The 72,089-nt window shown below is 38.2% G+C and overlaps 4 protein-coding genes across 6 annotated transcripts; 2 read left to right on the top strand and 2 right to left on the bottom strand.

Annotated features, from left to right (window-relative positions):
• The first annotated feature begins 24,445 nt into the window (after nt 1-24,445).
• LOC110804276 (beta-galactosidase 9) lies at nt 24,446-45,229 on the top strand. 3 transcript variants are annotated; one of them, XM_022009845.2, is made up of 20 exons: nt 24,446-24,702; nt 24,842-24,937; nt 25,034-25,146; nt 25,739-25,805; nt 26,511-26,603; nt 26,906-27,049; nt 27,227-27,315; nt 28,375-28,480; nt 29,113-29,200; nt 29,313-29,434; nt 30,265-30,465; nt 31,233-31,465; nt 31,881-31,996; nt 39,542-39,639; nt 41,689-41,799; nt 42,240-42,350; nt 42,654-42,862; nt 43,906-44,251; nt 44,595-44,732; nt 44,869-45,229. In XM_022009845.2, the coding sequence occupies exons 1-19, from the start codon at nt 24,523-24,525 to the stop codon at nt 44,730-44,732; spliced, it is 2,661 nt and encodes an 886-aa protein (XP_021865537.2). In that variant the 5' UTR covers nt 24,446-24,522; the 3' UTR covers nt 44,869-45,229. The 3 variants fall into 3 exon arrangements, with proteins under 3 accessions (XP_021865537.2, XP_056690935.1, XP_056690934.1); XM_056834957.1 differs by lacking the exon at nt 25,034-25,146 and having other exon boundaries at nt 24,686-24,702; XM_056834956.1 differs by lacking the exon at nt 24,446-24,702 and having other exon boundaries at nt 24,836-24,937; nt 25,047-25,146.
• A 2,780-nt stretch (nt 45,230-48,009) lies between these two features.
• Nucleotides 48,010-51,822, top strand: LOC110781401 (uncharacterized). Its single transcript, XM_056834958.1, has 9 exons — nt 48,010-48,697; nt 48,824-48,961; nt 49,055-49,198; nt 49,477-50,369; nt 50,480-50,663; nt 50,749-50,841; nt 51,135-51,220; nt 51,389-51,661; nt 51,747-51,822. The coding sequence occupies exons 1-5, from the start codon at nt 48,038-48,040 to the stop codon at nt 50,568-50,570; spliced, it is 1,926 nt and encodes a 641-aa protein (XP_056690936.1). The 5' UTR covers nt 48,010-48,037; the 3' UTR covers nt 50,571-50,663; nt 50,749-50,841; nt 51,135-51,220; nt 51,389-51,661; nt 51,747-51,822.
• A 14,587-nt stretch (nt 51,823-66,409) lies between these two features.
• On the bottom strand, nt 66,410-70,957 carry LOC130462607 (uncharacterized). Its single transcript, XM_056831259.1, has 5 exons — nt 70,802-70,957; nt 67,547-68,483; nt 67,307-67,448; nt 67,090-67,194; nt 66,410-66,988 (listed from the first exon to the last, which is right to left on the bottom strand). The coding sequence occupies exons 2-5, from the start codon at nt 68,461-68,463 to the stop codon at nt 66,410-66,412; spliced, it is 1,743 nt and encodes a 580-aa protein (XP_056687237.1). The 5' UTR covers nt 68,464-68,483; nt 70,802-70,957.
• LOC130462605 (protein FAR-RED IMPAIRED RESPONSE 1-like) lies at nt 68,492-70,052 on the bottom strand. Its single transcript, XM_056831258.1, has 2 exons — nt 68,735-70,052; nt 68,492-68,577 (listed from the first exon to the last, which is right to left on the bottom strand). Exons 1-2 carry the CDS (start codon nt 70,050-70,052, stop codon nt 68,492-68,494), a joined length of 1,404 nt encoding a protein of 467 aa, XP_056687236.1.
• Nucleotides 70,958-72,089: the final 1,132 nt, after the last annotated feature.

Below are 72,089 nucleotides of genomic sequence, written 5' to 3'. Positions count from 1 at the left end.
AGGTTACAAGCAAATTCATGGCGTGGATTGTGTTGAAGCCTCATGCATAATCTTAATGCTCAAGTCTATAAATCAAGCAATGATTGCATATTGGTACATATGGCAATTGGATGAAAAAACTATTCCTCAATCAAATGTTGGAAGAAACTATGTACATGGCATGTCATAGGATTTGTGGATCCAAATAAATGCTTGAAAAGGAAAGCTAGCTTATGAATTCTAAGTACAGGTTTAAGCAAGAAATTGGGAATTGAAACTGTATTTTAGTGAAGCTAATAAGTATTTTAGTTTCATAAAATGCACATGATTCTTATAGATATATAAGAAGTTTAGTGGGAGTACGTAAAACTTAACTGGGCCTATGTATATCACACACATATCTCTCTATTGTGAAATAACATTCAAATGCTAATGACTTAGATTTGAAATTATTCATCAATGATGGACCAAGGAGAAATTTAGTACATACTGGGTATTAAGATCTATTTACAAAGATCTTATAATATTGTTTTAGATTAAGTAATGGTATTTACTAAATCAAGCACGAAAGAGTCCATTGGAGATATTCGACCCATGTGAATAAATATAAGTAAAGAATGTTTGAACTATGTATAAGAATTTACTAAGTTAAACATCAAAGAATCTAATGAGATTCTTCACCTATATTATATGTCAAAGAATTTAGCTGGATTTAGTATCTACTGAAACTAGATAAACTAAAGTTACATGAATAGAATTCAATTGGGAATTATTTTGCAAAAGAATTTATCATGTATAATATAATATAAGGATCGCCAAAAACGTATCGTATGACTTTAGGCATGACGAACATATGCCAATCTCTAATTGATCTAAGTGAAGATCAACTAGATTGAGATCAAGAAAAAAACTTATCGTACTTGAAAAGGTACATAAGAATAGTTCTTGATTCAAGGAAATAAAGATATGCTAAATAATTGATGCCACACGCATAAACACTGGCAAAGGAGCAAGCAAGATCCCTTTGGAGTTAACCATTGGCAAGGACGAGCTATAGAGCATCGTATTTTGAAATGGCAACATGGACCAAAGACCATGAGTTGTTGCGTGGGAAATTAAATATTAATTTCTATGTTCTAAGATACAGCTGGCAAGTCTTCCACATATCCGTGAACTGCTTGGATAAGTAAATCCAAACAAAGAATCACTAGCAACCTAAACAGTTGAAGTAAAAGTAATTATTGCCTAAGAAGCAATAAAACAGGGTTGTTTACGTTAAGAGTTCTTCATTGAACTTGGGTGAATCACATGTCTGCTGAGTTGATGATTCTTCATTGCAAAATGTGTAGAACCACTATTGTAGCAAGAAAGACTAGATCACAAAATAAACATACTCAAAAGATCTTATCATCCTATCTCGAAGAACATTCGATGAAAAGGATATTAAGTTTGGCAAAGCATGATAACTAAACCTATGCAACAAGTGAGAAGCAACACTCACATTGTAGCACTGAAAATCAAGCATAGTTTTGAATTCCATGAACTGTTTTAAAGATGGGTTTAAGGCCCATGGTTGTAAAACATTAGGGTTGAAAATTTATCATATATGAAATGTATTTCATATTCCATTTAATCTTGGTTTAGTATTAAATGATGAGTCCTTTCAATTTGACAATATATTCAAGATAGACTGTCAGGACCAGTCCTGTGACTAAGAAATGTCTATCAAGTGAACTTGAAGGTCGAAAGTTGAAAATGGTCCCTGGTCAGAGTTTTCTATAAAGGTGGACGCATAGAAAACGCTAGACGACTAGAATGCAAGATGGCTAGTAGTTATGTTTCTTGAACTATGTGGACATGGAAATGTCGGAATCATTGGCATAGATACTTACTTTGGGAAGACTGGTATCGGACAGACCTATGAAACTTTACTGTAAGAGATGAAAATCTGTCATAAGTAAATTTCATTGAAATTATTAGACACTAATCCTCAATACCTGAGTGATTTGAGATTACTTGTTTGAGAACTGGTTGCTTTGACGTTGTCAACCGTCGCACCGTAAAAGGAGGCTATAAAGGCAACGCTCGGGTAATCACCTATCAAACTAAGTCTAATCTCAAGATTGCAAGATTGGGATTGTCCTCCCATAAATCGGGATGAGATGCTGAAAGTTGTACAAGGCCACTCGGAGAGCTAGAAACTGTAAAATGCATGGCCGTGCTCAGATGAATCATAGGCTATGATTATCTGTTTATTTGATCAGTTGAACTCTGAAACCGAGAAATACCTCTGGACATAATAAGGATGACAACTCTTACCTTATGTTCATGAGCAAGCATCAAGCGACGAAGGAATTAGGAAATGCACACTTGTCCCTAAGGATAAGTGGGAGACTGAAGGAAATAATTCCCTTGGTCCAAGTATGCATTCAATGCTAAGTCTAATAAATGCGGTTCAGTATTAATTATACAAGTTAATAATTCAGTGAGATCAAGTGAACTGTATGCCTAGCTAGAGGCCGCTTCAGTTCAAGTGGAATTAATAATATTAATCGACAGCTTACTCTTGACTGAACCCGTAGGGTCACACAAATAGTACGTGAACGGATCAAGTATTTAAAGGAATTAAATACTCCATTTATGAATATTCGGAATCGATGGATCTCGGTTCCAGTGGGAGCTGAAATCGTCAAAAGGCAAATTATGGATGCTCCGGAAATGATGATATTGCTGGAAACAAAAATATGGATCGTATTGGAAATATAAATATTATCCAAGTCGTAGATGTTTCCGGAAACGGAAACATGGTACGTATCGAAAAATATGATCGGAAATGGAAATATTGCCGGAGTCGGAAATATTGCCGGAAGCGGAAATATTGTCAGAATCGGAAATATTATCGGAATCGGAAAATAATTCCGGAATCGGAAATATTAAATATTTGTTCGAAACGGAAATTAATTCCGGAATCGGAAATGTTAAATATTGTTCGAATCGGAAATGAATTCCGGAATCGGAAAATTAATCGGAAGCGCGTCGTACAAAATAAGCATCGGACGAGCTTGCTAGACGAAGGCCCAGCACGAATCCAGGCCCACGCCTAGCAAGCTCAGCGCGCACAACAGCAAGCCAAAGGCACGCCAGGCCCAGCGCAAGGCCAGGCCCAACGCGCCATGGCTGCGAACAACATGGGCTGCGAAGCAGTGCATGGGCTGCAAGGCAGCGTGTGGGCTGTGAGCCTGCGATGGGCTTCTCGCGCGCGCGGGCATGGTCTGCTCGCTTGTGGGCCGTGCTCGTGTGCTTGTTTGAATTTTTGCATGCATCGAATCCTTAAGCGATCAGGATTAGATTTAAAGATTAAATTTCCTAAGTTACTAGTTAAGTAAACTCTAATTCTAATAGAATTAGAATACTTGAATCTTAGTAGACTTCTAATTCCATATTCCTACTCTATAAATATGTGATGGCATTCACAAATTTATGTACACATAATTTTCAATCATACACCTAGTTTTAAGGATTAAAACTAAGTCTATTATTTGCCAAAATATTCGAACATATTCATAGAACCTTAGGTGCAATTCTATTTAATTAAATCTAAGGCGGATCCGAACGTGTTGTGGACTATCTACGGAGGGACTACACTTGGAGTCCTAAACTTGTTCTTGTTCGGTTCGGGAGCAGCTAGGGAAGGCACGCTTCGAATGTATTTATCCTAAATTATGCTAATTGTTATGTGGCAATTAATTTGGATTCCTGGCTTTATGGTTTTTCCGCATGAAATATATGTTTTATATTTGTCATAACCTAACAAAAATCTCGTTTTCGCCGCCATAGAAGGATGAACTTTGAGAGTCCATGCTGGAGTAGGTGATGAAGGACCCTGACGGAGTGGATGAAGGCTAGCAGCGGAGTAGAAGAGTGTCAGTAATCGTTGTTAGGGTTCGCGGAGGAGAAGAGTGAGAGGAGAGAGAAACTTGGTTTTTGCGTTTCACTGAAAGAGAAAAAGGTATTTATGCTGCGCGTGAAGTCACGCGGGCATGGGGCAAAGGGCCGTTTGACAGGCGCGTGGCCGTCAGGCAGTCTGACAGAAAAAAAAAATTTAATAAATTTTGATAAGTTTAGATAATATAAGTTTAGAAAAGTGAAAATCAGATAAATAGAACACACGGTAAATCTAATATATATATATATATATATATATATATATATATATATATATATATATATATATATATATATATAAAGGGGAGATTTTTCAAGAGCATTAAAAGCGTCCACGTAAGATTGTACAATCATCATTTTTAAAATATAAAAATAATATTTTAATATCAAAATAACCATAAAAATTTAAGAGATAAACAATGAACAATTTAGATGATAAATTTCTAGATAGCATAACAATTTAAAAGTTACTATACAACCATAAATAAAATTAGATAAATGATAAACGTACATTTAGATGATAAGTTTGTAAAAGTTAGATGATAAATTTATGAGATAACGACAACCATTTAGATGATAAATTTTTAGATAGCATAACAATTTAAAAGTTACTATACAACCATATATAAAATTAGATTAACGATAAAACGTTTAGATAATAAACTTAGATGATAAGTTTACTTGAATTACTTACGAAGTACACGTATACTATAAATATAGATGAATACCAAATTCATGGATGATGAGTTTGTTGTTAGCAATATGAATCTTTTGAGGTAACGATGTTAGATGTTTTTTAGATAAATATTACAAATTCATGGATGATGAGTTTGTTGTTAGCAATATAAATCTTTTGAGGTATCTCAGACGATTTTAGATGTGTTTTAGGTGTGGCCATAATATTCATTCCTTTGTTTTTGCGATATTTTTCATGTCTAATTAACCATTGTTTTCTTAATAAAAAATTTTTGTCAGTTATTTTAGGAGGTACAGATAGTGAATGTGATTTGTGAAGGAAACTAATCATGTTGAGCACCGGTGAAAGAAAGAAACGTAAGAAATGGGTGTTTTTAATTTTTGTGATTTGCTTACTTGAGAATTAATCAGTTTATATACTGTGTATTTTATATATAGATAATAGATAAAATATATGTATGTTTGTCAGGTATACGATGATGCATATGGGCGTTACGCCTACCTAGAACGGAAGCCATATGTGGTGGAGATGCGAGTGTTGGATGATAATAAGCACGATTTGTGGAAGAGGATGCATACACTTAAAGGGAAATGGGATAATATAGAACACACTCATAGAATTATAAAAGTTACTGGTAATGGTTTAGTGACAGTCTTTCAAAGACGGTGCAAGCATACGACAATGGAGAATTCGCTAATTTTTTATGGACGTAAAGGTAAAGGTAAAGACGAGTATGTTGAAGTTCATATTGAATATATTAAACCGTATGATAACCCTGTTTATGTTGAGGTTGTAGTGGATTATGTTCTCATTTCTCCGAATTTGATATAATTTTGTACTTTTTAGCTTCATAACTTAAGCTTATCATTTTCCTTCTTTAGAAAGAAAGGAAGTGTTGGAATTTTGATGTACTCCCTTTTTTGTTAATTTAAATTTAACAGTTAAGTGTGGGCATTAGAAACTGATTAAACTTGATGGTTGTTTAGTTCATGGTTGCATGTTTCGGTTGTGTAATCCTTATGGAATTATTCATGTTTTTCTTTTCCGAATGAATCACAAAGGGATTACAAATTACAAACGAGAGAGTAGATTTATATTGATTCTAAATTCTAGGGGATAGAGATTTCGTAGAGCCACAAAATGAAAACTTATGATTAAAATTTTTGTACATAGTATGATGAAAGCTAAATTTTAAATATAAAGTCATGTAGTGACATTAACTGGATTATTACCTTTTTTAATTTGATATTGTATAAATATAAAAACTAAAGCCAATAAAATTCATTAAAGGAAAATTTGTTAGAAACCACCTTTTAAATTACAGATTTTGCGAGAAACCACCTTTTAAAAAATATTTTGCGAGAAGAAATCCGATACATAAATATTTTTGCGAGAGACCACCTTTATCCGGATTCCGATAATTGACTATTTTTTTCCGGCGTTGACTTTGCACGTGACTTGCACGTGACCTTAAAAAAATAAATCGTATTTTTAATTTCCCCTTAATTTCACTCCAGTTTCTTTCTCTCACCTCTGTCTTCACTGCTCCCCTATTTTCCCCTCCATTGGACTTGCTTGGCTTCAATTTTATCAAGAAAATTCAAAGTCATTCTACCTCTGAACTACAATTCACACATAATCAAGGTCAGGGGCGGACCTATGAAGTCCTCGAGGGGTTCAAAGGGACCCCCATTATTTTCAAACATTATCTACATGTGGTGTTTGAGTTGGAGAAGTGAGCTCTGAAATGTGTTCACTAGCATATTGTTCATCCGTAAGCATTCTTGTGAATGAACCCGTTAACCCACTTTGATTTGTCAAGGGCAAGTAGGGAAATGGACTCGCCCATGAATCCATTTCATGAAAGGATTCCAAGTGGGATTGAGTTTCGGGTTGCTTTGGAAGTTGCTCGATGAACAATTGCATTGTGGTTGATTGTGTTTGAGACATAGCAATCAACATTGCTTTTAAAGAATTGTCATCATCCAACGGAATGGCTTCATATGAACCAGACATCATTGGATACCTCATTAGTAGCTTCAACTCCACATATCTCGAGTCACATCTCATAAGATCATAAACCTTACTCAAAACCTCATCATAACTCATTTGACAATTGACAAACCCAAATTTTCGCTCTCCTCCTTTATATGTAACATCACCGCTACTTTGCAAAATTTCCCCTCCCCAATGACAATAAATAGGATAGTCTGGCAACTCCATATTCTAAACAAAAAATAATATGATTAATAATATGAATCCCTAATTTGGGTCATCATAATCTGATTTCAATTCAAATGAACTTGAGAAATTGAAGACTAAAATTCCAAATTGAAAAACTCAAGAGCTTAAAACGAATCAAAGATAGGACTTTTAAGAGTACTTTTAAGCGATAAACAATTCAAAAACATAAAAACCACAGGATAATCATTTTAACATAATATGATTCATAACATCGCTATCTCAGTTAGCGGTTAGAAATACATTAACAATAAAAAAAATTACAATTCATGGTAATCATGATCATAAACCCATCAAACAAACCTAAGCATGATATTCCTAATAACATCATCAAACAAACCTAAACATAGCAACAAATATTACTGAATTAATAATTAAATTCCAATATATTAATTCAAAAAAAATATTAGGGTTTACCTGATGTAGAACCACCGACGGCCGGTGGTGGGTGAGAAAGAAGCTCGACGGCGTTGGTGGCTGATGAGGAACCTCGACGTCCGGTGGTGTTGAGGAAGAGGTCCGACGGTCGACCTAGGGCTTAGGAGCAATCCTCGAAACGGAGGAGCGACGGAGAACGGTGAGAAAGATGATCACGAAGGGTGAGAATTCGTTGTGGGTGAGGAGGCTCGACGGCCTGAGGGAGGGCGAAGACGAAGGTCACCACCGGCGACCCGGGCGGTGGAGAGAGATCAGTGAGCGGGACGACGGAGAGAGAAACAGAGAGCGGGGTTTTTTTTTTTTTTTGATTTTTTGAATTTGCTTACTGGGAGGTATGGGAGAGCAAGGGGTAAACCGCTATCTCAGATAGCGGTTCATTCATTAACCGCTATCTCAGATAGCGGTTAACCCCCATGAACCGCTATCTGAGATAGCGGTTTTGCTCTGCTTATTTAAAAAAAAAAAAAAGGCCGGTTCACTGTGCTGACGTGGACGGTATGGTGGGAATTAACAAGAAAAGTAACGTATTTTGGGAATTAACTTATCTTTGTGCAATATTGACGGAAATCGCTCGGAAAACTAATTTAATAACACAAAAATCAGAAAAAGATGAGGGGACCATTTGATGGAAAAAGTGACCCCATATTACCCCTATTTGTGTTGAATCTGTGTGCTTTAAATCTGAGCATTTTGATTGGTTGAGAATAAATATTATTGTATTCTTATTGGTTAAACTATTTTGATTAGGATCCATGTGCAAAAGAGGAGGGGACCATTTTGCTTATTCCAACACAAGTACAATCCAATCATTAGACTTATCCACTCTAAATATTTTTCTTAAAAACCGTGAAATTGGTCAAACAGGAAGATAATTTTGGGACGGAGGGAGTATGTGTTATTATTGGTATTCACATAATTTGTATTGGTACTAACATATTATGTATTGGTACTCCAAATTCTGTATTGGTACTCACTTGTGTCTGTTAGGTTATGATACATATGACATTACATAGATCATGCGGAAACAACCATTAACCCAGGACAACATATTATTTACACATAATCATATAGCATAATTTAGATGCATACTCTTTGTTGCGTGCCCTCCCTAGCTGCGCCCGAACCGAGCAAGAACAAGTCTTTAGGACTCCAAGTGTCGTCCCTCCGTAGATAGTCCACAGCACGTCCGGATCCGCCTTAAGATTGACCAACTAGAATCGCCCTTAAGGTACTAGAATTTTCGGCACTTTTGAGCAAGATGTGTGGCTGAATTTTTCTCTCAAAAACTCACTTTGAATACTTTTAAAACTCGTTATAAATTGTGAACCCAGGCCACATATTTATAGGGGTATGGAAAGGGAATCGGAATCCTATTCAGATACAAATTGATTAAACCTAGAATCCTACAAGAACTCTAATTTAATTAATTTATCAAATAGAATTAGGAATTTAATCATTAACCGAACTCTGCACGTTTTAGGAAACGTGCACGAACACAAACACTTACACACGCACACACGGCAGCCACGATGGGCCGCCCATGCGTGCGCACGAGCAGCAGCCCACGCAGCGCCCGCGCGCGCTGCGCGCTGCGCGTGCTGTGCGCGCTGTGCGCGCTGCGCAGCCTGCTGGGCCTGGCCTTGCGCTGGGCCTGGCGTGGCTGTTTGTGCGGCGCGCTTGGCTTGCTGGGCGATGGCCTGGCTTCGTGCTGGGCCTCGTCCGGCAGGCCTCGTCCGATGCTTATTCGTACGATGCGCTTCCGATTAAATTTTCCGATTCCGGAATTCATTTCCGATACGAACAATATTTAATATTTCCGATTCCGGAATTAATTTCCGTTTCGAACAAATATTTAATATTTCCGTTTCCGGAATTATTTTCCGATTCCGGTAATATTTCCGATTCTGACAATATTTCCGTTTCCGGCAATATTTCCGATTCTGGCAATATTTCCATTTCCGATAATATTTTCCGATACGTACCATGTTTCCGTTTCCGGCAACATCTACGACTTGGATAATATTTATATTTCCGATACGATCCATATTTTCGTTTCCGGCAATATCATCGTTTCCGGAGTATTCATTTCTTGCCTGTGACGATCTTAGCTCCCACTGAAACCAAGATCCGTCGGTTCCGAATATTCATAGATGGAGTATTTAATGCCATTAAATACTTGATCCGTTTACGTACTATTTGTGTGACCCTACGGGTTCAGTCAAGAGTAAGCTGTGGATTAATATCATTAATTCCACTTGAACTGAAGCGGCCTCTAGCTAGGCATTCAGCTCACTTGATCTCACTGAATTATTAACTTGTTAATTAATACTGAACCGCATTTATTAGACTTAACATAGAATGCATACTTGGACCAAGGGCATTATTTCCTTCAGTCTCCCACTTGTCCTTAGGGACAAGTGTGCATTTCCTAATTCCTTTGTCGCTCGATGCTTGCTCTTAAACATAAGGTAAGAGTTGTCATCCTTATTATGTCCAGAGGTGTTTCTCGGTTTCAGAGTTCAACTGATCAAATAAACAGATAATCATAGCCTATGATTCATCCGAGCACGGCCATGCATTTCACAGTTTCTAGCTCTCCGAGTGGCCTTGTACAACTTTTAAGCATCTCATCCCGATTTATGGGAGGACAATCCCAATCTTGCGATCTTGAGATTAGACTTCGTTTGATAGGTGATTACCTGAGCGTTGCCTTTATAGCCTCCTTTTACGGTGCGACGGTTGGTCAACGTCAAAGCAACCAGTTCTCAAACAAGTAATCTCAAATCTCTCAGGTATTGAGGATTTAGTGTCTAATAATTTAATGAAATTTACTTATGACAGATTTTCATCTCTTACACTAAAGTTTCATAGGTCTTGTCCGATACTAATCTTCCCAAAGTAAGTATCTATGCAAATGATTATGACATTGCCATGTCCACATAGTTCAAGAAACAGAACTACTAGTCATCTTGCATTCTAATCGTCTAACGTTTTCTATGCGTCCAATTTTATAGAGAACTCCGACTAGGGACCATTTTCAACCTTTGACATTCAAGTTCACTTGATAGACATTTCTTAGTCACAGGACTGGTCCTGACAGTCTATCTTGAATATATCGTCAAATTTGAAGGGACTCATCATTTAATACTAAACCAAGATTAAATGGAATATGAAAATACTTTTCATATATGATAAATGTTCAACCCCAATGTTTTATAACCATGGGCCTCAAACCCATCTTCTAAAACAATTCATGGAATTCAAAGCTATGCTTGATTTCCAGTGCTACAACGTGAGTGTTGCTTCTCACTTGTTGCATAGGTTTAGTTATCATGCTTTGCCAATCTTAATATCCTTTTCATCGAATGTTCTTCGAGATATGATGATAAGATCTTTTCGAGTTTGTTTATTATGTGATCTAGTCTTTCTTACTTCGATGGTGGTTTTACTCATTTTGCAATGAAGAACCATCAAGTTAGCAGATAGGTGATCTACCCAAGTTCAGTGAAGAACTTTAAACAACCCTGTTTTATTGCTTCTTAGGCAATAATTACTTTTACTTCAACTGTATAGGTTGATAGTGATGCTTTGTTTGGATTTACTTATCCAAGCAGTTCACAGACATGTGGAAGACTTTCCAGCTGTATCTTAGAACATAGAAATTAATATTTTAATTTCCCACGCAACAACTCATGGTCTCCAATCCATGTTGCCATTTCAAAACACGATGCTCTATAGCTCGTCCTTATCAATGGTTAACTCCAAAGGGTCTTGCTTGATCCTTTGCCAGTGTTTATGCGTGTAGCATCAATATTTAGCATATCTTTATTTCCTTGAATCAAGAACTATTCCTATGTACCTTTTCAAGTACCATAAGTATTCTTGATCTCAATCTAGTTGATCTTCACTTAGATCAATAGAGATTGGTATATGTTCGTCATGCCTAAAGTCATACGATACGTTTTTGGCGATCCTCATATTATATCATACATGATAAATTCTTTTGCAGAATAATTCCCAATTGAATTCTATTCATGTAACTTTAGCTCATTCAATTTTAGTAGATACTGAATCCAGCTAAATTCTTTGACATATAATATAGGTTAAGAATCTTATTTAGACTCTTTGATGTTTAACTTAGTAAATGCTTATACATAGTTCCAACATTCTTTACTTAGATTTATTCACATGGGTCGAATATCTCCAATGGAGACTTTCGTGTTTGATTTAGTAAATGCCATTACTTAATCTAAAACAATATCATAAGTTAGATCTTAATACCCAGTATGTACTAAGTTTCGCCATGGTCCATTATTGATGAATAATCTCAAATCTAAGTCATTAGCATTTGAATGTTATTTCTCAATAGAGAGATATGTGTGTGATACACATAGGACCAAATAAGTTTTTATGTACTCCCACTAAACTTCTTATATATCTATAAGAATCATGTACATTTTATGAAACTAAAATACTTATTAGCTTCACTAAAATACAATTCCAATTCCCAATTGCTTGCTTAAATCTGTACTTAGATTTCCTAAGCTGGCATTCATTTCAAGCATTATTTGGATCCACAAATCCTATGACATGCCATGTACATATTGTATTCCATCATTTGATTGAGGAATACGTTTTGTCATCCAATTGCCATATGTACCAATATGCAATCATTGCTTGAATTATAGACTTAAGCATTACGATTTTGCATGAGGTTTCAACACAATCCATGCCATAAATTTGCTTGTAACCTTTAGCAACTAATCTAGCCTTGTGTGTGAACACAATTCCATGTTTGATGGTTTTTATCCTTAAAATAAACTTGCAACCAATAGGTGTGAAACTATTCTTGCAAATCAACAAAATTTCAATTTTGTCATCAAAACATTGAGTATGTTTTATGGCCTCTAACCATTTAAAACATTTGAGTCTATATATGGCCTCTAACCATTTTAGGGAATCTGGGTTTCGTCATAGATTTCTTACAAGTCACAAACTCATTAATCTACATGATAATAGTTTGACTGCAAGTTGTAGGTTTCTTCACTATTTAATAGAAGAATCTCATAGTTTCATTGACCTGATCTCTATGTTTCTTCACTATCTAATAGAAGAATCTCATAGTTTCATTGACCTGATCTCTATGTTTCTTCACTATCTAATAGAAGAATCTCATAGTTTCAGTGACTTGAATTCTATGCCTACTTGGGTATAGAACATCAAACAATAGAATATCAATAGCCACTTGAAAGTCCTTTGAATATTCTGTTCTCCTTGAAGCACTTGTAAAGTCTTCTAAGAGATGTCTATTCTTTAAAGCCACTTCTAAAGTCTTAAAGAATAAGTTCGGATTTTCTGAAGCACTTCGAAAAGCCTCCGGAATGTCCGTTTATGTTTGTTGTTCGCCTCGAAAACTTTCGAGGTCTATTTTCTCCCACTTGTCATTTTGGAAACGAATCTCCAAAAGGACATTATTTCGAGCAAACAAACATTATGTTCTCAAAAAATTCGTGGTAGAAACAATACCCTTGTGTCTCATTTGAATAAATCACAATGAAACATATATCTATACTTGGACCTTAGTTTGTCGAATAACAAACACTAAGCTCCCACTGAGTTTAAGAACTCTTTAGATATATTATGAAAAGATATTCTGAAATTACTTTTCAATAGCTTTGACGAATTTGGTTTAGTTTGGTGGTAGTTGAGCATTTTGTTTTAGAAATTATAGGAAAAGTCTTTATGATCCATCATTGATCGAATCAAGTACTAATTGACTTCGATTATCCCAACTAAGATATGCCATATCTTATGGACCTAGATTGTGAACTTACAACACACAATCATTGATGATCATATTTGGTCTCAAGTAATCATCAACATGATCTAACCTAGATCTTTATGATTTCTTGCCAAGTGGATTTTATACTTCTGAATCTTTGAACTAGCCAAACAGATTCAACTTATATCACATTTGAGTAAATAAACCTATATTCACTCAAATCCATGTGAAATAATAAAGTCATAAAATCTTTCTTTAGCTTTGAACTCTATCGTCTAGGCGTTCTAACAATAGTTCATATCTTTTGTTACTTTCAACAAGTAAGACTGGTTGTCTTAAAATGATCTAGAAATCAATCAACTTTCAAAAGTCCATTAAAATAGAGCTTTTGAATGTTAACTTGTTGATATGGTCTAAGCAACAATGCCAAAGATTTAGTGGAACTCAAATCAAGGGGTTGATTTGAACCTAGTAAAGTTCTATAAAGAGTTGTTTGTTTTAATCAAGCATATTGACTCAACCTGTAATTGATCATTTCATTCAAATAAACAAATAAACTGTTTTTGTTTTTCTTGAATGTGAGTCTTTCTGTGTTTGAAGCAGAAAATTTAGGTATGCTGATTATGGAACAAAATAGCCATTAAGTTCCAGCCTTTGAAAGGACTTAAAACAAACTTAGATGACCCTACAATTAATGTAGCATTGCCATGCTTCATTTCCCACTTGTAGGTCATTAGTGTATCCTAGCTTCCATTGTTTGAGTTATTACCGAAGTAAGAATCTCAAGCGGTATATGATACCAAGGAAGTTTGATTGCTAGGTCACTTCTCTTTAAACATAAACTTATAGGTAGAAACGGAATCGTAAATTCCTTTCATTTGTTCCTCGTTTTCCTATTTCTTGTACCCTTTCTTATAGTCTTAAGAATTGAATTCTTCAGTGTTGACTTTTATACTTTGTTAGACATGTCCAATGTCACTAACAAGGTTCTTTTCCAATTTAATTTATGTTGAATATTTTGGTTCAACCAGATGATCTTACCAGAAGCTTCTAAAGTTCTCTAAGTATCGATCTATTCGAATGTCTAGTGACTAGACTCATTCGAGAATTAAATGGACAAAGATATTAGGTTGTTAACCATTGGTAAGGCTGAGCGTTTAAACTCAATGCTTTATGATCTCAAAACTACATTGTATTTTGAATTCACAAGCACCAATTGGTTTGCCATTCGATTTTGATATTCGAAAACAACCATAAAGGTCGATATAAGAAACGTACATTGTAAATTGCTCACTTTCTCTCTTTTCCGTGAATCGTTCTTGGATTCACTACCAATCGAGGAAATTTACTGTTACCTTTCTAAAAGGATTTATTGCAGTGCAAGATATTTAATTATAAACAATAATTAAAACATAAATTGAAGCATGCAAAGTCTAAACATTTATCATGAATAAAAACTTGAAATTAAAGCAACCATGCAATTCAAACAAGTTATTAACATTTTATTCGATTTTATTGTTCCGGCAGGTGTGAATAAAATGATTCCAAGACCCTAAAATCATTGAAGAACTAAGCACAGTTTGTCGACTTAATCCTAAAACATCTTAGGTAAGCAAAAGCCTTTTGCTAATAGTCTAGAAACTATTCTTGGTTGATAGGTACGTCTAAGAACTTATTAGGTAAACCTATCGATTTTGCCACGACATAAAAGGACTCCTTACTTATATCGTTGAGTTTCACCAAAACTAACATGTACTCACAATTATTTGTGTACCTTGCCCCTTTAGGACCAATAAGTAACACCTCGCTGAGCGAAAACTATTACTAGATTGATGTAAAGGATATCCAAGCAAGTGTATATTTTGGCATGGCACCTTTTAACTCAATTTTTAAGTTTGGAACTTAAGCTCTTACTATGTTGGTTAGATTTTAAGTGAACTAAAATCCTTAATCATGCAACATAATCAAGCTTTGATCTCATGCATTTTAAGACATATTTAAAAGCAATAACTTAAAACATGCATAAGATATTTGTGATCTAGTATGGCTCGACTTCATCTTGAAGCTTTGACTTCAAAGTCCGTCTTGAAAATCTCCGTGGGAGGCACCATTTTCTTCAAATAGGATAAGCTATAACTAATTACAACTATTTGATGGTACGCAGACCATATTTGAATTGAAAAATAACTTTGGTACTTCAGACCAATTACATTCAAATTAATGGTACGCAGACCATATTTTCTATCCTATTTGGGCCATACTAGTCACTTCATAACCTGCAAAACAGTACATATACAATATATACCATTCACCCATTCATTATCATGAATGGCCCACATAGCTGGTTAGTAAAACACATTATGCATCACGTAAACATTTGCAGCAATTAATCAAGGGCACCAATAATCTACCAATTATTCAGTCCTTATTAATTCTAATCAAGTTGTTTTAACCTTAAGGATTTGTAGACCTAATCAAGAGTTTATGACTAAAAAGCGCTCCCACTTAAACCAATAAATTCATATGCTTTACTAATTTTAAACATAAAAATGTATTTCTAGTCTAACCGGAAACATACAAATTTAATTAAAATTTAAAGCTCATATAAATTTATAATTGAATCCAAATTGTTTAATTTAATTTCAGTCGTATTTAAATTAATTCATGATTTTAATTTTAGTAAGATAATTAGAATAAATAAAATTTATTATAATTACAATATTCAAAATTAAAATCCAAGAAAATAATTTAAATTATTAATTTTAAAATTAATTAAAATTACGTGAACTGGAATTTTCAAATTAAACATTCAAAACGATCTTTAATCGTAACGCAAACACCCTACGCGTTGCACGCCCATGGGCCGCACGCACACAGCCATCGCTGGCCATGTGCGCGCAGCCCATGCGCTCGTCGCATAGCTGCTGCATCCCCATCGCAAGCCTCCGCACGCATTGGTGCTCGCTGCGCGCGCCAGCGCTCATCGCACGCGAGCTATCGCTCGCAGTGCGCGCGCGACATCGCTCGCTGGGCGCGCGACATCGCTCGCTGGGCGCGCGAGCCATCGCTCGCTGGGCGCGCGACATCGCTCGCTGGGCGCGCGACATCGCTCGCTGGGCGCGCGAGCCATCGCTCGCTGGGCGCGCGACATCGCTCGCTGGGCGGGCGACATCGCTCGGTGTGCGCGCGAGCAATGCTGGGCGCAGCGCTCGTGGCACGCGAGCTTGCGCTCGCTGCGCGCGAGGCTGCGCGCTCTTGTGCGAGGCAGCGCGCGTTGTGGCGCAGCTCGCTTGCTGCCCACACGCGACTGCCTTGGCTCGCCCTTCGCCCATGCCCATTCGTCCATTGCTCGTGGCACACGACACAAGGCAGGGCTGCTGCCTTGTGCTCGTGCACTACGCCCTTGCTCATTGCATTCGTGCCGCACGGGCGACGAGCTCCCTTGCTCGTCGTCGCATGCCCGCATTATACAACACCCCTTAAGGGTAACACGAAGCGTCCATTGCTTTGTGCGTGCAAGTTATATGAACGAATCGCATAAAAAATTTAAAATTTATAAAATTAATGACAAATTAATAAATATTATTAATTTCATAATTTTAGGGCGAAAAATCGAAAATTTATTATCCAATTGATTTCCGATTGTTATGGATTCAAGTCTAGGTCATAAAAATTTAAAATTTATCATAAATTTACAATTTTTATGGTGGTTTTTAATCATAGGTTTCTAATTAAATTACAATTAATTATGAAAATCAAATTAATTCTAAATTATTCTAATTTTCAACAAATTAATCATAATTACAAATTAGATTGCATAATTAACAAGACTAGGCATTCAAACTTGTTAAACATATGCAGTAGGTCAATCAAAAATTCAAGATTTATCAACAAGAATCGCAAATATTTAATTTAACATCTTAAATTTACGAAATTTTGCATTCGAAAAACTAAAACTTTCGAAAAGTCATAGTTAGGCTTCGAATTTGAGAATTCTGGGTTCGGCAGAAAAATAATATTTTTGTCAAAATTTTAGAATGCCTTTTACATGCGGAATTGACACAAAAATCACTCAATTCGGATGAGTAACGAAGAAACTGCCGAAAAACTGCGTACGTATAATTAAATAAACGCAATTTGCAATTAATTAACAATTACGAAAATTAATCACCCCTTTTAATTCTTGCAAATTTGTAATATTTAACCATGTTCATGCAATTTAGATTATGAAAATAATAAGGGGCTCGTGATACCACTGTTAGGTTATGATACATATGACATTACATAGATCATGCGGAAACAACCATTAACCCAGGACAACATATTATTTACACATAATCATATAGCATAATTTAGATGCATACTCTTTGTTGCGTGCCCTCCCTAGCTGCGCCCGAACCGAGCAAGAACAAGTCTTTAGGACTCCAAGTGTCGTCCCTCCGTAGATAGTCCACAGCACGTCCGGATCCGCCTTAAGATTGACCAACTAGAATCGCCCTTAAGGTACTAGAATTTTCGGCACTTTTGAGCAAGATGTGTGGCTGAATTTTTCTCTCAAAAACTCACTTTGAATACTTTTAAAACTCGTTATAAATTGTGAACCCAGGCCACATATTTATAGGGGTATGGAAAGGGAATCGGAATCCTATTCAGATACAAATTGATTAAACCTAGAATCCTACAAGAACTCTAATTTAATTAATTTATCAAATAGAATTAGGAATTTAATCATTAACCGAACTCTGCACGTTTTAGGAAACGTGCACGAACACAAACACTTACACACGCACACACGGCAGCCACGATGGGCCGCCCATGCGTGCGCACGAGCAGCAGCCCACGCAGCGCCCGCGCGCGCTGCGCGCTGCGCGTGCTGTGCGCGCTGTGCGCGCTGCGCAGCCTGCTGGGCCTGGCCTTGCGCTGGGCCTGGCGTGGCTGTTTGTGCGGCGCGCTTGGCTTGCTGGGCGATGGCCTGGCTTCGTGCTGGGCCTCGTCCGGCAGGCCTCGTCCGATGCTTATTCGTACGATGCGCTTCCGATTAAATTTTCCGATTCCGGAATTCATTTCCGATACGAACAATATTTAATATTTCCGATTCCGGAATTAATTTCCGTTTCGAACAAATATTTAATATTTCCGTTTCCGGAATTATTTTCCGATTCCGGTAATATTTCCGATTCTGACAATATTTCCGTTTCCGGCAATATTTCCGATTCTGGCAATATTTCCATTTCCGATAATATTTTCCGATACGTACCATGTTTCCGTTTCCGGCAACATCTACGACTTGGATAATATTTATATTTCCGATACGATCCATATTTCCGTTTCCGGCAATATCATCGTTTCCGGAGTATTCATTTCTTGCCTGTGACGATCTTAGCTCCCACTGAAACCAAGATCCGTCGGTTCCGAATATTCATAGATGGAGTATTTAATGCCATTAAATACTTGATCCGTTTACGTACTATTTGTGTGACCCTACGGGTTCAGTCAAGAGTAAGCTGTGGATTAATATCATTAATTCCACTTGAACTGAAGCGGCCTCTAGCTAGGCATTCAGCTCACTTGATCTCACTGAATTATTAACTTGTTAATTAATACTGAACCGCATTTATTAGACTTAACATAGAATGCATACTTGGACCAAGGGCATTATTTCCTTCAGTGTCCAATATGGATATTGGACACAAGTCACTTGTGACAAAGACTTCCTCTATCCATTAGACCTAGGGGTGTCAAATCGGGTCATCAGCTCGGTTTCGGTTCGGGTTCATCGGTTCGGGTTGAAACTGGTTCATTTTTCTATCGGTTCGGTTCGGGTCGGGTTGAAAATTAAACGGTTCGGTTCGGGTTCGGGTTATGTAGTGCGGGTTCATATCGGGTCGGGTTCATATCGGGTCGGTTTCATGCCGGGTCGGTTTCATATCGGGTCGGGTCATATTTGGTCGGGTCAAAAACGGGTTAAGTCGGTTTCATATCGGTTCAGGTTCATATCGGTTCGGGTTATAATCGGGTCGGGTTCATATCGGGTCGGGTTCATATCGGATCGGGTCAGATCGGGTCGGATTGTAGTCGGGTTGGGTCAATTCGGTTCGGTTCGTTAACGGGTTTAGCTGGATTGTAATCGGGTCGGGTTCATATCGGGTCGGGTTTATATCGGGCTGGGTTTGTGTTTAGTCAGATCAATTCGGATACAAATTACAAAAAATGTCGGGTTATTATTAAAATCACAATTTTCAATGCGCTTATATTATAATATCTACATTATTGAAGCAAAGTGAAAAGGTAAAAGAGCCCATACAATTTGATTACGTGATTTATAACTAATGTTATTTTCTTTTTTGACGAACAACTAATGTAGTAATGTTCACTATCCAATTAATTTCATTAACTTAATTAAGAAAAGTCAGTCGATGTCTTTTATTATGTCCTGTAGTAATTACCAATCATATTATTCAAATGGAATCAAAATCATCTATGCCCTCCCCTACCATGTCAGAGTATTATGAAACATGTATTGATGAACTAAATACTAATAACGTAGTAATTAATAATCGACAATGATGAATTAATACGTAATGAATTTGTAAATTTTGTAAATACAAGTTTGTCATACATTCATATTGGTTTAAACAGCAACGAGCCTAACATGTTCAACAACGGAACGAGACAAACAAGTTCAATTGTTAATGAATTAAGTCGATTCAATTAAAACAACATACCTTTTTTTATTAGTTCTTGGGTTATAAGCTTATAAGCTGGTATTGAATTAGATCAATATAGTTTAATGATCGATTAGACGATTAGTCAGTTGAATACGAGTCAATAAAAGAGTGCAAGACTAATAAAACAATACAAATTCATGAGTTTTATACTTTTATAACATTGTCAAGAATTAAGGAATATAACATTCTATATTTTATTACTCTAATAAGCTAATAACTGATGAATTGATGATTATAGTTATTTTGAACTAAAAGTCCACAGAACTATAACTATGTAAGGATATAAATCTGAGACGATATAGTGTAATTATATAAGTATATAACGTTGTGAGATTATTAGTTTAAAACTATCTAATTAATTCTATATATTTACGAGATTATAAGTTTACAAGTATATAACTATGTATGACAGTAATTATATAACTATGTGAATATATAAATAACTTTATGAGACTATAGATCCGTTTACATCTATTTAATTGTACAAGACTATAACTATACAATTAGGGGTGCTAACGAGCCAGTACGGCTCGCAAACTATTCGGATTTGGCTTGGTCAAAGCTTGGCTCGGAGGGGGTTGATTCGGTTTGTAATCCAACTTGGGCCTTAAATAATACTCCACTATACACTAAAGTCCCACATTGGTTAAGAAAACAAGCTCCAATCTTATTTTCTTTATAAAATGCTACTACTCCTCCCCTCAGCTTAGAGTATGATTTTGTACCACATTGGTTGGAAAAAAAACCTTGTACTCTATTTTCTTCACAAAAGGAATGAAGTATATTTTAAAATATTTGATTATTCTTGAATTAAACTAATTAATAATTTATTATTTAAATGCACTTAGAGTCTTGTTGTTATAATAATATTTCCTTTCATTGTTTGAATTTTTTAAAATAAACATGAAGTCCCACATTGTAACTTCAGTGAAGTTAAGAGTGAAACCAAGTTATATAAGAATATGTAGGATGAATTTTTCTCTTAAACAAACATGGAGTCCCACATCGAAATTTTAGCCAATGCTAAGAGGGAAACCAAGTTATAAAAACATACGAAGTATGTAGGATGACTTAAACAAAACATGGAGTCCCACATTGAAAACATAGCAATGCTAAGAGAGAAACCAAATTATAAAAGCATATGGTGGGTAGCTTTAATTTTTGACTTGAGCCTAAGCCCAACTTTTTCAAACTAAGTTTCGAGCCGGGACTCGAGCCCAGCTTGGACTCAAGCTGAGTCCAAGTGTTGGAGGCTTGTCTTGCTTGACATCCACTAGTTTCGAGCCGAGCCGTGCCTTAGCATGTTCGGTGTTGGTTTGTTAACATCCCTACCATACAGTAACAACCGTTCAAACAAAATCTAATAATTTTATTATAACACGTAAAAGAAACAAAATCTAATAATTTTATTATAACACGTAAAAGAAATTTGTAAACCGTAATCTTTTAATTCCAATCATCATAATTTTAATTTTTTCTTGATTTTTAATTTAGTTGTTTTTATTAATATAATTATCTCGCATTATATGTTTAAAGAATGTTGCATAATATGTTTAATTTGTCCCGCAATTAATTTAGGAATTAAGACATAAATATTCATTCCAAGTGCAGCAACACAATAAAGAGCTTGCAAGTTGGTGACAAAACTCGTAATTAGGACTTCATAATACGGAGTAATTGGCTGATGAATTCGTTTAATTCATTTGATATCTTAGCATTTCGGCTCTGTTTGGTATGGCGGAAAACATTTCAAGTTAAAACTTATTTTCGAGGCGGGTTATAAACGGTTTGAATTAAACGGGTAGTAAACGGGTTACGGGTTGTAACGGTTCGGGTTGTAAACGGTTTGGGTTGAAACAGTTCGGGTTGTAAACGGTTCGGGTTGAAACAGTTCAGGTTGTAAACGGTTCGGGTTGATACAGTTCGGGTTGTAAACGGGTTTTTCCCGGGTCGAAACGGTTCGGGTTGAAATAAATCGGGTCATTAACGGTTTTCGGGTCCATTCGGTTCGGGTAGGAACGGTTCGGGTTGACGCGTGGTGGTTTGTTATCGGGTATCGGGTCTTAATCGGGTTAATGTTTTCGAGACGGTTCGGGTTCGGGTTGAATATTATCGGTTCGGTTTAGTTTCGGGTTCCAATTAACGGGTTATTAACGATTCGGATTCTTAACGATACGGATTAACCCAGCGGGTTCAACGGTTCGGGTTGAGAATTGACAGCCCTATTTTAGCAACGCTCAGATTGTGCAGGGGTGTGCATGGTGCTCTTGGTGCACCTGTCCCAAAACGCACATAAATAACAATAAAACGCAACAAAAATAAAAACCGCAAAAAAAAAGAACATTAACAAAAGAACATTAACAAAAAGAACATTAAAAAAAAGAACACTAACAAAAAGAACACTAATATTGACAAATCAGAGAAAAAGTACAAATATAAAAAGCAGTTATATTTTTTCTTGTTCTTTTAAGTTCTGGAAATGTTCTTTTCCAACCAATTTACAGTATGTTCTAATTAAAAAATAAAACGACGAACCTTTGATGAACTTTAAAACCAGATTTATAATTTTTCTTGTTCTTTTAAGTTATGGAAACGTTCTTTTCCAACCAATTTATGTTCTAATTAAAAAATAAAACGACGAACATTTGATGAACTTTAAAACCAGATCTATATTTTTTCTTGTTCTTTTAAGTTCTGGAAATGTTCTTTTTCAACCAATTTATGTTCTAATTCCGTTATTTTATTTATCAAAAGATATCTGAAAACAACACTATAAATATGTAAAAAGAACAATTGCTGATTCTAAAAAAGAACACACTGTTTTGATGCCACAGAAATAGAAAGTTATAAGAAAAGAACATTAAAATTTAAAAAGAACATAGAATTAAGAACGAGAAAATTTACCTTAATCACCCGATGCACCTTCATCAACAACATAAACCTCTTTGAATGAATAAAAAAATTCAAAAAATAGCGAAATTGAAATAGTATTTCGCTTAATAAACTAGTTTTTTGTAAACGTAATTCAATTAAAATCACATTTCAGAGAAAGGAGGAGAAAATTTGTTTTGAACTTTCTCTCTCATAAAATCTCTCTTTTGTTGGGAGAAACTAAAAGCTCTCCTCTTTCTCTCTCAAGAATGTGTTTCTAAAATGAGAAGTTATGAATCCAATAGGAGAAATATTATATATATAGAAAATGAAAAATAAAAAAAATAAAACAAAAGAGGGGAAAGGAGAAGAAATACAAGCCATGTTCATGATAAGAACGGTGCACTTGTTTTTTTTTTTTTTTGGGTTTTGTTGTTCTGTTCTTTTATGTTTATTAGATATAAAACTTAATGTTCTTTTATGTTTGTTCTTTTTTCAAAAAGTACAGTATTGAAGAGCAAAGGAAGCTTTTACTTGACCAGCAACAAATGATGTTAAATCTTCAAAAACAGCTGAAAGAACAAGAAGAGAGGCTGAATAAACAGAGCAATTCCTCAAAAGAACAAAAAGATGATGAACCTAAAAGAACATTATAAATAAAGAAAAAGAACATTATAAATACAGAAAAGAACATATCATGTAGAACTCTTATTTTAACCATGTAAAACAACATTACCAATAAAAAAACGAACAACAATAGAGCATAAAAGAACATAATAAAGTAAAGAAAAAGAACATTAAAAATAGCAGAAAAGAACATATCATGTAGAACACTTATTTTAACCATGTGAAAAAAGAACAACAAAAAAGATAAAAGAACAACAAAAATGGTAAAAGAACAATTTGATCTGAAGTGTGTAATATCAAAAGAACAACAAGCTAAAGCAAAAAAGAACAAAGAACAACAAGCTAAAGTAAAAAACAACAACATGTTCAATAATTATTTTCTGTATTATTACAATCTCTTAATACATATATGAGAACCAATATATAAAAGAACAAAAGATAAGACTAAAAGAACATATAAAATCGAAAAAAGAACAGAAATCAAAATCATCAGAAATATATAATCAAGATACATTAATCATCAAAATTATCAAAGTATAGAATCAAAATACATTAATCAAGGTTATTGAGAAATGCAGAAATCGAAATGATCCAAAAAATCAAAATAAATTGAAATTGATGAAAATAATGAACAAGGAAATCAAAATCATCATAAATAAGTAATTCGTTTTAAAAAATTGAAAAATTACCTTCACAAATCGGATTATCAGCAGAGGAATTCAAATTTGAAGAAGAAGAATCAATAGAATTTGATATTGAAGTAGAAAAATCAACCAAAATTTGAGAATTTTCTATTACTTTCTCTCTCCTCTTCACAGTTTCTCTCTCCTTTCCATAGTTTTTCTCTCTCCTCTTCACAAATTTTGATTCGAAAATTATAAAAAAGAAGGTATATATACCAGAAAAATGGAGTGAAAAACAAAAGAACGAAAAAAAAGGACAGAGCAGTCATTGTTCTTTTTTTTAACAAAAGAACAACTTTTGTTCTTTTTCTTATCAAAAAAACAACATTTGTTCTTTTCTGCTCCGGATTCAACAAGATATCCACATTTTATATTTATTGCATGTCGTTTGGACACCAGTGCACCAAGAGCACTGTACACACCGTGTACCATCATATTTGCGCTATTTTAGACCATTTAGTGTAATAAACAGATAAACTGATAAACTCAATGACTTCCTGAAGGAGGAGGAGGTGGTCTTCGAATTCGGCAATGAAAGCTCCAATTTTTCAGCAATGGTGTTTTCTCCTGCTTTTAATGGCGGAATTCGCCATCGGAAAGCTCTTCTTTGAGCCGTACAACGTGACATATGATCATCGATCACTTATCATCGCCGGCCGCCGTCGTATGATCATCTCTGCCGGCATCCACTACCCTCGCGCCACTCCCCAGGTCATCATTTTTTCTTTCCCCACAAATTTGTTGTAAATATTTTAATTTCAATTAAATTTACATTTCCTCCCGATTTTGGTGTAATACTACCCAATTTTCAGTTCAATTTCAATTTCAATTTCAATTTTCGATTATTCAGATGTGGCCTGATTTGATTGCAAAGGCAAAAGATGGAGGTGTAGATGTGATTGAAACATACACATTTTGGAATGGACATGAGCCTGTGAGAGGAGAGGTGTGTGGGAACTCCTTTAATTTCAAAACCTAAACATTTATTTGTTTATTTATTCATTAGCTCATGTTTAATTTTGTGTCCTAATCATAATTGTAGTATAATTTTGAAGGGAGATATGACCTTGTTAAGTTCGCGAAGCTAGTTGGATCAAGTGGACTCTATTTCTTCCTTAGGATAGGACCCTATGTGTGTGCAGAGTGGAACTTTGGGTATACTCCTACAATTCCCTTTTATTCTTTGATGCTTTGTTGTAAATATGTTTTGGTTGTTTGAGTTTTAGGTTACATGTACGTCTGTGATTCCTAGAGTTCATAAGAGAAAGATGCAAAAGTTTTTGTTTGAAATTTGACAATGATAATTACTGTTGTTCTAAAAAGAGCATGAAGCTGCATATGATTATTATTGCGATGTAGCTTGTTGAGCCCCCGAATATGAGTGAAGTATAGATGCCAAGATAGATATTTGGTGTTAGATGTTGGCTGGTCCACTTATGGAAATAATGAATGTTAGTTAAAGTTGTTCTCTTTTTTATTCTTTATTTTCGGGATTGGGTTCTCGTGTGATTGATGGTAAGTTTCATGGGAATGAAGAGCTTGAAAACTTTCAACTCATGGCTACCTTGAGAAATTAGTGTGAAGCCAACTGTTAATAAGTTCTAATCACTTTAAACTACATTTTCTGGTCGGCAGCAGCACATCAGGATAATATTCATACGGATTAGTATCTTTTGCCTTTATTTGTAACTCCACTAGTATCACTACTAATCAGTTGCTTTCTTGCTAATTGGCTTGTTATGAACAGTGGATTTCCTGTGTGGTTGCGAGATATTCCTGGCATTGAGTTTCGAACCGATAATGCACCTTTCAAGGTAAGAATTTAAGTAGAAAAGGATAGAAAATACTCCGTATTTCATATGGTACTGACATTCTTCTCGCGTTTTGTGCATTTTAGGGTTTCTCTAACACATGGAGTTTGTTGAATTAAGCTAAAAGATGCATTGGTATTGTAAACTGAGCCATGTGACATCTAATACGATGACATGTGACATCTAATGGTAGTATAAAATGACTTGTAATGCTTTGAAAATACTTCGTAAAATACGAACGATGACATTGAATGTTGAATTGGTATTAAAGAGCGACGAACAGTTTGGACAAAAAGAATTAGCTGAAATAACGTACATTTTGGATCAGAGGGAAAACATCATTTTCGAATGTCCATGTCTAATAGTCCATATAAATTTTTACTATCAAGATGCTGAAGCAATTTCAAGGCTTTTACCCTCCTTTTCCCTTCTTGTTGATTCATGTTTGTTCTTCTTCATCACTTAAAAACAATTTATGCCTCTTCATCTTAAAAGAATGGATATGCCCCAAAACTAGTTCCCGGTTTTACTTTTCCGATTAAGAGGCTACTCCACATTAGTGATAGTAATCATACTATCATTGTAACAACCATATATGATATAGGAAGTCAGGAACTATAATCTCCTTTTTTATGGGGTAAATATGCTCATTAAAAGGAAACTGCTGCGTGTCAGGTTCTGAATTAGTTTGTTCGCTTGTTCCCTCAGGAGGAGATGCAACGGTTTATGACAAAGATTGTAAACTTAATGCTGGAGGAGAAGCTGTTTTCTTGGCAAGGAGGGCCAATAATACTGTTGCAGGTTGAGTGTTTTTTAGTTTCATGTTGAAGTAGGATACCAGTTTCCTTATCCCACCTGTGTTTTCATACTTACGTACAAAGAACACCCCCCCCCCCCCCCCCCCCCAACAGTGAAATAAAAAAAAACTCAAAAAGTAAAGAACCTTTCTCCAGCTATATGTGGGTTGGATGACAGAAACTATGCATGTAATGTTTAAAGTTGATGTTAATTGATATGAATATATGATCTGTCTAATTAATCCTTCCACTGCAGTGTATTCTTTGATTCTTTCAAAAGTTCATTTCTAGTTGTCATTTTACCAGATTGAGAATGAATATGGAGATGTTGAAAACTCATATGGTAAAAAAGGACGGGACTATATTAACTGGGCTGCTAACATGGCTGTTGGTCTTGGTGCTGGTGTCCCATGGGTAATGTGCAAACAAACTGATGCACCTGAATTCATTGTAAGTTCATACCCTCCATATAAAGCATGCATTTTTTTTCCTTTTAAAACTTAATCAGATTTTATGCAATCACTAAATGGATTTAAGATTCTGTTTGGCTGTTTTGCCTGTAGAATATGTGTTGTTCAATTCTGATTTAACACTAATCACGAGTTTCCATGTTCAACCAAAACTCAGATTGATACTTGCAATGGCTACTATTGTGATGGCTTTAAGCCAAATTCTGACAAGAAGCCTGCTTTTTGGACTGAGAACTGGGATGGATGGTATGTCTCTGACTATATGACTTTTAGCATTCTTCAGTATCAAGTCTAGAAAATCTGCAAAATTTAGTTTATTTTTCATATGTCAGTGAACATTCGTTGATTAGAAAGATGTTATGAGTTACGACTTGTATCAATCACAAGATCCTTTTTTCTTTTGCGCTGGGTGATTGACATCATGAGTTATGATTTACGAGGCTAACAAAGCAAGTATGTTATAGCTTGTTTTGGATAAAAAATGGCACAATATAACATGAAGTCTAGCTGATAAGCGTAATATGAAAACAACTCATAGATTCGTTCAAAATGATTACCCCTCCATTCCTATTTATTCATCTTCCTTTCCATATTAGTTGACCATACCGACGAATTTGGAGATGTATCGGCGAAGAATGGCAGGCCAATCCATCCGGTATGAAAACAAGCCAAAACTAGAGTTACCTATGCTTCATAGGCCACCGCCACCACCACCACCACCACCCATTTTCTCTTTCCTCTCACCGTGGCCCGCTGCCAGTAACCCCTCCACTTTCGCCTCTCCCTTTCCCCTTGTATTATTCATGGAGATGATGATTAACAATAACCAACCAAGCCTTCACCAGATAACCAATAGGTGAGGTGGGAAAATAGGTTCTGTCAGAAATGACCCTATTTTTATGGGTGCTGCTGTTTGGGATAAAGTTAATTTTCTGGAGGTCTTTATTGGCTGAAGCGCCTAGGGCTTTCCCAAATTATTCAATGGGTGAGATACACTGTAAGGGGGAAAACTTGTGATTGATTATTTGTGAGAACAACTTGTCCTCCAGTTGTATAGCTGTATTTCCTATTCTGCTGTTTTAATAATATACTTTTTCGTTAAAAATAGAAATAAAAGAAAACAGTTTCCGGGCCATTAACTGGCCGGCTAATGATCCAAATTCCTCCTGGTCTGTCAGTATGTCACTATATAAAATTGTTGAAGCCTTGAAGGGAAAATGAAGTGGGATGAAGTTTTTCACTGTTGTATCTAATATTCTAATGATGTCTTGCATGCTTATATTGCCTCTTTTATCTTGTTTGTAGGTACACTACTTGGGGTGGAAGTTTACCTCATAGGCCTGTTGAAGACCTGGCATTTGCAGTTGCTCGCTTTTTCCAACGAGGCGGTAGCTTACAAAATTATTACATGGTACTCGCATATAGCTAAGTTATGCTGCCTTTGCAATAGTGTATTGATTGGTAGACTTCTAAGCTCAGTTTTTCGCCATTTGTAAACTATTGTACTTTCCACAAGAATAACTTCCTCAATCAATTTTCTATTTTTGTGTCGTGAGAATTCAGTTTTTGACGGCAGGGTTAACAAGTAATGTTGCCAATTTTCGTTGACCACTCAAAATTCTGCTGAAAGTGAGAGAGGTCATGCCACACAAGCTGTAAAAAGAGTTTTGGGATATCTTTTAGATGTTGAAAGTTTGTTTGTCCGACAAATAGATTTTTCTTAACAGCACCTTGTTCAGATAAGTTTACATATGGGCTAATAAGTTCTGATAAGGAAAAACAGTTCAGAAAGTTTACATAAGGGCTAATAAGTTCAAATAAAGAGAATTCAAGTGCAAAGAATGAAGCCTTGAATTCTAATTGTACGCTGAAAGTCCATAGACAATCTAGAAGGACCATTGGGTAATATTTGAAATTTTTTAGTACACCTAGCAATATCAGCGTGAAGTATCACTAAAAAAGTTCTGGAAATGATCATGAATTCTGCAGAACAGCTTGGAATCTGGTTATTTATGTCCTGAATATCGTGCTTTCTGTTTGCAGTATTTTGGGGGAACAAATTTTGGGAGGTCAGCTGGGGGTCCATTTTATATCACAAGTTATGATTATGATGCTCCCATAGATGAATATGGCAAGTAAAACTGTGTCTTTTGTTCTGGAAATGTTCTGTGTAGATATGTAGATCAGTTTATCTTCACAGGTTTGTTTGAGGCACTTTGAAAATCTCAATTTTGTGCATATAGGTCTATTAAGCCAGCCAAAATGGGGTCATTTGAAGGATCTGCATGCTGCAATCAGACTTTGTGAACCTGCTCTAGTTGCAGTTGATTCTCCTCGTTATGTCAAGCTGGGGCCTATGCAGGAGGTACGTTCTGGAGTTTGACCATTTCATTTTTTTCAGAAGTATTGTAATTCTGCAATTTGTGCATGAAGGAGCTGTTTTCCACTGCAAATAAAGCCAAAAGATTCACCATTCCTTGGTGTTGGACAATTGTAATACTAATTTAAAATGTCTCGTTAGTTAAGGAGCAGACAGGTATGTGTATTGGATCAAGGGTCAATTTGAAACAGTTTTTTCTTATTTCTGGGTTAAAGGCAAGGCTGTATAGTTACCAATCTCCCTACCCAGCCATGGGAAGGAGCCTCTTTAAAAACATAATGATGAAGAAAAAGTTAATATGTAACCAGCGGAAACGACTACAATAGAACAGAAGACAAGTTGTCCTCAGAGCAACAGGACCTCTTTAAAAGCATTTTGATGTTGTATGCTCAAGGAGTTGTGGTGAATTTTAGTGGTATTTCAGGCTTTCAAAGATGCAGTATCGACATTTACAAACCATTCTGTGTATTAGCTATTGAAGTCCCTGTTCCGCAGATATCACAATAAAACCTTAAAAACCATGTCTGCTGTGGAATCTAGGAGGTTTTAAGTTCGCACATTTCTAGCATAAGGTATGGGTTTGGGTGATTCCATACCTATCCTTGCTGTTTGGTTTACAAAATTTACAGAAATGATACTTGGGGGGGCACCTTCCAAAAAGTAGGGGTTTCAACACCCAGGGGATGGGGCCTTAATAGTATCGTTTGGGTGTAACAAATGGAAACAATGTGGATCTCTTTATTATTTGCTGTATTTATAATGCTTACAACTTCTTATTTTACTTAAGAGTGCATTTGTACCTTTTCACTTCCCAGGCTCATGTTTATCACAAAGGAGGAAATGGAAGAAGGCCGATAAGTGACTCTGGAGATGAAAGTAGATGCTCAGCATTTCTGGCTAATATTGATCAACATAATGTGGCTTCGGTGCATTTTCAGGGTCACATTTACACGCTTCCTCCTTGGTCTGTCAGTATATTACCAGACTGTAGGAATGTGGCTTACAACACTGCCAAGGTTTTGGTCCTCTTAGGCATTGATCTATCCTTTCTGATCTGGTTGCCTGCATCTATTAATTCTACTTGCTTCACAGTTGTACATATGTTCCTGATTTTCATTTGTGCTATGTAGGCTTTTCAACTGCCACTGTTATTTTTTGAGGAGTTTATACTGCCTCTTAGATTTACCAAATTTGATCATGATCTTTACACCACATTCATAGTTCTTTTTCTGCGTTGCTGTGAAGTATCTTGGTGTTGCTTCCCATTGCATGTTGGACCCTTTCTCTCTGACCCCACCATCTTTTAGTTGTTAGAGCCTTAGAGGTCCAAGTCATGTAAAATGGAAAGAAGGGCTAAAAGAAGGGATGATATTTACTGTGTGCAGACCATTGAACCTAGAGGACGTCAGCATTTGATATTTGTTGCAATAATCAACTTGTCAATCAATATTCACAGTCCAGCAAAACAAATAATAAATACACAGACCGAAGGTCATAAACTGCCAATGATGTGACAACCAGTGATCTATGAGCACGAGCTTCTATTTTTCTTCCAAATCTTTCGTTTTGGTAAGATTTGTTAATTCAAGAGAGAAGGAAGAATGATCCCTTCTACCCCCTTTCACTAGTCCAACCTAATTGTTATCCAAACAACGGCAAATGGATTTCACTTTCCCTCCCTCCCTCCCCTTCACTCCAAATGCCCTCAACCAAGCAAACTCTGATGTGATTTGGCAACATAGGGAATTTCTAGCATGTTTGATCTGTTTGGTTCTTGTTGCAGGTCGGGGCTCAGACATCAGTCAAAGAGCTAGAGCCTCAAGCACCTCATCTTTCAAACACACCAGTAGTACAAAATTTACTGCATCAGGATGCAGCATCCTTTATCTCAGAAAAATGGGAGACAGTAAATGAGCCTGTTGGAGTATGGAGTGATTATAATTTCACTGCACAAGGCATCTTGGATCACTTAAATGTGACCAAGGACTCCTCTGATTATCTATGGTACTTTACCAGGTACAGCTTCATGATCTCTCTGCTGGCAAGCATCAATTTGCTTCTTTAAAACTGTTCATAACATTTGTGAATTGTGATATTTCCTTGTTTGCTTGCTTGTTTGTTTGTTATGCTTATAATGTCTTCATATTTTAGAGTGCATTTTTATGTTCTAGCTGCCATATTCTATCAGGAAACTGCTACTCAGCTGAAAGCTTTGACTAGATTAGTTCATTTTAGTTTTCTGTTTTGCTCTTGCCTCATTATATTTTTTGCTTTTATTGTGAATTTTACACTTTAACACGAGCACAAACTTGAATTTAGAATATCTACTATTCTGCTTGGATTTCTAAGATTGCTTGTTGCTTACTTCTTTTGTGGAGAAACGCTACTTGAAGACTTTTCTGATACCTATGTCTGTGTAACTGCATTATAGAATATATATTTCGGGTGAAGACGTATCATTTTGGAAGAAAAATGGAGTTCATCCGAATCTTACAATTGATAGCATGCGCGATGTAGTGCACATATATGTAAATGGCGAACTTGCTGGTATTCTCTTTTTCCTTGTCTTTTTTCTGCATGAGCATCATGACTAAATTGTTTTAAGATGAAGAGGAATTTTTCATTAATGAAGCAAGAGTTGCTCAAGGTAGGCCTGCAAAAACCTTGGATTGATGTTACAAAAGTGAGGCTTGGAAACAACTCAATTTCTATGAAGCCAACTTGATTTTTTGCTTAACTGCAAAACCAGCAGGATAGGGAGACACATGCAGTATGTCTCATGCATCTCTCAAAGCTAATCCTTTTCTTTCCCAAAGAAGAGCTAGATAGCACTGTGCAATGCACTGACAATTCCAACAGCAACCTATCACACACACAACACAACACAGAAGAATAGGATGTAAAAGAGGAAGCTTTGATTTCACCACAAAAGTGTACGGATACAAATAGACAGCAGCTTGAGGGTACAACTCTCCAACAGTGACTTTAGGTCACAACTCTCACAAGTTACTACAAATTACACAATGGCTTTCTCTCTCCTTTCCTTCTCTATTTATGCACTAAGGCTGATTCCTAGTACATTGCATTTAATGCTGCTGCTTGTCCTCTAACTTGCTAACGGCTCTTTGCCCTTCTTTTGCCTTGTGTTGGGTTGGTTATCTTCTGAAATAGCTGCTGCCTGACCTTTCTTTTGTCTCCTGCTGTAGACTAGGTGGACCCGCGGTGTGTTGGTACGATTCATCACAACACCCCGCCCCCAAAGACTCACCTTGTCCTCAAGGTGGAAGTCTGGAAACCGGTGGTGAAGCAAGTCAGCCTCCTCCCAGGTTGCTTCGAAGTTAGGCAAATCCTTCCACTTAATCTACACTTCAGTCACTGCTCCATCATCTGCCTTGGAAGTGCGCACTTCTAATACTTCTTCCGGTTCAACCAGAAGCTCCAGTTCTGTCGTGAGCTGTGCTGGGATTGATGGTGCTGTTTCTTGGTGACCAATGGCCCTCTTGAGTTGTGACACATGAAACACCGGGTGCACCTTACATGTGTGGGGCAACTTCAGCTTGTATGCCACTGCCCCTATCTTCTGAATGATCTCGTAAGGTCCATAAAAACGTGCAGCCAATTTTTCATACGGCCTTCGAGCTAAGGAACGTTGCCTGTAAGGTTGAAGCTTCAAGAAAACATGGTCACCCACCTGAAATTGCTCATTTCGCCTCTTGCCGTCAGCATTTCTTTTCATGACTTGCTGTGCTTTCAGTAAGTTTATCTTGAGTTCGTCCAAGATGTGATCCCTTTCCTGCAGTAGTTCTTCTACACTGTTCACAGGTGTTTGGCCAGCCCCAACTCGCCACAATTTAGGAGGGTCCCTCGCGTATACTACCTTGAATGGGGTCATGCCCGTGGATGAGTGAGGTGACGTATTGTACGAGTATTCTGCCCATGGCAGCCACCTTGCCCACTGCTTTGGCTTATCGCTCACAAAACACCTCAAGTAGGTCTCCAACCCTTTGTTTACATTCTCTGACTGCCCGTCAGTTTGAGGGTGATAAGAAGTGCTACGCTTCAGATCAGTCCCCTGTAGCCTAAAGAGCTCCTTCCAGAATATGCTCAAGAAAATTCGATCACGATCCGACACGATTGATGAAGGAAAACCATGGAGACGCACTATCTCATTCACAAAGTGTTGGGCGACTGTAAGAGCGGTGAATGGGTGCCTAAGGCTGATGAAGTGAGCAAACTTCGATAAGCGATCCACCACCACAAGAATGGTATCTACCCCCTAAGACAAGGGAAGTCCCTCAACAAAATCCATTGAAATGTCTTCCCATATGGCAGCTGGTACGGGTAAGGGTTGCAAAAGACCGGCTGGACTCTGTTGAGAGTGCTTGTTCCTCTGGCATGTGGTGCAGTTGCGGATGTAAGTTGCTATGGCTTTTCTCATCCCTTGCCAAAACCATTCATAGGTAATCCTTAAGTAGGTCTTGACCTCTCCAGCGTGCCCCCCTGTAGGAGAATCATGGTATTCTCTCAATAATACTGGGATGAAAGCAGAATTCTTTGAGATCACCAGCCTGCTCTTGCACATCAGCCTATCATCCACCACGTGAAATCCGGCTACTGTTTTTCCTTCCATTATCTCCTGTTTTAGAGCCCGTAGCACCGTATTACCTTGAACCTCCTCCTCTAAGGCACTCCAATCTATTCCCTGTGATGTTACCAAGGTGCCCAACTCCAACTCCCCTCCTTCCTTGCGAGACAATGCATCAGCTACCCGGTTTGAGGAACCCGGTTTGTATTGGATTTCAAAGTCAAACCCAATTAATTTCCTGACCCAACGTTGGTAATCGGCCCCTATCTCTCTCTGTTGGGTGATATAACGGAGACTCTGCTGATCTGTTCGCACAATGAAGTGTCGCCCAAGTAAATAGTGCTTCCATTTTTGAACCGCTAAGCATACGGCCATAAGCTCCTTCTCGTATATGGACTTTGAGCGTGCTCTTGGACCTAATATTCTCCTGTAGTAGGCGATAGGTTGGTTCTCTTGCATCATCACTGCCCCTAATCCGTATCCGGAGGCATCTGTTTCTATCACAAAGCTCTTATGAAAGTCTGGCATCGCCAGAACTGGTGCTGAAGTCATGGCGCTTTTTAAGTTCTCAAAAGCCATGGTAGCTGTTGGCGACCAACCGAAGCAATCTTTCCGTAGTTGATCTGTGAGGGGCTGCGCAATTTGTGCATAATTGGCCACAAATTTGTGGTAGTACCCTGTCAACCCAAGGAATCCCCTTAGCTCACGTAGGTTTCTAGGAATTCCCCATTCTTGTATAGCTTTAATCTTTTCTTGGTCCACCGATACTCCCTGACTTGAGATTACATGCCCCAAATATGCTACTATTTTTTTTTCCAAATTCACATTTCTTGTAATTGGCAAATAATTGATGCTCTTCTAATTTCAGCAACACCAATCTCATATGCTCAACATGTTCTGCCTCACAGGAACTATAAACAAGATATCGTCAAAAAAAACAAGCACAAATTTTCTTAAGTACGGACGGAATACCTCGTTCATGAGAGACTGAAAAGTCGCCGGGGCGTTGGTAAGTCCGAATGGCATTACTAGAAATTCGTAATGCCCTTCGTGGATAGAAGGCGGTTTTGTGGACATCGTCAGGCTTCATTCGAATCTGGTGATACCCTGCCTTGAGGTCCAACTTTGAGAATAATTTCGCCCCATAAAGTTCATCCAATAATTCATCAATCACGGGAATGGGGTACTTATGGGGGACGGTTTCTTTGTTCAATGCCCGGTAATCTACCAAAATCGCCACGAGCCGTCTTTTTTCTTGACCAACAGTACTGGACTAGAATATGGACTAGAGGAAGGTTGTATAATACCTGCTTGCAACATCTCTCCTATAAGCCTTTCAATTTCGTCCTTTTGGACTTGGGGATATCGGTAAGGGCGTACACCAACCGGGTTGCTCCCTTCCTTCATTACAATGGCGTGTTCATGCCCCCTTCGTGGTGGCAGACCACTAGGCTGTTCAAACACTCCACGGAACTCCTCCAGAATACTCCTCAAAAACAGGGGCTGATCAGTTTTCGTTAGTTCTTCCCCTTCTAGTTGGTTGCACTCCACCAGGATACCACCCCCTTCCTTTCTCAGCACCCTGATCATTGCTTTCAGTGAAATTCGTGACCTTGTCAGAGACGGGTCTCCCCTGATTGTCACCACTGCTCCGTTCTCATGGAAGGTCATCTCTTGGGTCTTCCACTTTGTCAGCACTTCCCCTAACTTTTCGAGCCACTGTATGCCTAGGATTACATCTGAATTTCCGAGTTCCAACGGTAAGAAATCTTCGTGCACCACCACCCCTCCTTCCAATGTCATTCGTACTCCACGACACACGCCCTTCCCCTTCACAGCTTCTCCATTTCCCAGTGACACACCAAACCCACTCGAACCTTGCACGGCGATTCCGAGTTTCTCCACCGCCCTAAGGGAAACGAAATTGTGGGTTGCCCCCGGGTCAATCATGACTACTACCTCCCCTTCTCCAATTCTCCCCACTAACTTCATGGTTTTCGGGTTCGTGAGCCCACGAATTTATCGACACTGTTGTGGGTGTTTCTTCCTCCACCGGCGATTCTAAGGCTTGCAACTCACTGTCCTCTTCCTCAAGCCCGGTCTCATCTTCCTCCATGAGGAGTACGCTCACCTCCTTTCGCCGACACTGGTGTCCTACCCCCCATCGCTCATCACATTTAAAACATAAACCCTTTGATCGCTTTTCTTGCAGCTCTTTCTCCGTTAACCGCTTAACTTCGCCGCTGAATCTAGTAGTTGTAGAGTTCCTGTTCTGATAATTGGACCCGTAAGATCCGATTGAGCTGGCGGGTCGGAATCCTACCCCTTTTGCTGTTGGGTTGTAATGGGTGGAAGAAAGTGTTTGGGTTTGGTTTTGGTTTTGGGTGTGGGTTGGGTTTTGTGTGGCAGAGGAAACATGGTTGGGATTTGGGTTGGGATGGTTACTGTATGATGTTTAGCTGTGGGTAGTTTGGACTGGACTCTTACTAAAGTAGGAAAAAGCCCCACTACGACTTGGGCCGAATCCCCCTTTCTTCAAACCTTGGACCCGATTTCTTTCCTCGACCCGTATTGCTAGAACCATGGTCTGATCTAAGTCTTCCGGGTTTAAGAGTCGGATCTCTGCCTTAATGTCTTCTTTTAGCCCATTTATGAATTGGCCCATCATTATACTTTCTGGTACATCGTCCAATGGTGACGCCAATTCGATAAATTGCTTCTGGTACTCGGCCACGGTGGTGGTCTGGTGAGCAGCGAGCCATTGCTCGTGGAGGGTGCCGGAGTTTGTCGGCCGGAATCTGGCCAACACCCTAGTTTTCAGCTCCGCCCAGGTTCTCATGGGGCGACGCCGGCACTCGAACGTGTACCACCTCAAGGCGTCGTTTTCCATTGAAACAACCGCCGCCTCCATCTTCTCATTCTCAGATAAACGATAGAAATCGAAATGCTTCTCACTCCTCAATATCCACCCATCTGGATCCTTCCCTTCAAACAACGGCATATCCAACTTCCTATATTTCCAATGCCCTCCGCCTCCACCGCCGTTGTCAAACCCATGGCGGTGCCGGTATCGGTGGTTCTCTGACTGAGCTTCGTTCTCCGGGTAGCGAACCGGGGAGTTTTCCCTCCTGGGTATGTTGGCTAGCAATTCTTTCACCTCATTCTGGAAGTTCTCTTGACTCTTCTTTATTAACTCCATTTGCGAGTCCTGCTCTGCCCGGAATTGGTCTAACTTTCCCTCGAGTCTGACGGTGGCCGCACTAATGGCTTCCTGGTTTCGCTGAGTGTCCTCGTCGCACTTAGTTTGGAAGTTCTCGGCTATGGTTCGCTGAAATGAAGCCATCCCCTCTGTCAACAGACGTTGGATGTTACCTTCCAACCCCTCCATCCTTCGTGTTACCTCAGCCAGCCCGGCTTCCATCCCATCCATCCTCTGCGAATTAGACAACACCATAGCTGCTGCGTTTCTTTCCCAGGCTCGACGGCTCTGATACCAAATGCAATGCACTGACAATTCCAACAGCAACCTATCACACACACAACACAACACAGAAGAATAGGATGTAAAAGGGGAAGCTTTGATTTCACCACAAAAGTGTACGGATACAAATAGACAGCAGCTTGAGGCTACAACTCTCCAACAGTGACTTTAGGTCACAACTCTCACAAGTTACTACAAATTACACAATGGCTTTCTCTCTCCTTTCCTTCTCTATTTATGCACTAAGGCTGATTCCTAGTACATTGCATTTAATGCTGCTGCTTGTCCTCTAACTTGCTAACGGCTCTTTGCCCTTCTTTTGCCTTGTGTTGGGTTGGTTATCTTCTGAAATAGCTGCTGCCTGACCTTTCTTTTGTCTCCTGCTGTAGACTAGGTGGACCCGCGGTGTGTTGGTACGATTCATCACACACTGCAGGAACAAGTCTTTACTACTCCTACCATTGTCATAAAGCACGCATTGGGGAAGGTAAACTTTAGCAATTGGTCATTGGAGTTAAGTATTAATCCTTTTGGAGACATACTGTTAAAGGGAAGGGATTTTCCCCCTTCAAGACTTGGTCATTGGAGTTAAGTATTAATCCATTTTCTTTTGGAGACATACTGCAAACAAGACATACTGCTAAATGGATATCATATATATGGAACTCGGAGTTAGGAGAACACGAAACTTTTGTCTTTATGGAAGGAGCTACAACTCTACAAGTATTGGACAAATCATCAAATTTCCTTCGTCTGGGAGATAATATGAATCTAAGAGTCTTAAGTCAATACTAAATTAGGAATTTCCCCCATCTCGGAGTCATGAGACCCAAATCTAGAGAACAAGGTCCAAGGAGGTTCGGAGAAATTCCTTTCCAAATTAGAAATGCCACTCCTTGTCAACACTCAAGGTGATCTCATCCCTGTTCCCAGCTATATACTTGACAAGCTAAGTGATAAACAGGAGACCTGTGAAATTAGTTTTCGTTGAGGAAGCATGAGTACTACAAAGGCAACAGACTCCAACATTTCTTGAGATGTTACTTGCTTTTGACAACAGCATGGAAGGGACTCAGGTACCAGGGAAAATTTGAATACCGCCACCACCTATCCACCACCATGAACATTCTTCTACGTAAATGGTTTTAACGGTCTAAGTATATGCAACCTTGCCCCTAACTAGCTAGAATTTCAGGCACCACGTTTTCAGGCTGTAAGCTCCCCTGTTCTTTTTTGTCTTTTGTTTCAGCGCTCCTAGGGCCTGATTGAAGGAACTTTTGTATGAAAAAATACTTAACAACCATACAAGTGATACAGCTCTGAAGAGAATCTCCAAATATCCTTCTTATTAGTTATTAGAGACACTGTTGAAACTGGGTCAAGGAAGATACAGTATGTCTATCCGCGATGAAGGCATGGAGACTGCGATCTCTTCAACACTGAAGCAAGTAGAAAAAGAAAAAGAAAATCCTGATGCCACTAAGCCATTATGTATCATTCAAAGAGAACCTTGAATCCACCTCCTTTCGTGGGCACAATGCCATCATGCTCCTATCAAGAAGTCCTACCAATATCCTGAAGATTAGTTTAAATTTGACATCCTTCTATTCGCTCGAGCACTGTCAACCACAATTTTGGCTATAACAACTTGGAACTATATTGTCTATATTTGAAATTTACTCGGCCTCGACAAAAGCAATACCTTAGTTAGGATCCCTTAAACATTAATAGGGACATAGGGTGATAGTGTAAATGCTGTAGATATAGATATCAGGTTAATCGAGATGAGATGTGAAGCTTCCTGCTTTGCGCGTCATGTGTTTGTTGAGTTCTTAACTTGAATATCTCCAGTCCTCAAAGTTTTGAATGCTCTATTGCAACATAATAGAACATTGGAACATGTATAACCATCTTCGAATGGGTCCATTTGAAGTCTCAGAATGAGATCTCCTTTCTTGATACTCCGTAAAATACTACATACGCTGTGACCTTGCCACATTCTTAACAAGTTTATCTGGAACTGCAGGTAGTGGAGTTGGACGTTGGGTACAGGTCATACAGCCTGTCGAATTGCTGGAAGGATATAATGAGGTGGCATTGTTGTCTCTGACCGTGGGTCTGCAGGTACGCTAAATTTGGACCATTCTGCATATAATTGCTTGGATAATTTCAGTAGTGAAATGTCTTGAATTGGGGTCTCTGGCTTGTGAATCCATGACCCATGACATCCATTCTTATATTTTTCCAAATCTTCATGTTTTTCCATCAAGGTGTCACACAACAAGAAGTGATTTGTTTGTGTGTGTATTCTCTTTACCCCACCCCCTCCCCCTTGAATGGTATGGAATATGGATGTACTTTTGATGAATTAAAAAGTGATACCGCAAGTGCAAGATGTTGCAAATAAGGGTCGATCCCACGGGGAGACGAGTTCTATTAGTTTTTGTCCAATTATTATAAACTAATTCAATAAACAAAAGGTGATGTTGATTTTTAGCTAACAAAACTAAAGCAATAATGTAAATGTAGAATTTATGACAAATGAATAAACTATGTCAAGTAATTAAAGTACCTGCTAATCCTACGGTCGAGTCTTAACACTTTCAATCCAACATATGCAGTACGATCGCTAACATAATCAGAATTGCCAATTGTACCAAGCCTCTAAGAATATGATCTTTCGATTCTAATTCCTATTAGCTACTTAATCGATTTACGATATTGGCCAATTACATGAATCAACAATTAAGCACAAATCAATTGGAATTACTCAAGAATAATCTATAAATTAACGAACTTTAATGCATGACGATCATGGTATATACATGACTTCCCTTACTTAGCCCTAGACTACTCGCTCATAATTAAATTAACAAGCATGAGAGAAATAATAAATATGAATTTCATAATCAAAGGGCGAATTAAACTAAGGACTGAAAATAATAACAATGAATTAAAGCAAGAGAAATTATGAAAAGTACCTCTAGATTGATTAATGGAAGATTGAAAAACTAGGGATCAACAATGGAAGAGAGAAAATTAAAATAAGCGTAAATTGAATTTTCGGAAATAAAAGCATCAGGAATTAATTAAATCCCCTTGAGTATTTATATTTTCCTATTTTCTAAAAATAAAAAGTAATAAAAGAAAACAACAAAATAAAATAGAAGTCGTCAATGATTGGCCGATGAACGATGACTAAGCGAGATGCATGATGACGTCCATAGCACAAGGCCACACACCAAGCCTTGCAAAAGACCGGACGGACGTTGTTGTGGGCGCAACACATTGTTGTGAGCACGGAAGACGCTGCTTGGCGAGATGAAGAGATGCTGCCGGCTAGGTGCGGCCACATCGCGCTTCGCTGTGGGCACAACGCGCATTGATGCGGCCACCGCGCGCATGATGTGGGCACATTGCACGACGATCAGGATGTTGCGACGATGCTTACAAGGAGATGCGGCCACAGCGCGCTAGATGTAGACTATGATGAGACTATGATGTCTACGACGACTGATGCTATGGACTGCGATAACATATTCATGCTATGACGATGCTTCCCACACTACAAAGATTTTACAATGAGCATCGGAAACTAGCCCCGTGTCATCCAAAATACCAAATTGCCTCGACAAGCGATAAATCGAGCTAGGTGATCCGGAACTTCCGCGAATCATTCTGAAAACTCTATTCTCCGATCAAACACGTTGTCTTCAACACGAACCATCTGATAATCATTCACAGCACCTCTAGAAACTGCGAAAACATCCAAATGACCGTGAAATCACCTGAAATATTAAAGAAAACACAAATGGAACGTTATAGAGTACAATAACGACAACTTATGCAAATGTGACCCTAAATGCAACTAAATTGTGACGAACGCCTAGGAATGCAACCTAAAATACCCTATACAAATATGATTCATCAACTTTTGTCTTCATAATGAAGAGTATTCGATTACCCATCAGAGAGAATGTTTCTAATCTTTCTAATGGGGCTTCATACTCACCCAATCAAGTTAATTTTTTGTGTAATTATTCTTACTTTCATAGCTTTTTGTTCTTTTCTTTCTATCTCACATACGTTCCTTGAACTTTCACTTACTGTAGTAAGCTGTCAGATGTCAGTCCCTTACCTGTTTGGCTGTTTCATGCTGCTTTTCTGTTGCAGAACTATGGTCCCTTCTTAGAGAAAGATGGAGGTGGTTTTAGAGGTCAAATTAAGCTTACAGGACTGGAAGAGGGGGACATGGATCTAACCAACTCGTCCTGGATCTACCAGGCACATTCTCCATCTTTCTTTTTGACGTGTTTCATTAGCTTCAGTGGTGCATTTTGGTTGTCTGTGTTTATTGTCCATATTTTTTTGTGGAGAGTTCCATGCAAAGTAAGTGCATGACAAATTTGATCTCCTGCTATAATTGTAGTCGACAAACTATAAATATTCAACTGGAGATTTAGCTGTTTCAGAAACACGGTCATGATATTACATCTTGTTTTCTATTATTATGATTTCTCAGCAATGAGCATGGTATCTACAAATAGCATGATGATGCAAATTTGGGAAAGAAAAACAGAGAACTTCTCTTAGCTGTACCATCAGTTGTTAACTTATTATGTATCTTCTAGATCTGAATATACTGGCATTGTAGGACATTCTTTTTTGTAATGCTTTCTTGACGGTACTATAATTTTGAAAGCGCGTCTTCTCTCTCTCTCTAGGTTGGGCTAAAAGGCGAAATGCAGGAAATATACACAATAAATGGAAATGAGAAGGCGGCTTGGGTTGATTTGACAACCAACAAAGTCAGATACCCCTTGCGATGGTACAAGGTACTCACATTTAATTATGTGACATTCCTGAAAGAGTTAATATATGAATGATTTTTGATGATCAATTGAAGTGGAACTCTTGGGATTCACCCTAGGTATTGCACATATTGCAGTACCTTAAACCTCTTTGAATATTACAGAGTATTTTGGGCCAAGCGAGTGTCAAAGGCCCGGTTTGATGTGGGATCACCCTAAGTATTATTGCACATAATACAGTATACGTATTTCATTCATTTTAGAAGATTATTTCTGGCAATGTTATTTATAATATCGTTACTGAATCTTTTATTTAATCTGTGGCAGACCTATTTTGACGTTTTTGATGGGCTGGACCCAGTTGCTCTTGATTTCTCAAGTATGGGTAAAGGTCAGGCTTGGGTTAATGGCCATCACATAGGAAGATTTTGGACTTTGCCCTCCTCACAAGATGGATGTGAAAGATCTTGCGATTATCGTGGAAAGTATGACTCAAGCAAGTGCACAACCAACTGTGGGAAGCCTACTCAAGTGAGGTATGCAGTGTGTTCTTTGATAGGTGGAACTTGATGAGAAGAATCCTAGAAAAAATTTCTACTAAATTCCATTGTTGATGCTAATGCCCTTCCTGTTGTGGTGAGTTAGTTTTATTGGGGCAGGTATACTAACTTCAATTGTAATGGAGTCTGGCATTGGCTCTTGTTGCATTATCATATAAGATGTCATTCTTCTAGCTCAGGAACTTCATTCCATATTTTTCAAGTTTTTCAAGTTTGGAGGGAATAGGTTTTGACCTACTGTTATTGATATTACGAAAGGAGTTCAAGAAAAATTGGGGATCCTAGGTGTGAAGCCCTAGGCTGAAGGGCTTAAGCGCTTTTACTAAGCTAGGCATTCTACCTTGTTGCCTCATTGCCACCCTAATAACGTCACTCCATGCAATGCCATGTACCAGGTTTTGAATTGTTTGTTTACGGAGTATTAGTTTGTGCGTACTCCCTTCGTATTTTATGATGAAATTGACTCTGTCTATGAACAGTGAGTCAAATTAAATCTTACTTCAGAAAATCTTCCTGTGGGATACTGACTAAGTTTGTCTATTTAATTTATCAAGTAGCCTTGTTGTTTTGAGTTAAACATGGTTTGCTGGAGATCGAGTTGTCAAGGCACTTAACAAGTTTAATTCTCACAGTAGAACGTAAGGATCAACGTAAGGATCAGAGGGGTATAAATATCTGGTAGTATGGTACGATGCTTCTTAAGACTTTCCCTTCCTAGTGTCCTTTTACTTGGTCAGAATGACCAATCCCTCTGATGCATAGTCTTTTGTGGTTTAGCTCTCAGAGGAGTAACGGAATTAGTGACCTTCAGTTCTGAAGTGTTATATATGGGCGTAAATTGAAGAACATGAAACTTAAATAGATTTAAATTGCCCTTGAATTTTTTTGAAAACAATGCGTGTATTTGGAGTGATAAAAACGTTTATCACTTGATCGACCTATTACATTTCTTTATTCATTTCTTAAGTGCTTTTGAAAGCCATTTGAAGGGGACCTAATCTTGTGTGATTAAATTTCAGATATCATGTACCACGTTCATGGCTGCAGGAATCAGACAACTTATTAGTTGTGTTTGAAGAGACAGGAGGAAACCCATTTGAGATCTCGTTAACATCACATTATACACAAATCATATGTGCTAGTATATCAGAATCCCACTACCCACCACTTTCGAGATGGTTGAATCATGGTTCTGTAGACGGACAGATCTTGATCAATGACACAACACCTGAAATGCATCTGCATTGTGAGGACGAACATGTAATCTCTATAGTGTTTGCTAGCTATGGAACCCCAGAAGGTAGCTGTCCAAAGTTTTCAAGAGGCAGTTGCCATGCACCAAGATCTTTCGACGTGGTCTCTGGGGTAAGTTGGCTATAACACCATACACTTGAAGCACTCTAAATTTGAACTCAAAGATATCTTCTAAACTGGATCCATGCATGAGCAGCATTTTTCCATTTTTCCATGGTAGTTGTCTATGAAGTTTTAGGTACTAACATAAGCAGCATTTTTACAGTCCATTGATATTATCTAGACCAAAATGACCCTCCCAACATCAATAACTTTGCATTTCAAAACAAATGATTATAAACAGTTTATTCTCGTGTCGTTGCGTACGTCTTGGATTTTTAATTTTCTTGGTTTTACAAACTTCATTCCAAGACTAGTGCTAATGATTGTATTGACCGTATCAATTTCTCAACAGTTTTGCCAAGGAAGACAGACTTGCTCCATAAGAGTTTCAAATTCCGAATTCAATGATCCATGCAGAAGAGTATCCAAAACCCTGGCTGTTGAGGCTAAATGTATACCATCACGAGTTACCGGGTCCTCGTCCATCTAGGTATTATAGTTTGTTTGTTTTTTCATTTTTTTTTTGTGGCAGATGAACACATCATGTTCTGGTATTTTAATGTTTGTATGTTATGAAGGAGTACTATTGTTTTATGATGAGAGTGCTCTGTTTAATATCTTTTCAGGCGCGATTCAATAGTATGGTACGTGTAGATTTTGCTCTATATCTGCTCATAAAGTTCCAGTTGGTGATCACATATGCCCGTTTAAATTGGTTGTTTTTATCCTTAGAGTAAGTGCTCTTATAGTTGTATGGGTCCTGTAAATGAAAAGATTGGAAACTTGCAATTGCGTGAGACATCATGTACATATTGTACAAGTGTATGTATGTTTTCCAGATACTTCTATTATTATGTAACTTCTTTTTTTTGGTAAGGTAAGAAAAATAAACATAGAAGACCCTCCACACGAAGGAAACTCCTACGTAATTTGTACAATCAAAGATAAATCTGGGCTATTATAAGGATCCGTACATATATTATTACACACTAAATGCCCTATATTTGATATCCAACATGTTGCGTCGTTAGCTTCCCTGTAAATATGCTTGATATCCCAATGTTCGAGCAATTACAATTGGATCTTGATATCGTTGATAATATGATGAAGTTTCCAAGTGAAGGACCAGACTTCTCTAATACTTCCTCTGTTCTTTTTTAAATGACATAATTATTTAGGCACATTTTCCAATGCACGATTTCAAACGTTAATATCTCCAATTATGGATAAAAAAAATTATAAAAATGTTGATATTTAAAAATATATTTACTGAGACGAATCTAATAAGACCCCACACGACTATGTATTCTTAAGTATAAACCACAAAAGGAAGTCAAACAAGCTTGTGTGAATAGTGTCCAAAACTCAATTGTGTCTCATAAATAAGAACGGAGGAAGTAGAATTGATGAGCAAAAGATTGTCCCCTTCAATTAATATAAAGTTCTATATCTTTCTGTTCATCATTTCACCTCAAACCCTAGGGGTATATTGATGATCGATTATATCACCTTGCAGAAAAAATGTCGATGATAATCTAGAGTCTAGTACTAGAGTAATCTAGTACCCCTCTCCGGTCCTCTATGTTTGGAGGTTGTCTAAATCGATACTGGGTATACCATAACAATGGTATACTAGGGACATGTTGGTAAATTTAAGTGGAGTAAAGGTGGGTGACCCACCATTAATTACAACTTCAGATATTTTCAACTTCTCTCTCTAAGAATCTGTTCCAAAATTTGAATTTCAATTTTTTTTTTTAATTTGAGTTTATCTTTTATTTCTATTTTATAATTTACTGATTATTAATTTAATGTAATGTAAAAAATCAGGTGGGTTTCATTTTTACAGTTTCTTTCCAAAATACGGTTCTTTCGTCTTCTTCCTCCTTGCGTGCTCTCCCGCTCAATTGTTCTCCCTCCAAATTCTCCGGCAAGAACTTCCCAAATTGTCAGTCTCTCGTTAGAAGGTTAGCCACTTCGTGACCGGTTTCCAATTCATACCTTCCAAAAAGGGTGTTTGCCAGGGCGATTATAATCGGTGATATTTGTTAACTAACGAACTGCTCAACTTTTCCAGGTGAAGTTAATTTTTTTCTGTATGAATTGATGTTTAGTTGTTGTTTTGGTAATATTTTATGTTTTCACAGTTTTTTGGGGCTGATTTGATTTTTAGGGTTTCACCATTTTGTTTGACAATTGTGTTGCTGATGAATTGAAAGTGAATATTTTTCACAATCATGTTCTAATTACTTGAAGTAGCTCTTGTTATGGAAATTTAAGTGTGTATATTTAATTTAGTGATGAAGTAGCTATTTTTATGGACTTTTCATATTTTGGGGTTAATTGGTGGTTAATTTGTGGTTATTATGCGAATTTTATACTGTGATGTTTGTTGTTGAATTACTTTCCTAGTCGAATTAAGTAATTTGATAAGCCTTCGTTTAGGTAAAGTTAAACTGATATGAAGGGGTGCCTGATTAATGTTTAATTCGTGTGATGGCATGCTTTTAAAACTACCTTTGTTTGTTTTATTGTTGTTTGGTACTTGATCTGGTACCAAATGGAAAATATTACATATTTTGGTACATTTAGGTAAAGGATATATGATTTGATATTTTCTTTGGTACCAAACCTAAATTACCAATGTGTTTGGTACTGTTATATCGAAGGTATGCATGGTATAATGATTGGTAAAATTGTATTTGTAGGATGGTTATCAAGGGACAAAGTGGTAGCAGCAGCAAACCTAGGGTGAGTGTCACTGCTCATTTTATGAGTGTATCGTATTTGCTGATAATTGATAGTATGTATATTGTTATACGTTTATTAACAAGATATATATTTCAATATTGTTTTTAAGGAAAAACGCGTGGAAGTTGCTCGGAATAGTAAGCTAAAGGGCAAAGACCCTGTCGTCGATGAAGAAATGGAAGAAGATGAGGAAGGGCGATCGCTGTCTGGGGATGACAGTGAAGAATCTGTTTTTGACGGGGATGCATATGAAGATGTTGAAGATGATGAATATGAGGATGAGATATATGAGGACGAAGAATTCGAGGATGAATTATGCCAGAGAACAGTGAAACGTGCGCCAAAGAAAAGGCAATCTGCTAAAAGCAGAAGGGTTATTTCATACGATGAAGTAGAGGAGGAAGAAGATATAGAGGACGAAGACGGTGAATATATGGATGGTGGGTATGAAGATGAAGGAGAGGATGTTGTTGTTCGCGTTCAGAAAAGAGGGAAGAGTTGGAAGGAGGTCGGGCAGAATGCTTTGAAGAAGAAGGCACATCTGCAGATGATGCGGAAGAGGCGTAGAGAGGATTATGATGATGTTGACGAGGGAAGGAGACCTGTGAAGAAGACGATACTTCCTGCGATGAAGCAGATGGGTAGGAAGTTTGATGAAACAGGGGTAGCAAAAGGAAAGCCCCCTGCAAAACAGAAGGCGATCAGAGGGAATAACAGGAGGATGTTTGTGCGGGTATATAATTTTGAAATTTATTCATTGTTTTTAAGGATTTTTATGGTATAATAATGTTTTTTCTACGTAGTTGATGCTAATGTTTTTTTCATATTTAGGTACCAATTCCCAAACATCATATGTCTAGGGGTGAGTATGCGAAGTTTCACGGCGTGGTAGTTGCTACTCTGCGGGCTAATTGTGGCCGGAAGGTACTATTGATCCTTTATTTAAAGATGAATTGTGTGTTTTGATTAGGTTTTGTCAGTTGATAATTTCAATTTTTTACTTAAACTATTATGTGTATCAACCAAGCGTTATCTGTCGCACGGATGCATTTTCTAAGATTATTGCTGCTTTTGATGAGTCAAGGAGAAGTTGCGTTAGGAAAATGGGTTTCGGGGGGGATGTTGGATTTGAAAATATCCAAGCTACCTAGGCAGCTGTGCTACTGGCTGATGTCCCGGTTGGATGGGGGTAACAGTTACCTTGTTGGAGGGGACGGCCATGTGTTGCCGATAACTGCTTCCCATTGGGAATATGTATTCGGATTCCAGAACAGCGGTCTTCCGGTGCCAGTGAAGGAGTCTGATCTTCCTCCAGGCACCCTTAAAGCGATGGCCCTCAATTATGGCGAAAAGAATACATCAACCTCAAAGAGCACAATAATCATAGCAAAATCTGTAAAGGAATTGGCAGGGCCGGTTGACGGTGAAGGAAAGATAAAGCCCCTGGCTAATCAGCGTGATAGGGCCTCGTTCATGGAAAATTTCATGATTGTGTTGCTGGGGCAGATTTTATGTCCTTCTACCGATGGGGGTAACATGTCTTTAAAATTGCTAGGTGCAGTTTCCGTGGCAAAGAATGCATCACTGTACAATTGGTGTGAGTTTTGTCACACATGGCTTTTAGACTACGGAGACGCCTGTCAGCGGAAGATAGACCATCAGGGGTATGCCGCTGGGACTGGTGGTTGTGTGTTGTTTTTGCTGGTGCGTCTATCTTACTGAAATATTTAATGTTTTAAATTATATAAAAGGTTAATACTTTTATTGTTGTGGTGTTAGTATCCTGTCTTATATTACAGTGCCTTACCTGAAAGTGGATTTGTTTTATAGATTTTCAACCTACACCATTTATGCAGGCATCCTGTGAGATGGGATGAGTTTCCCAGGATCAAAGTCTGGACACAGGAGGAAGTGGATGAGGCCAAGAATCGGGATAGGAAAGCGAGTGAAGATTATGGAAGGATTACGGTGGGTAACTGGTTGTTAGTCGGTCGTATTTGTCATATTAAATTTTGTATTATCTAATCTGACTGAAATCTATTCCTTTTATAATCTTTCCAGACTGTTGATGTTGTGTACGGGGATCCTCATCCCCTTTACGGCAGGGAGGGTAGACGGTCTCCCGCAGTAGAGGTTGCTGAGATGGTAGCACATATGACTTCTTCAGAATGGAGACGCACCCTAGCTCAGGAGGTCACAGAGATGGTATGGGAAGTTAAACGCTTTCCTCAATTTTATGTTAATGTTAGTGATTAATAGCCATAAATGTTTTAGGATTTCAAATAGTACTCATAAATGTCTTTAGGTGTACCATATGAATGATATTGATGTTGTTTGGTACTCTCTGTAGTGGGATAATTTTCAAATATTGAGTGTTAGTGATAAACATGCATACATGTTTAACTAGTAAAAAATAGTACTCACCAAGGTCTGGAGGAGTCATGTCTGTGTGTATGAATTACTTTACCATTTTTTCTGTTTAGGTTATGGGGCAGCTTGCTCCATTATTCCAAGATCGCCGGGGCGTATCCCGTGAAAGAGGAATGAGGTCATATCATGCTACCGATCATTTGACGATAGATGTTGATGGTGTGGCTATGCCGTTGGACAAGTCTGTCAATAAGGTGCTTACAGAGTTGGATGCCGATGACGATTCCGATGTGGAGTTGCAACCGTCTGATGGGGGACGTGTATTTGTGGGCCCTCATGGGAGTGTGCCAGTTATGAATCCCCTAGACCCGGTCAGCCACGGTGATGTACCTTTGGTCCACACTGCTGACAGCCACGGTGATGTACCTTTGGTCCACACTGCTGATGATGTTGGTGTAGTAGCAACTGAGCCAGAAACAAGCAAGCACCCGGTCGACCAGACACATCAGCACGGACAGGTTCAAGCTGGTGACGGGCCACCTTCAGATGGAATGTCATCGGAGAAGGTGGGACAGCTGGGTGTAGTTGAAGACAAAGAGGATGATAAAGACAATGGTGAGGAGAATGTTGAGGAGCCGGAAGAGCAGGATAGTGGAGTCAAGGATGGGGGGCCGAATAACAGGGATGATGACGATGATGAGGGACCGGCTAATGGTCCTGTGCAAGGAACGGTTGCAGCATCGCCCTTGGAGAACATCGCTCAAGAGAACCCCTCTGAAGATAAGAACAGTGAAGAGAACACCAGTCAAGATAACCCCACTGAAGGGAAGACCACTGATGAGAATCTCCAAACTGATGACCAAGAACGACCACGGGAGAAATTGATCCTAAGGATTCCGAGAACAAACCCAAAAACACGCTATCGGCAGACGCGAGTACGAATGACAAAACTTGAGAGTGACGTAGTAGCTTATGTGGAGTCATACAATCCTAAAGGGAAAGAGCAGTACGTTCTACAACTTTTACTCATGTAACACTTAAGTACGTTGTATACACTAATGTACGTTGTACATTTATGTAATGATAATCACTTGTATCTGTATTTTATGTTTGCAGGGGGGCCATGCTTATCGAGTGTGATGGTAATGATGCAAATCGGATGATGTGCTACTCGGTTGTGCGTCCTAGGGAGTACGTGCATTCCTAGTACGTTCGGGCCGTTGCAAACATATACAACAGGGAATGGGCTCTGGAATACCCAACGAATTCTCGCAGAATCATGCTGGACTCCTCATTTGCGGTATGTTCTCCTAATATTCACCATTAATGAAATCAATAAAGTAAGCGTACGAGGTTGCTTAGTTTTTGGTTGTTGTGCTTTACAGTATCAGAAATTAAAGACGAGGGAAACATATGCTGGTCTGCTGAAGAAGTGGTCCACCCCTCTCCAGAAGATTGTGTCAGCTGATATATCTGTGGTAAGTCTAATTAGTCTTTTTACTACATGTTTAGATGTCTGATTATATGCCAACAACATGTGTCTGACTATTTTCGGACTAATAACTGAGTGATGAGGCCGTATTTTAAGGATTTGGAAATAAGTTCCTACATGCCTTTTACGTTGAATGATGGCTCTCTATTTGGTCAGTTCGGGATCTGTCTTCTTTTTGAGGAACGTCCTTGTACAATTTGTTATTTTAGTTTTTGGTGTATTAATTGTCCGCGACACACAGGTATGCGATTTGTAAGAATTTGTAATTATCATGTCCAGGTCTATGTTCCAGTTGTGGACAACGGACATTGGTGGTGTGTTGCTTTTGCACTGAAAGACCAGAAGATATGGTTCATTGACAGCATGTATACTAATCCTGCTTTCGAGCATTCTGGGGATGTTAAAAAATTGGTATCTAATCATGTGATATGTAGTTTTTACTTAGTTTTTACTTAACCTGGTTTGGTGGGAGTTTAAGAACATTGACTTCACTCATTTTATTGTACTAACATAATACGGTCTCCTCATTCCAGATAGCAGCTGTGGAGTACGTTCTACATTGGAGGGACACGCAGTATAATGCAGCTCTTGTTTGGAAGTTGAAGCAAATGCATACTTGGCCCTTGGACTCCATTAGCTTCCCTGACTACAACGATAAGTACTGTTTATGCTACCTTTTCATCGTCGAGTAACCACCTTAAGTCTTACTGATATGTTTTGTTTGGCTTTGTAGTCATGTGTGTGGAATAGTAATGCTTATGGCTATCCAGGAAAGTGCAAGGGCATTTACAAAGACGATGCAAGTGGTAAGTCCTCTACTACTGTAACTGTAAGTGCTATACCCCCACACTATAAACTTACAGTTGTCTTTTCAAACTTGTTTTGGGACAGGGGGACATCAATATAGCTCGGAAGGCACTGTTTTTGTCTCACTTGAATTCAGATTTCAACTCCTGCCGCCCGCTTCTTCCCCAAATCGTTGCAACCCACTGCCCAGTTCGTTGATGTTTGGTCGTGCTTCATCTGCTAACGTTTAGGGTTTTTAACCGAGAAAACAATTGCACACTTATCTGGTCATTTTTTGAATTGTGATTAACGCGTGAACTAAATCATAGTTGTTGTCTTTTGATACTCACATTATTCCTAGGAGATGGGATTCATTGCTTGCAGGTATGTTTTGTAAGTTTTGTGGTATGCTTTGTATCGTGCATTAAAGATTTACAATACGAGTTTGGTACGTGTTGTGGTACTTAATAGGTTGTTTGGTACCGTTATTAGAAAAGTTTGGGTACAATCTACGAGTTTGGTACAGCCTGAACTTTGTTCCGGCTTTGCATGGTACCAAGCATAAATTGAGTACCAAACAAGATCAGATATGTACCACACGAACATTAGTAATTGTTGCTACAAAAGTTGGATGATTAAGAGTTAGACAAAACACGGTGACCTCAGTAATCAAAATTTGCGGTGTTTATGAATTTAGTCAATAACTACTTTTCATTTCAGCAGTGTTTATTGTTATAAAGGATAAAAAGGTTATATCAAGTCCTAAGTCAGGTCCGACCCGTTCGACAGGCTGGTAATTTTGTATCGAAATACAATTTTGACACATTAGTTTTTTTAGATACATAAGTACTGGCACACGAGTTGAGATATTAAGAGTAAAATTAACGGTTGCTACAAAATATTAAGTACTGGCACACGAGTTGAGATACATAAGTACTGGCGCACGAATTTCTACATTTTGTATAATTCATCCTGTAATCCATCCAAAAAAACAAGAGCATTATATATATTTATGCAGATCGTGTGAAGTAGTTTCCATTATTTAAAGCGAAGAGGGTAATACGAATCATGGATTACATTATCCCCCGTTACCATTGGGTAATATGATTCTGGACGGTTCTTTGTAAATGAACTATTTAATTTTCGGTAATATGAATCATATGTTATAAGGGTTACAGTTTGGTATACCTCTTCTATTTGATTCGGACTCAACTGAATACTAATATGAGATAAAAACGTACAATACCTTGGTTTGGTACATTATCAGCCGTAAATTATCACCCGTTTGGTATCAAGTTCGGTAGTTGGGTTTTTATTGTGGTTAATTCTCGTTAATTTGAATTTGAAAATTGAAAAATGTGATCTTGTGTATTGTTTGTAGAGTAATCTGGAATCAACACATAAACATATGTTTAAACTAACCAAATCACACTTTTACATTCACACTAACCAAATCAAAGGAAATATTATGCCGAAGGAGGATGTCAAACACACAGGGTAATTAAAAAAATAACTAAAGCAATACATTTGTGAAATATGAAACAATCACACAGCTAACACTATGGCATTGAAATAATAGTATGCAAATGGCCAGACTTCCAGGACATTACATGCCACCACACTGAATCCTCCAACTGTAGTTTGCATTCCCCACACTTGTGTCGAAATTATTGAAATCAATGTCACTCGGTACATTAAGTAGTGGTTCCCTAGGGTTCAAGGTATTTGACCCTTCCCTCCACAGGTCACAGACACACTTATATTTAAACCTTGTGTAAGTGCCATTTGTTTTTTTGTACTCTAGGGTTTCATAGTATCGAAAATTAAGGGTACGTACTCTTTCGGAGAATTTCCAATCAAAGTCGGGGCGGTAGTATTGATTGATCAATTCCATGGCCCACTTCTTGCATGCGAACACTGAATTACCCCTAGTTGGCTTGTCCATCTTAGACCATATGACACCCATTAGATTAGCATCTCCGGCAACAATTTCGACGCTCTTGGACTTCGCACATCCGTGTTGGTCTGGTTCAACCACCGCATAGCCATACTTTTCCGCGAGGTCGATCTCGAATTGTTGTATGAGGTCGTGTTTGCGAGCAGTTTTGTGTTGTTCCGTATAATCGAAACGGTAACGGTGGTTAGGACAGACTTTGGGGTAATAATTTGGCGGAATTTCCATTTTCTCGAATGAAATGCTTTGTGAAGACAATGAAGTTTATGGAAATAACCCTTACAAGAAGTGTTATTTATAGAGCGCCTGTTTTAACCGTCACATAACTGCCACCTTATCCATTTAATAAAAAAAAAACACCCATATTTCGTTATGCTAACCTTACACTATTCCTTTAATTTGAAAAAATTATACCGTTGCTACCTCTGTCGCAATATAAACAGTACCAAACATGTGTTGTTCATTGGTTTGGTACTACTTTACTCAATGGTACCATATGCCTACGGAATAAGGGTGATCGTAGACCATTCGACGAAATTATAACATGACCTTTGAAACTGTTAGTGTTATTTGTCGTTCGTTATTGAAAACCTAATTACCATTATACAAATTTTAAAAAAATACTTCATTTTAGCAATCATAGTTAATAAACCAAATCACACCTTTACATTACAATAACATAATCTAAAGGAGGATGACAAACACACCAAATCACACTTCACACTAGGGCATTTAAATAAAATTAAGCAAAACATAAGATGAAAAGAAAACAATCACACACCTAAAACTATGACATTGAAATAACAGAACGAAAATGGGTAGAGAATTCCAATTCCAAGACATTACATGGCACCACACTGAATCCTCCAATTGTAGTTTGCATTGTTCACACTTTGATCGAAATTATTGAAATCAATGTCACTCGGTACATTGAGCAGCGTTTCCCTAGGGTTGAAGGGATTTGATGCTTCCTTCCACAGGTCACAGACGCACTTATATTTAATCCTTGTGTAAGTGCCATTTGTTTCTTTGTACTCTAGGATCTTATAGTATCGAAAATTAACGGTACGTACTCTTTCGGAGAATCTGCAATCGAAGTTGAGGCGGTAGTATTGATTGATCAGTTCCATGGCCCACTTCTTGCATGCGAACACTGAATTAGCCCTAGTTGGCTTGTCCATCTTAGACCATATGATACCCATTACATTCTCATCTCCTGCAACAATATCGACGCTCGTGGGCTGTTCATCAGCGTGTTGGTCTGGTGCAACCACCGCATGGCCGTACTTTTCCGCGAGGTCGATCTCGAATTCTTGTATGAGATCTGGTTTGCGAGCAGTTTTGTGTTGTGCGACATGATCATAACGGTAATGGTGGTTAGGGCAGACGTTGGGGTATGCATTTGGTGGAATTTCCATTTTGCAAATTAAATGCTTTGTTGTGAAGAGATGTGAAGAGAGAATAAAGTTTTTGAATATCTCCCTCATACTAAGTGTTATTTATAGAGGATTTGATGTAACGGTCACAAAACTGCCACCTCTTCGGTTTTATGTTATTTAGATAATCAACCGTCACAATATAGATAATCAACCGTCACAATATACTCACACTTATTGACGCCAACATTTACACTTAAGAAACCTTATATCTTCTTCAAACTTTATATCATCTTCAAACTGCTGACCTTTGTTGTCAGTTATGATATTCAATTCACGCGATTTTCAACCTAATACGCTTTAATACTTCAGCTTTATTAAAGACCCCCAAAGAAATTACCAGACAGCGTCCCTTCGTTACACTAAATGTTGACGAAAAAATAGGATTGTCGAGTATTAAGTAGCCCGTATGAAAATTTAGGGTAGTCGAGTACAAAGGCGTTATCGAAAATTACAATAAAATTACCCACAAATGGTAATTACACAATATGGTTCATTAAATAGTTGCAAACACTTAACATACTTGCAATCACTTATCATAAGACACACTTACACACATCTGCAAAGCCTAATTTCATAAACAGAAAGACGCACTAAAATTACACAGTTGTACACAATGACATCAATTTTTAAAATAACATTTACAACTGACACTGCGTCACACTAACTTACTATTAATATGTACTACTTATAATGCTTCACACCTTACTTTAGCAAACATACGGAATAGCGTTAACGAAGGGAATAATCAGTCTCACGGAGCAAGTGTAGGGGACTTGATACGCTCAATTCCTATATTAAGATCAATCACCCTTTGTTCTGCGTCGTCATATTGCTCAATGATTTCTTTCATATGGTCACAAAGATCCCCACGACCACCGATACGCAGCGCTTGGTGTAGCGATGTAAAGAAATGACGTTGCATGGATTTGAGTCGATGTATATGTTCTTTGCAATTTCGTATCCCGTTCTCCATTACCTTGTTCATTTCATCAACGCCTTGCTCCACATCGTCATACCTCTGTAGCAAATCCTTGAAAAGGGTCTCAGCCCGATTATTCCCTTCCCACCTCATTCTTATCATTGTTGATTTTATGCAGTCACGTTGAGTTATTTTCGCTTCCTTGATTTGTTGCACCTTTGCATTAATTTCTTCCATGGCACGTTCTTCCGCCGTGGGTCTATGAGGGACGCCAGACCATCTTGAGTTTGCGGACGATGCCATTTTATTATCGTACTTATAGAAGACGATCCCTGGGTCCGTCCTTATCCAAATAATGTGGAAATGAATAACTACCTTTATTATTATAATGAAACTGCCTTTCTATATGTAACTACCCATCAGGGGTATGGTGCGCAATACCCGCCTACCAAACTTAAAAACTACCACGCCAAGTTTGTCATTGTTTTATCCCCATAAAGTACCATTCCCAAGGTTATGCTGTCTCAACCTCCTAAATCCAGAGTCCCAAACAATCCACACTCTCAACGATTGTTTATTAACTAAACCTTTTGTATAAGACATATATGTTTCATGTATTTATGGTCCAGGTGTGATACGGAGTATTTATAAGTGTGTATATAAATAATTTTGTATTGTTTTGTTTGAGTACATACTGGTTAAAAAAGTATACGGGAATAAATCATCGTATACCAAACCTAGTTAATTGGTAGTTTGGGGTTCCAAACGTAAAGATTTGAAGTTCATTTACTAACTTACGTAAAAACGTTGGGAAATGTGAGTCACATTAATTACTTTCAACCACTGTAAGTAATGGCTATCAACTACCTGTTCTAGTTTAACTTCATTTAATCTTCTCCCTTTATACAAACTTATAGCCATAAGTGTTTTCCCCCTCACTCAAAAGCCAATTTCTCATTACTACCTTTTAGCATGAAGAAACTGAAGTCGATTTCGAGTAGGGTTGCGCAAAACCAGGTCTCTGGGACTTGCCAAAATTACCTTTCACATCCAAATTGTGTTTTTTATTTCAATCCACCAAAATCAACAAACGTCCCTGAGTTGGACTACAACAACACCTCGTACTACGTCGACATGGAAGACTTAGAAATGCTTTTTCCGTTAGATGAAGCAATTAAGACGAACTTGAATTTTCAAGTTACTGCTGTCATGGACAAATTGCCGTACACCCATGAAAATTTCCCTTGTGCCATCATGGCAACAACTGAAGGGAATGCTGCTGCAGCTCACCGTCCTTTAATCAGAGACCAACCGCACATGCATTTGGGCTTCTGGAGGTTTCTCGACTGGTGCTCCAACCAACTGAGGGAACAACTTGACTGGAAGTTGTACCCAACGGAGCTTCTTGCAGTCGTTGACCCCGTCCCAGACATAGATGTCCAGGATTTACCAATTTATAACATCCCCGCCTTCGACGCACACATTTTCATTGCATCCTACTCAGACACTATTCACATTATAAGGGCGGAGGACTTTTTCTATAGCCTAAATGTTAGAGTGAGCCGGCGATTTTTTTGGGGCATGTCTCGTGCCTACACAGACATTTCTGTTGAGGGACAAAAGAAATTCGAGGGGATACCAAATACGATCCCACGCGGTTTGATTGTGTCAATATGGAACGCTAAGTCCATGACAAGGCCATCATTCAAGGCGACATTCTTGGAACTGTTTGCAACCCACCACCCGGCTCTCTTGATTGTCACTGAAGCCAGGATAAGCGACGAACACTGTCAGGAACTGATAACTACCCTACCAGGAAAGTACGAGAGTGCAGTGTTCGATAACATAGATCAGTGTGGAGGGGTGGTTCTTATGTGGCGCGTTAACGATCTATTCGTATCTTACAAAGAAGATGATTCCACGGCAGAAAGCGGCTTGTTCAACTTCACATTTGAGGTAAAAAGCGTACAACACCCCTCTTTCTACATACTCTACTTAGATTAAATGCCCTTTGAAACGACATTGATTACCTTTACATGAAATTTGACCTTAATCTGAGAGTTTAGTACCGTAATAAGGTCGAAAAGGGTTCCATTCCCGTGCATGTAGTTGTACCTTTCTACTACTTTTCTTAATAACTTTTACGAATGTGGTACCAAACACAAACTACACTAGTATCATCTTTGCAATCCACCTTAATATTTCTGGACACTTTTAGATTGTGCGATGGCCTCTCCAAATTAAAGTTGTGGGTAGGTAGCTAAGTAAGTACAAGAGTATATAAGTTCAAATGAGGACGCACCCAATTATATTCAATACGTTTCCTAATTCGACGTCTACTATGTAACTCATACTTACAATTTTGTGTACAGCCGGTGGTTTACGTGTCAAGAAAGGAAAAAGTAGCCCGTACGTCGGAGTTGGGTCTATGAAGATGGCAAGGATTGAGGGTGAGTCAACTACAACAATTATAAACAACTAGGGTTCTTATTATATTGGTTTGTATTCGTAGTCGGCTATATTCTTATAATCAGTGTTGTGTAAGCTGAAGAATTAAATTTCTTAAGTGTTGTATTATGATATATAATGTTAGAATTTGTATTAAATTGAACAAGGTTTATTTATTAGTAATTCTAGACTATCATGACAAATGTAATGTTAATAACATATTAATTGTGAACTCATATAAATTCACATAAAGTACGAATTGGCTATTTGGTACTACCGTGTGTACCAAATACCGATTACATAGTACAAATACAGTCCTAGGGCCTTACTGAAAACGACCAAAAAATACAAGCTTTTGGGAGAATTTTGCAAACCTCCTAGGGCTAAAGTAATAACACTTTCAGAATAAAAAACATAAACTTACCGAGGACACACCGATTACGTAATGTTTGTGTATCCCAAACCGCATCATTTGGTACCCATATTAGCGAAGTGTAGGTACCAATTAGCATCAAATTTCTTCACTTGCGTCGCTGTTAGAACTATCGTACTCATCAGCCGAGTCAGGGTGAAAGTACACCATGTCCTCGTCGTGATAATATATCTTAGAACATCTCGAAGCGTAGGCCAGTTCCATCTGCTGATCGTAATGAGAAGGGTAGTTATGCGTAGAGTAAAAAGGGTTTTCAAGGAGTAAATCCAACTCACTCATCGTCTCCAACCCATTCAGATCTATCATTTCGTTCTTGAAATGGAGGTAGTTGTCTTCATCGTAAGAGAGGTAGTAAAAAAGATCCTCGTTTCCGAAATTCATCCACTCGAACGTGGTCTCCCTTTATTTGAAACCCATGTATTTCCGACCAAGCACTAGTAGGCCAAATGGACCCGACTCTGTCTCATGTACCTGTAACCTGTAATTGACCTCATCCAACCACCCTTTCAAGGGCTTGAACATCTCAAAGAATTTGACAAGGTAGCGGTAGAAAAGATCATTTTCCATGCACTTAAGGATGATTTTTTTAAGTTTGTTCAGGTTAAAACTAAAAGCCATCTTATACGAATCTAGTAAGTAATATAAAAAACAGTACGCCTCTTTCCTGAAGCGTCTTGCACTAATTATCTTGAGAGGTGTGAGGTACGGCCATTTAGGGTTGAAGTCTATTCCACCTATGGCTTCATCCCCGTTCCTGGACACAGCTGCCAGAAGGTGGGGGAAGACAAGGCTTTCAGCCCTTTTACGTACCGTGTGGATCCCGACGACGTCCTTTACGTCGCGTTGGCCGGAATCAGCCATGACCTTTAACACTTCGTCACTATCCATTACCTTGGCCTTTCCCTTCTCCCTGGCTGTATACCTCCTAGTCCTTGGTGTTTCTTCCTGTTCAGCTGCCTTGCCTTTTCCATGACTGCAAATATATTTACACAAATGTACCATACCAAGCGATTTAGTACACACTCCGTATTAGTAAAGTACGATCGACATTAATAAACTAAAATAAATAGATGTCAATGGTGTAATATAAACATAAACACAACAAAAAAGCCGTATTTATCACATATTTGTCTTTAACAGAACAAGGTCATACATTAGCAGAAGTTACCTTTTATTTTCTTTCCGAGTAGGACCACCCGCCATGACTGGAAGTAGTTTCTAGTTAAATCTCTATAGAAAGTTGGATGCAAAATGAAATAAAACCTAGGAATGCCTCATTTTAATTATAGAAGTACAGGATAAGGAATGCAACAATGAATGATTACCTTTGTTGGTGGTTGGGGTTTAAGTCCAAGTACAACTTTAATAAAGGGTAGTTGGCGTAACTAGAGTATATTAATGAAAAGACATAAAATAAACTTACTTGTGTAATGTACTATTCACAAAAAATACGAGGAAAAAAATACAAGGTCAAAGTATCTGAATTTGTATTGTTTATGTATTATAAATTTTTTAGGGGAAATGCAATAACTACAAAGTACTTTAACACCAACGTCCGTAATTAAAGTTACTAGTTGCCCTATTTATCACTAACGACTGACTGACTTGAGGTCCTCCCCTACAATCAAACCCGAAGTCCCCCTATACTGTTAATCAAAGGAAGCCTAATGCCAAAATCACCAACCCAAAACGTTTTAAAACAATGTGTAAGCAATGAAACGTCCCCAACCAGGAACCTCCTATATCATCCTCGTGAAGCAATGTACTTCTCCCCGGCTGCGGGTATGCGATATGAGTTGGATATAAATCGGACCTTTTACTTTCAGACCTATGACGAGATCATAGGGGAAGAGGAGTGGAACCCCGTTGATAGGGACACTATCGTACGGGCAATATTTTCAAAAACATCGGACAAAGAAGGATTTCCCGGTAGGTTCATGGTAACGGAGAACAACCGTGTATTACCATTCCACCTCCCCACTCCCGAAGACTCGGATGGTCGTATTTCAGGTGGTTTGTTAGCTTACATAGAGTGGGAAGCTAGGAGTAGGGCCGAGTTTGAGGCGTTTGAGGTAATCCCTTATAATTACTTACCTTTCATTGATCCCATTCCAGTACTACATATTGACCAAACACCGGTACACACTGTACCAATCAAAAAAACCCCTATATTTTTTGGTTCTTACACCGATGGACTTCATGTCATGAAAAACTCTAACTACATTCACTCAATTGACGTTGATGTCTTCTACCGTGAAGGGAACCTGTATAAAAAGGGTTACCACCATATTCACCTGGGATCAACAGAACAATACGTCGGTCATACAACACCGACACTACTGGCAAAGGGAATGTTAGTGGTCATTTGGAATGCTAGAGGTGTAACCAGGCCTTCGTTCAAGGAACACTTCTATCGCATATTTTCCCAACTTACACCGTCCATTATCATCGTGACCGAGTCAAGAATAAATGAACCTCAACTACTGCTTATCGCACAAACACTGCCTGGGACGTACCAACATGACTTATTCGGTCCCGAAGGACGAGCCGGGGGTGTTGTTATGTTTTGGTCTGTCAACCAAGTCCAGCCATCGATTACGTACCGGCATGATCCCGTTTGTCAAATGGGGGGATCAAAACCTAAACACCTTGCGTCGTTACAATTTCATGTAAGTGTCTTCCGTTTTACATAGACATATAGTATGAGATAAGGTTCCAAACGACGGTTTGGTACACAAACAATAACTACATGGTGTACCAAACCATTCAGTTTCGGCCATGCATTTTCGATCCATATAAAACTCATTTGACCGAGAAAACACGTATTTTGGGGTATTACTATACCAAACGAGGGCATATAAAACACCAAATGTTTGATAGTGTACAAATGGGGGTTACAAGGGAGGAATGTATGTTTGTGGTTCATTGTAGCTCAATAATGTTTGATAAAACATATAACAATTTGTTCCTTTTATTCGTACGTAGGCTGTGATCCCGGGAATGACTTCCCGAGCAAAACGACGTCTATTGATGTGCTAAGCGTTGCAGACGGACAGACCCAATGAAAGGTAATATTAGCTTTCCCTAATCCATAATAACTAAAAACAGTCCCCCAATTAACGCGAACAAAACTTACGGGAATACGACACACAGATGTAATTTACATACGAAAGATATTGATGAAATTGTCCAACTCTTAAAATACGCTTTTTATTGATTATTACGATCTTTTACAAAGGAAACGTCGATTTACTTTGGGAGGAGAAAATACACAAAAACTATAAGACAAACGACGAATAATTTATACAACATCAAAATGCATGATTCAATCTTGTCGAGGCGGTGGAGGACGCGGTCCAGCCCAACATCAACAAGACGCGATGGCAACATGTTTTCCTCTGTTATTAAATTGTGATCTTCAACCCACCGGAACCACCCACAAAATCGACATTTAAAATATAATTTATGTGGATTTGTGGTTGTCTGTGAAATCCTTAGTTCAGTTATGCAAGTGATGCATGTTGGACAACTGATCGTCTCGCACCAGAGCATCTTCCGGCCATCTACGCATCCCACGTTTGCCGGCGGTGACCTTAGGGAATTAGAACTATGAGACATTAGGAACAACCCGGCGTTATTTGATTTTAAATTATTTAAAATGAGCTAGGAAGTGGCCAATTTCTTGTGGCTTATATAGCTGTGGTGGTCAAAGTCAAAGATTCTTTGACAAGCTTCCAACACTTTTGAATTTTTACTGAGGGAGGCGGGAAAATTCCCGCTCAATGTTTCAAATTAATTTTGGAATTCTCCTATTACTACGTTGTTTGGGATAGGCTATTTCGTACGTTTGGGACCTTAATTTAGAATTAGTTTTTAATGTATCGTATTTGTTATTGGTTAATTAACCGTATTGGTTAATTAATCGTATCGGTTAATTAATCGCATTGGTAAATTATTCGTATTGGTTAAGCGACTGAATGTGTACCCGGTCGAGAAGTCGCCCCAATCTCATTTGGGTCTAGGGTTGAAAATATAACCAATGACAGTATAAATCCGACCACGCTCACAAACCTTAGTAGTGTTAAGAACCCGATAGTTGATTTCAAAAACCCATTCAATCCGATTACCTTAGATTTACCTAATTCATTCACGTAGGAGGTAATTATCATTTTATAACCACATATGTATATAATTATGTAGTAATAGTCTTACTAAGTGTAATGTATGGTCGTATGCGTACAGATCGTGGTCATCATGAAGTCATAAAATTTCAATTTTCGTATTTGCATAAATTAATAACACTTGATATTTTGAATATAAATATCAGGATAACATCATCGAACATCATAACATACGTAAATTAAGACAACCATGTAATCTTACATTGTTATATTGTTACGTAAACACATTTTATTCTAAGACGTGAGAATTTTCAATTTTAAACACATATTGTAAGACATAAATACATTATATTGTAAGACGTAAACAACCTATTAATGAGGTACTAATACTAATAAAAGTTCACAAATGTAATCATTACATTTTATTACTAATATTGGGTTTGGAGTCATTTCAAATATGAGTTAACAATGTTCGGACACCCTAGTGTCGAATAGGTCACGGCAAATTAAAGACCTATAATATCCGACTTTTAACACATTAAAGTACCCTACACCCTTTACCTTCAAACATATCACTAACTCGTACATAACCCTAAATTCCGATTCTTAGTAGTCTACTGTTCCATACCGACAATATGAGTGTGCCAAACTACTTATGATAACGAAACCACATTTCCCTAAAATCCAATTCTTAGTGGTCTACTGTTACATACCGACAATATTAGTGTCCTACAAGTCATAGTAACTAACCCTAAAATCCGATTCTTAGTAGTCTGTTGTTCCATACCGACAATATTAGTGTCCCAAACTACTTATGATAACGAAACCACATTTCCCTAAAATCCAATTCTTAGTGGTCTACTGTTACATACCGACAATAATAGTGTCCTATACAAGTCATAGTAACGACAACACATAACCCTAAAATCCGATTCTTAGTAGTCTGTTGTTCCATACCGACAATATTAGTGTCCCAAACTACTGAATCAAACGAAAACATCACCAAAATCAGATAAATTGTGTTCAACATTCAACTATTGATTTCACTCAACAATAAGAACAATTATGCAGATAACGTTAAATTGCAGTAGTTTGCATTTACTGGAAAAGTACTCTGAGCGGTACCAAGTAATAAGATCAGTAAACCTGGTGGTACCAAACGACGTAATAACTTTTTAACCCACCTAGGTTGTTAGGAATTTATTGCACTACGTTTTTTCACCGACAACTTTAGTGTAGTATTCACTTCCCTTTATAGTTGACAACCTCCTTCCAGTGGGGACTCCTCAAACCAACCCACTTGTTTCTCCTTCTAGCTGTTCAAACCCTAATTGTTTCCAAATTCTCCACCGGAAAACCTGCCAAAAATGGACAAAGGCAAATCTATCCTTGTTTGTGATAGCAGCCGAACACTACTCTGCCACCCAAAAGCCATAATGTACTTCGAGCAGCCAAAATCTTCAAACGGGCCTGAATTGAACTACAACACCACTTACTACTCCATCGACGTCGAAGACGCAGAAAAGGGTCTCCGTGTGCCGCACGCAATCAAAACTGACCTGAATATCCAGCTTTATTGTGCCGTTAGTAAGTTGCCTTACCACCCTGTTATGTTCCCTTGTTCTGTGATGGTCACCTCTGCAGGTAAAATCCTGCCTGCACACCACCCTTTAATTACGGACCACCCTAATATGCATCTAGGGTTCCAACCGGCTTGCTGCACAAGGGTCGTGGTTGTTGTACCCAAACAACCTCCTCGCTATGGTAGACCCTAGACCAGCTGTAGTTGTGGACGACCTCCCTGTGTACAATTTCCCTGATTCCAGGAGCCACATTTTCATTGCATCCAACGCTCATGTTATTCATGTTATGAGTGTGGAACATACGTTTACTGGGGTGGAAATTACTGTTGTTCCAAGGTATTTTCAGACCAAACGACGGGCTTACACTGAGGTGTGCTTAGAGGGAAAGACTATGGTTGGGACGGAGGTTTCCGCCTTCATACCACGAGGTACGGTGGTCGTTGCATGGAACGCCCTATCCATGACCAGACCCTCATTCAGAGCCACCTTCTTTGAGATGTTTGCAAGGCACCATCCATCACTCATGGTCGTTACTGAAGCCCGAATTAGTAACAACGACTGCATGGAGCTAATTAGCAACTTACCAGGAGAATATCAATCCAAATGGTTTGAGAATCAATGCGGAGGGGTAGTCCTTATGTGGCGGGGAAACGACTTGTTACCAAACTACAATGAATCTGATTTGGGTTCGGCCAACCTCCTGTTTACTGTCTTATTTGAGGTACTTCATTTAATTTCTTATTTCGGTTCCCAACGCTTTGTTTTACACCGTCTTGTACTTCCATTAGGGTACCAAACAGGTATGCTTACTGCATTGGGTTGACTTCATAGTACCAAACAGGTGTACATAGTACTGCATTACAATGCATACCGGTATTTTATGGGTGAGTATGGTACCGTTATGGGTGAGTATGGTACCGCTACCGCTATTATTATGTCTCATACGAACTATGTAATGTAGACAATTAGAAAACATTTAAGTTGATTGTAATCGTTTATTTGATTTATGCAGCCGGTGAAGCTCCAGAAGCAACCACTTGCGCGTAAACTGGATCTGTAAGCGCCAGAGTCTGGAGCTATTATACACAATTTTCCCCATCAGTGTGTGTGTAGTACTTATTATGTAGGGTGATTTTTACCTATAGTATAAGAACTTAGTTAGGTACTAGCTTAACTACGGCGTAGTATTTATCGGCATAGTATTCATCACCATGACGTATTTAGTTATTAGGTTTGGGTAGATTTTTCTATCCTACTTCTATGGCGTAATAGTAACAGGTAAGTTATTTGTTGTTGTTCAGACATTGCCTACCTTTAGCTCGTCGGATATGTAATAGGTGTATTTTATAGTTTCAACCTAGGCGGCGCTGCCTTCCATGTAATATTTTGCGGATGATGCTTTTCGTATTACTAGTCTTATTCTTATTCTTCATACGTATTATTCGTCTTTATTTTAAAAAAAAAGTACTGGTGTTACGACAAGATGTAGTACCCCTATAACTTTAACAAATAGTCGTTCTATAACAGATACCGCAAAAACACTAACACAAATACTGTAAAACATAGCAAACACGAAGTAGGGTACCAAATTACCGAATTATACATGGTTTAGTACATAGAAAATACGAAGTAATTCAGAGTTCTGTGTCAATAATGAAAATTCAGTTTACGAAAGTATCTAAAGTAACCTTATTTAAGTTACGACATCCTGTAAACCCCAAATTGGGTTACAAATTGAATCATATGGTTACAGAGGAATGCACATATGGTAACACGCCATAATTCAGACTTATTGGATGGAAGTCAATCAACTTCAAATAACGTACCACAAAGGTAGATTTATTGGGTGGATTTCACCATGGAAATCAATTCTAATTCTTCGTAAGGTCATGACAACTGAGCAGGTCTTGAGTGAATACTAGATTACCACTGGCGCCATGTATAGAATGCGTTCCACACCCACCCTCATTGACTAAAAAACCCGGATTGGACTGCAACAAGTGTTTAGTAGTTGGTTGATAACTGCGGTGATCCCCATGGGAGGTTTCGTTCACAACCTGGAAACAATGCCGGTGCTGGTTATGATTTGCAGGCATACAATGAGTCCCGGCCTCTTGATAATTTCCACCTCTGCTGCTGCTGTTACTGGTGAAGTAACGAATGGAACCAGCATTCTGGGACATTTGCGACATCTGAGATATTTGCACTCCACTCAAGTTTTGCGACATTTGCACACCATTAATGTTCTGGGACATGTGTAAACCGGATAGGTTTTGGGCAATTGGACCACCAGATATGTTTTGTGACATTGATATACCACAACGGTCTTGGGACAAAAGTACGTCACCACCCTCCGGGGTCATACGAATCCCACCCACAGACATGTGAATTTCTGTCTGTCCTGAGGGAAACAAATTTGTGGCAACAACTCCACTTACTCTTCCAGATGACTGTATACATGTCAAACGCTAATAAATACAAGCTAAATGTTGTTGACGGTTAATAAACATTTAATAACATGAGTGGTACAAAAGGACACGAAAAAAATCACCTGAAACTGTTGAACAGATACCCCATTGTTGTAGTTCTGCTGAGGGTATACCATAGTCCCCCTTACTTGCCCAGCCATTTGAGGCGGGTAATCAGCACTATACCCCTGGAAATATTACAAACTCAAATCAATATTTGTTTAAATAGAATATCACAAACTCACAAACTCACATCAATATTTGTTTAAGTTTAATTTGTAGCGTATGTGATTCACTCACATATTGATCGTGGGATCCCCAACCAGGATGGAAGGTGTTTGGCGGCTGCACGTAGTTGTGTTGAGGAAGGCAAGTGTTCTGACAATTTCTGGTTTCTGGAAAGCCTTGTGGTACAACACTCTTGTTTTTCTTGACTTGCTTCCTTGCGGGGTTTTTATTCTCACCTGGTTGTAAAAATCTTTTTTTACGAGTCCTGTGAGCCTTTAAACCACCGCGCGGAACAGGATCTTTAACCATAACAGGGGGGTAAGTGTGGTAGTATCATCCCCAACGCTGTTTGGAGGTTTGTTAACGGAGCCTGGTGTCGTAGGACCAACAATCGCCATCCTGTTCCCCCCGGAAGTCAGTGCACCAGCTTCGTTATCACCAACTGCTGAAAGAGCATCACTCTCATCAAGACGTAACACAATATTCATAATACCTTCTATGACCAAATCCAACTTCTGCTCGGAAAGTGATCCACGGAGGGCAGCAGGTTCCACCGCATTCATAATCCGGTCATAGCGCTTAACTTCTTCTGTTTTCTCGGGATCATGATAAGCAACCTTCACAAGAGTGTGCTTGCGTTGTATATCTTTCCTCCATCGGTCAACTATATATCCAGCAGGCACATTTTCCACATCCTCCACGTCCAACACCTTAATGATGTGCCTACACATAATGCCGTGGCACTCGAAATGTTTGCAGTCACACTTTGCAAATGAGGTCTCCTTGTTGAACATCACGACGTATATACGCTTCCGGCCTGCCAAAGATATTTCCTTTCTCAAGAACTTGGACCATACCCATACTTTGTCAGACACCGTATGCTCAACCTCCACATCAGAAACTACTTTCGAAGTAATAGGTGTTACGTAACATACCCGCATACATTGGATCTGGACTTCAACGAACTTCGCATCCGTATATAGTTTCTGGAACTTCCTCTCCACAGCAAACTCTCCAACCAAAGACCGAGTAAAACGACAGCAGTTCACATCAGCAGCTTTTTCATCATTGGCCCTACTTTCCATGGCCTTGCAGTACCTAGGAGCAAACTGATATAATCTCGTATTCTTCTTCAAGTACCCGTCGAAGAAATTGTTAATACTCTCAACCCTCTGAGTCGTCTGCATCCCCGCCCAAAAAATATGCTTCACATATGCAGGTATCCACATTTCTCGCTGATTATACAACCCTATACATTTAAAAAAGGTCATTAGGTAAATTAACAACAAAGGAATTGAACATGAAAGACATTCTCACCAAAGACAATGCCATATATGAAATACCTACCACATTGCACATGTAAATCAAATATTTATTGCAGTTTGGTACATAATTAAATGAAAACGTGTACCAATCCAAAATGTTATCGCGGTTTCGTATGATGTATACTTTACCATATCACGATTAGAATTAAAAGTAGTACCAAACCATGATAAATACCTACTAGCCACTTGTAGCTTTCCTTAGCCTCCTTCAGCTTGAAAGTTTCCACCCCTTCAGCCCAACCTTCTTCGAATTCAACAGGGGTCAAACTGTTGTATATGACATTCTGTAGGGCAACTTTTATTTGGGGAAAATCAGTCATCGAACCCATTTTTCGGCTGAACTTCTGCATAATATGCCACATACACCAACGATGTCTGGTTTTAGGCATTGGCATTGCTATTCTAATTGCCTTCCTCATAGCCGCATCCTGGTCGGTCATAATAGCAGCGGGAGCTTTACCCCCCATACAAGACAACCATGCCCTAAAGAGCCAAACGAACGTTTCCGCGGTTTCATGAGACACTAATGCACATCCAAGCAAAATTGTTTGCCCATGGTGATTCACCCCAACAAAGTTCGAAAATGGCAACTCATACTTGTTTGTCAAGTACGTGGAGTCAAAACAAACCACATCCCCAAAATACTCATACGCGGCTCTGCTACGAGCATCAACCCACATTACATCCTGCAACTTCCCTGTTTTATCAAGCCGGTGGAGATGGAAATTTTTTTGATTATCCTTTGTCATTTTATCTAAATAATTTATCATTGCAACAGCATCCCCATCTCGTAGCCTCAATCGCACCCTCCTATTCAAAATATTATGCACGTCTTTCTTCGTAAAACCAATATTCTCTACACCATTCCTTCTTCCCGCTAAGTTATTGAAAATCTGAGCCACAGGTGCACCTGAATCGTGATCATTTTCAATCTGTTTCAGGATTGTCTGAGTTATTTTCCTGACCCGGAACATGGAAATATGGTTGGACTTGGTAGGAGTGGGAATGTGGTTCAAATGTTCAGTAACAACACTCTTCACAACCCATAAATTCTCTTTGGTCCGAGCCCCATATAGCATAACAAGGCAACTACACTTCTTCGTCTTCCTCTTAAGAATTGGTTCCTCTGCGCAGGTAACTACCCTGCCATTCACCATCCGCCGGTATTTTGGCCTTCCATGACACTCACACCTCCAAACATAGGTCCTCAGGGAATTCGATTTGCCCGTTTCACTGTCTTTCACCCCGCTCTTATTCCCTCCCATACACACTACACCAAAACCTTGTTGCTCCCCATAGGACCGAAAATAGTTATTCAATGCTTCCCAATTAGCAAAAGACATTCCAACAGAAGGGGTCGGTAGAACGAGACCTTTGTTCCGCTTCGTAGCAGTTGTATACATATCTGCGTTAATGGTTGAAACCCCATCTCCATCACCAGGGCCGCCAATGTCTCCATCCTCCATACAAGTAGTGTTTCGCCCCACTCCCATTTCTCCAGATTCATCATAATCATCATCATTAACCTCATTCAGGTCATCATCATTTTCAATACACAATTCTTAATCTAATTCATCTCCTTCATCTAATGCTTCATCATAATCATCCACAACATCATCCTCGTCATCTTCCCAACGTTCTTCACCAACTTCTACCTCCTCAACTCCCCCATCTTCAGACTCTACACCATCACCTACCCCATCATCTTCGTCAAACCCATCATCACTACAATATTCCCCTACATCATCCAACAACTCTTCCTCCCCATCCAATTCAAGAACCTACATAATGAAATTTATTGTGTTTAATTTGGAGTATGGTACAGGCTTCCGATACCAAACCTTAAAAATGTTTACCAATGAGTTCGTGTTCCCCATTGCCTTTTCCTCCTTTAACAAAATGTTTTCCGTAATTTCACAATTTATCAATAACAATACCCTAAATTTTATTCCAATCATCGTTGAGATCCTAATTATTATCCCAATCATCTTTATCCTAATTTTTCCCCCATATTTCGTAACCAAATTCAAACCGTAATTTCAACATTACTCAAATTTATAACATGGATAATAAAAAAATTCATACCATAAATAATTCTCAGTCTCTACTCACTGAATTGAATGACCTCGTTTTAATAAATATTTCGAAATTATTTTTCCACTAATAGTTGAATGCATTTATTGTATGAAAAAATGAAATATTTTCTTTATTTACAACTAATTACGGAAACTTGGAAACATACCTGGTTTAATTGCAACCTCCTTTTGCTTCCAACCACTCCTTCACCCTCCTTAGAAGTTCTCATTTCCGGCGCCTACCAATTTTTGGCCAACTTATCCACGCCTACTTCATGACAAACACCATACACAAGGTGAGCCCAGCTTCCACATTCGAGGGCTTCATTCATACGGATTTCAAATTTTTTTAATCAAACAAACCAGATCTGAAAGATAATTATGAAATTGGGGGAAGAAATTGGGGGAAGAAATTAAACAGAATAGAAATTAAAGTTTACGGAAAAAAAATTATGCAAATAATTTCACCATTTTTGCCGCCTAAAATTTCAGCAGTGACATTGGCGCAATTGGGGAAATTTTCACTCTCTCTCTACAATTTCACCAAAATTCCATGGCGCTAAGAATTAACCCCCATTTCCTTTTTCTTTTCTAACTAAAATGACCCCACTTCTGATTTTAGTATTATTCTATTGCTAGTATACCATTTAAATGGTATACCTAGTATACACAAAGACTTCCTCCTATGTTTGCTCTATTTGTTATTTTACGTTTTTTAAAAAATTGTCCTATTACTAAAATGGTCATGAATTATCCTATTACTAAAATGCATTTGGCGTCGCATTTCTTTAGGCTCTTCTCAACTCAATTTACCCCTCTTAATAAAAACACATTTAATTGGGTTGATTAGGTGTTGATGGAGGAAAGGGAAGAAGCAAGGTGGAAAGAAAGAAAAGAGGGGGAAAAAGAAAAAAATATGGGCTAATTAGGGGTTTATGGGTTAATAATTGGATTGATTAGGGGTTGATGACGCCATCAAGGGTATTTGGGGGTATTTTATGTATTATTGAGAGTCGAGAGGCGGTTAGTGAATTACGCCAAAATCGAGAGTATTTTATGAAAACCCGTAAATTTATTATACACTATGATAACTTTTATCCAACTTTTTTTTACTTAACTTTTAAGTTGTATATGAAAAATTAATAGATAAACATTTTAAAAGGTTAAAAGTGTGTTTGGTTAAAGTGAATAAATGAGGAAATGTGTGTAAAATGGTGTAAATAAGAGAATTTCTTAATTTTATCTTGTTTGATTTTTTTTTTGAAAGGAGAATTAATTCATTAATAAAGAGTCGTATTATATCTACAAGAGAAATATAAATCTAACAAATACATGACAAATTGAATCAAATAAAGGTTTTCTTCATCAAAACTACAGTCGTTGAATGAATCTTGCACTGTAGATTGTCTCCCGCATATAACGCTGGAACATGCAGCCTTTTCAGAGAGAGGGTCT

The sequence above is a fragment of the Spinacia oleracea genome, chromosome 1 (assembly GCF_020520425.1).
Source record: "Spinacia oleracea cultivar Varoflay chromosome 1, BTI_SOV_V1, whole genome shotgun sequence".
Classification (NCBI taxonomy): domain Eukaryota; kingdom Viridiplantae; phylum Streptophyta; class Magnoliopsida; order Caryophyllales; family Amaranthaceae; genus Spinacia; species Spinacia oleracea.
This window is presented reverse-complemented; position numbering and strand designations above follow the sequence as displayed.

Coding starts and splice junctions, on each gene's coding strand:
- LOC130462605 (XM_056831258.1), bottom strand. CDS start 70,052: ATGGGAGTGGGGCGAAACACTACTTGTATGGAGGATGGAGACATTGGC. Junction 68,578..68,734: donor AAGCTACAAGTGGCTAGTAG/GTATTTATCATG, acceptor GCAATGTGGTAG/GTATTTCATATATGGCATTG.
- LOC110781401 (XM_056834958.1), top strand. CDS start 48,038: ATGCATTTTCTAAGATTATTGCTGCTTTTGATGAGTCAAGGAGAAGTT. Junction 48,698..48,823: donor GTTGTGTGTTGTTTTTGCTG/GTGCGTCTATCT, acceptor TTTGTTTTATAG/ATTTTCAACCTACACCATTT. Junction 50,370..50,479: donor AATCCTAAAGGGAAAGAGCA/GTACGTTCTACA, acceptor TTATGTTTGCAG/GGGGGCCATGCTTATCGAGT.
- LOC110804276 (XM_022009845.2), top strand. CDS start 24,523: ATGAAAGCTCCAATTTTTCAGCAATGGTGTTTTCTCCTGCTTTTAATG. Junction 24,938..25,033: donor ATGAGCCTGTGAGAGGAGAG/GTGTGTGGGAAC, acceptor TCATAATTGTAG/TATAATTTTGAAGGGAGATA. Junction 26,604..26,905: donor GGCCAATAATACTGTTGCAG/GTTGAGTGTTTT, acceptor TCATTTTACCAG/ATTGAGAATGAATATGGAGA.
- LOC130462607 (XM_056831259.1), bottom strand. CDS start 68,463: ATGTGGATACCTGCATATGTGAAGCATATTTTTTGGGCGGGGATGCAG. Junction 67,449..67,546: donor ACTACCACACTTACCCCCCT/GTTATGGTTAAA, acceptor AAACCCCGCAAG/GAAGCAAGTCAAGAAAAACA. Junction 66,989..67,089: donor TATCTGTTCAACAGTTTCAG/GTGATTTTTTTC, acceptor ACATGTATACAG/TCATCTGGAAGAGTAAGTGG.